This window comes from Siphateles boraxobius, unplaced genomic scaffold (assembly GCF_051911475.1).
Source record: "Siphateles boraxobius isolate OS27281-9 unplaced genomic scaffold, OSU_SipBor_1 1, whole genome shotgun sequence".
In the NCBI taxonomy this organism is placed as follows: domain Eukaryota; kingdom Metazoa; phylum Chordata; class Actinopteri; order Cypriniformes; family Leuciscidae; genus Siphateles; species Siphateles boraxobius.
Window position 1 is genome coordinate 426939 of NW_027508699.1, and position 72089 is coordinate 499027.

A 72089-nucleotide genomic window follows, 5' to 3' on the forward strand; every position below is an offset into this window, starting at 1 on the left:
ATGGTTTAATAAATATACTAAACTTTGAATTTTGAAAATGTAAAAATGCATAAAGTTTTCTGTGATGGCCAGGTTTAGGTGCAGGATTAGTGTAAGGGGACAGAATATACAGTTTGTACAGTATAAAAACAATTATGCCTATGGAGAGTCCTCACAAAGATAGCGAACCAGACGTGGAGACGTGTGTGTGTGTGTGCCAGACGTGTGTGTGTGTGTGTGACAGACACAGTATATAATATCACCTGTATACCTAATTACGGTTTGTCTGATGAGTGCCCAATTTCAGAACAAAAAGGTTTGAATAAGCGCCCCCTGCTTGCTATAGCTGTAAATGTAAGCACAACAAATGCTAATGTTGTTTTCCAAAGACAGATATTGATTACAGTGGTCTGTATCTTAATCTTGCATTGATCATAAACCTGCATTGGTTACCTCCACTGTAACTGATTTCCCCACACACGTTAATGCTTTGATGTTAATTTACCATCATCTCACAATTGAAAATGTGACAATGATTTCATATGACAGTTCAAATAACAAGTTAATAATATTAAGTCACTTACATTTTAGAAGAAATAATGACTGTTTTGGACTATTTTAGCAGCGAAAATAGATCCGATGAATCCAAACAAAGATCACAGCATAGCGCATCTCACAGCAACACTCAATCGTGTTCTCTTACGAGAGGTTCTCTCGTACTGCGTAATATCTTACGCTAGGGGAAAACCTCTTTTCCACGAGAAATTAAAGCCGAAAATTATCCTTAATTTTGAATTAATGGAAAACGCGTTGCTGCAGCAATGCAGACATAGGCGAGACGGCTTGCGTGCCTATTGGCTGCCCTGCGGCAACTGCAGCAGCCTATCGAGAGAGGCCTTATGTGACGTCAGATACAATGGGGGCGCTTCGCGCCCACTGTGTCACGTCCCGCAGAAACGGCTTATAAATATAGCTCGATGGCTGATACAATCTGATTTTCAACGAAGCTCACGCATTGTTGGATCCAGAGTGAGAAGCCGCGCGGTGAAGAAAAAGCCTTCAGCGGGACGAGCCTCTGCAGCTGAAGTAGGTGGCCTTCATCTCGCCACCTTCAGTCGCCGTACGTGCTCTGCTTTCCGGCGCCTATATCCTTTTAACTCTGCTGAGTGTGTGTTCGCCATTGCAACTCACATTCCCGAAAAAGAGCTAGCGTCTTTTTAAAGATGCCTTCCTGTCGCTCATGCCGAGCCCCACTCAGCGTCGAAGACCGTCGCGTAATCTGCGTTTCCTGCCTGGGTGAAGACCATGCAGCTCTCGCGCTCGCGATGGCGGCTGCCATCATTGCGAGCTTCTGCCCATGGCGACTCTGAGGACTCGCCTGGCATCCTTCGCTGAGCCTGCACTTCGACCAGCTGTAGTGCCACGGCGCAAGAAGGGCCGCACACAGCGAGCTACCGAGCCTCCTCCAGACCGCGAAAGCTCGCCGGTTCGCTCGCTAGCTTCGCCAGCTTCTCCTGAGTCGCTCCACGACGAACAACGGCCGCCGTCTCCCGCCAGTTCCGCCATCGTGGTCGACGAGGCAGCTGTATCTGCGGAGGAGGCCAGCTGCTCTATTCTGACAACCCCGCTTGCCTGCACACAAACGCTGTTTTTACGGCGACCCAGATAAATCTCAGATAGAGTTCAATGTCTGGTATCCGGCCACGGCCGATGGTGTTATGAGTGTAATAAAAATGCCCACTAATCATTGTTCATTACTACACACAAGCACAGCCCGCAACAGTACAGGGCTCGCACAAATAAAATCGACTCGGGTCGATTGTGCATCAAACGTAGTGAATGTGCCCACAACCCAGTGCCCACAAACACTACACTATGCATGTCACGCGTTTTCTGTAAAAACAAAACCAGCATACATTCAGTCAGCTCAGGCAGACGGTGTTTTGAGTGTAGTAAATGTGCCCGCTGTCACGCGCCCACATTCACTCACAGACATGTTAAAAAACATGGGTTTCACCCCACTCATTTCCTCGCAAATTGCCTTAGAGAAATCAAGCCTGGCCAGACCGCCTGCTATGATCAGCGCGCTCCCCGCCTCAGATGCTGCAAGCACAGTATACACTTTACAGCACACTGGGGCTCTGCGGCCGCCACTCAGTTGCAGCCAGAGCCCAGATCTCACTTTAGCCCTAGCCATTCATGCAAATGCGTGGGCAAAACTTCCTGGGGTATCAGAATGGGTACAGAACACTATAGAAAGAGGCTATTCACTGCAGGTCGCTCGACGCCCCTGCTGTTACCCGGCGCGGGCCGAAACTACGGTAAAAAGCGAAGTAACTTATCTACTTCGAGCCGAGATAGCGAAACTATTGAGCAAAGGGGCCATAGACCCTTTATCTCAAGCTCTGAGCAAAGGGGGGCTATACGAATATTTTCTGGTACCAAAAAAAGGCGGGGGTCTCAGACCCATTCTAGATCTTTGACAACTGAACAAAGTGCATGTGAAACGCCAGTTCAGAATGCTCATGACCAGGAAAATCCTCCCACAGATTTGCCAAGGGGACTGGTTTCTGTGAATAGATCTGAAAGACGCGCATTTTCAAATACAAATTGCGTCACGTCACAGGCGATTCTTGAGATTCGCTTACGAGGGCCAAGCATATCAATACACAGTCCTGCCGTTCGGCCTGTCCCTGGCACCCTGTACATAAACGAAGTGCATGGACGCGGCTCTCGCACCCCTGAAACTTCGGGGTATGCGAGTATTGAACTACTTGGACGATTGGCTGATTCTACCTCGATCACACTCAGAGCTCATAGAACACAGGAGCATATTACTCGATGACCTTTAGAATCTAGGTCTCACAGTCAATTTGGCGAAAAGTTCGCTGTCTCCCAGTCAGAAAATATATTTTCTGGGCACAGAGCTGGACTCGCTGTCCATGACAAGCGCGCCTGTCGCCGGAGTGCAGACTGAACATTCAGCGCGCCACGAAATCATTCCGCCACGGCACTATAGTCCCGCTCAAAAAGTTTCAGAAAGTGCTGGGTCTCATGGCCTCAGCATCTTCAGTACTCCAGCTGGGTCTACTTTGTATGCGCCCGCTGCAGTTGTGGCTAAAAACGCGAGTACTGCCTCGGGCGTGGGCCTCTGGTCTGTTTCGCCTCGGGGACGATCAGAAATGCGCCCTAGCCCTGAAACCGTGGAAAGCAACCGACTGGTATTAGTCAGGTGTAAACCTGGGTACTCCCTCGAGCGCAAAGGTGGTGTCCACGGACGCCTCCACCTCGGGATGGGGAGCAATGCTTGAGGGCAGACCGTTCTTTGGCCAGTGGTCAGAAGGAGAGAAGCTACAGCACATAAACTATCTGGAAATGATGGCAGTGGACAACGCGCTGACGCGTTTTTGTCCCCAGATAAAGGGTCACCACATCTTGGTCCGTTCGGAGAACATGTCAGTGGTGGCCTATATAAATCGCCAGGGTGGTGTCAGGTCCTTCACAGGTCCTTCACAGGCTGACGGAACGCCTCCTGATCTGGGCTCAGCACAATCTGCTCTCACTAGAGCAGCACACGTGCCTGGTCACCTCAATTTGGGACCAGACAGACTGTCCAGAAACAATATTCCAGCAGGGGAATGGTCTCTGCACCCGCAGACGGTCCTGCTGCTGTGGGAGACATTCAGCAGAGCGCAGGTAGACCTGTTTGCGTCCCAAGAAAACGCTTATTGTCCGTAGTTTTTCTCCACGAGCAGAGATGCGCTGGCCCACGTCTGGCCCCGCTGCCCGCTCTATGCTTTTCCCCCGTCTCACTCCTGCCTCAGGTGTTGGACCGAATCAGGAAAAACGGATGCTCAGTGCTGCTTGTGGCTCCGCTTTGGAAAGACCAGACCTGGATCCAGTTCTGATGCAGCTGACCAGCACTTCCCCATGGCCGAAACCGTTGAGGAAAGACCTCCTCTCCCAGGCAAAGGGTTCGATTTGGCATCCTCGCCCGGAGCTGTGGTCCCTACATGCATGGGCCATCAACGGGTATCCATTAACCTCCCGAAAGGAGTGTTATACACAATCACGCAGGCTAGAGCGCCGTATACTAGGCGACTCTACTCCTCGAAATGGTCTGTGTACTCTGGCTGGTGCGAAGCTCAAGGCCTTTGACCCCCAGACTGTGGAGATACAGAAGTACTCTCCTTCCTTCAAGAGCTACTGGATAAGGGCAGAACCCCATCCACGCTCAAGGTCTATGTGGCGGCCATAGCAGCGTTTACTAAACCAGCCACTGGCCTGTCACTGGGGAAGGACGATCTGGTCATCCGCTTCCTTAAGGGGGCTAAGAGGCTAAATCATCCCAGAGCCCCTTCAGTCCCCATGTAGGGGATTTACAAGCAATTCACGCTCTCAGTAAGTGCGACGTGTATGGATTTTGGGCCAAATGACACGAAAGTCATACTCAAACCCAGGCACGAATATGTGCCTAAGTCCCTCAAAACACCATTCAGGGCTCAGGTTATCTCCCTGTCTGCCCTGCCAGTGTACAACGAGGAAGAGGATGCAAGCTTCCTTTGCCCTGTCAGGGCATTAAGGGCTTACGTGTCCTGCTCGTCTGCTGTCAGACAGACTGAGCAGCTCTTCGTTTCATTCAGCGGATGTGCCAAGGGACTGGCCGCTTCGAAACAGAGCCTATCCAGGTGGATAGTTGATGCCATAGCATTGGCTTACACTTCCAAGGGCCTGCAGTGTCCTTTGGGTGTCAGAGCGCACTCGACAAGAGGCATGGCCTCGTCGTGGGCGTGGTCTAGCGGGATTACCTTGCAGGATATATGTATGGCGGCTCGGCGTCTACATTTATAAGGTTTTATAACCTAGAGGTTCCCGCCTTACAGGCTAAACTTTTGTCGGTCTAGAAACGGTAACGTCTGCCCCGTTGCTTCGGCGCAGAATACTGGAACCGCTTGAGGTTCGCTCGCTGATCGATAAAATTACAGGGGCATTAATAAGACCCATACTGTTACTCAGTTCAGGCCGAATATATTTTCACCCTGACTGTGTGGAACACTGTTGATGTGCTTAGCTCCTTGAGGATGCTACTTGAGGAGAATGACGCTTCTAGCCTCTCTTCTCAGACTCTCTGTGAGTCCCTGGTGATTATGCACTATATGTGCCCCGGGCACCTGGCCTTGGGACTTTGGTGTGGATCCCAGCACGCACGGCATTTTACGTAGTGTTCCCCTACTGTAAGATATTATGCAGTATGAGAGAACCTCTCGAAAGAGAACGTACTCAGTTACTAACGTAACCTCGGTTCTCTCTAGAAGATGGAACGAGTACTGCGTATCTTTGCCGTGCCTGCAACACGCTGGTTCGCTTAAGCGATGAAAACCAGATTGTATCAGCCATCGAGCTATATTTATTCATAGATGCCACCTACGTCACTAGAAATAGAACGCCGCCATATTGACGACCGATCTCGCCCGGCGCCGCCCAAACTGCCCATTTGAATGAGAGAGAAAGACAGAGATAGATGGATAAAAATTTTATGTTAGGCTCCGATCCTTATTTTTTACCCCCAGTTTTCTTTTGTCCTTTATCATCTGCCCCAGACTTGCCCCAATTTGCCTTCCATGATATATATATATATATATATATATATATATATATATATATATATATTTACCTTGTGCATAAGCCCTCCCCATACGGTGGGGATTGCTTGAAGGCTTTCAAAGAGTATAGAACCGTATCAATATGCTGTGGCTGGATGAGTTACAAACATAAAAGTGTGGCACCTGGCCACCAAGGATGTATATATAATCATGGGAAATGTTGGTATTATAAAAAAAAATCAAATGTATGATTTTGGTGGTAGTTTGCTCTGACTAGGTAGCGAGTTGTTAGCTAGCTAAGTGGCTCAGCTGGTAGCGTGCCAGCTGTTAGCCACGGCTCACGGCTAGCTGTCATTACTCTGGATTAGGCCTGTCGTGATAGTAAATAAATCAATTAATCGCACGATAAAAAAATGAGCTCGATAATTTTTCCGGCCGCGATAATTTCCATTTGCATGCTTTGTTTTCCTCGTGTCTCTCTCTCTACCATAGAGACTGGATGACAACCCTGTTTAAGACATAACCGACATATTTTACGTGAATACTCTCCAAAACGGACATTAAACATAATGTTGTGTGTATTTGTCCATTCAGACACGAAACAGAGCTCAATTCATTACTCGCGCGCTGTATATGAGTCTATGGCTGCACGCTTCGGCTCGGGTGTGTGCGCACAGAAAGATGAGACATGATACAATATTAGACATTCATACAATATGAGACATTTATTCTATCCTTTTCTTTTGGTATAGAATAAAATACCAGTTCGGGGTTCCTCTTTCGGCTGTTGTTGCAGCCAACTGCACAACATATTGCAGGCATTATGAGATGGTTCTCACTGCGGAACATGAAATCCACGGGGAGGAGTCGGATCCAGATCCAACTCCTCCCACCTTACATACACCTAAACCTAGCCAACTCCGCCCCCTGATCCCTAAACACACCCCTAATCCCAAAACCCAACCCTTATCCTACCCATCTCCACCCCTTGGATCTTGATCCGACTCCTCCCCGTGGATCTCATGTACTGCATTGAGGTGCTACTGGAGATTACTGAGACCGCAGGTCATCAAGATGGCGGCGCAAAGCTACAGTGACGTCATGTGAACCGAACGAATAGGCCCAGACCATGCCCGTTTCGGCGGGGCGTGACGCAGTGGCGCAAAGCAACCCCATTGGATCTGACGTCACATAGGGCCTCTCTCGATAGGCTGCTGCAGTTGCCGCAGGGCAGCCAATAGGCACGCAAGCCGTCTCGCCTATGTCTGCATTGCTGCTGCAATACGTTTTACATTAATTCAAAATTAAGGATAATTTTTGGCTTCAATATCTCATGGAAAAGAGGTTTTCCCCTAGCGTAAGATATTACGCAGTACGAGAGAACCTCTTCTAGAGAGAACCGAGGTTACGTTAGTAACCGAGTAAGTTTTGAATGATTCAGTGTTGTGAACGAATCGGTTGAGTCAAAGATTCAATGACCCATTCACAAAAATCTGTTGCTGCGTCCCAATTCGCCTACTTATACTACGCCCTAAAAGAATGTACTCTTTTTGTGAAGAAAAAGTATATACTTTTGAGTGTGTAGCAAAATAGTAGGCAAGCTTTGGGACATACTATCACGTTATCTTTAACGGACAGATCTGTCGCGTGCATCCTGTCACCGTAAACTGCCCTGTCAATCATCTCATCACAGTTAAAATCCTCCATTCAATCTAATATAATTTCTTACAGTTTCGGAGAGAAATGTTGTTGCACGTTCACCTCCCAGTCGCGGGTCTTTCATGCGGAGACTCTCACTCTCCTCATGTGTTTGCAATTTGAATGTTTGCATTTAAAAGTTAATGGCTAAACGTATCTTTACAAAAGTTTACAATGCTGCTGCAGATGCAATAAAATGTAGACGACATTGAATAAATACATTTTCGTCAGATACTGACAATTAATCACTCAAACCCCTTTCCTAAACCTCTACATAACCGCCGGACTCGCGCGTCCTCCATGTCTGTGTTTTTTTTTAACACTTTTCACTCGTGTTTGTAGTTCTAACCGAATCCTCGTCCAACGCGCGATGGGTTGTGGGCAATATCAGCCGTTAGAGTGTGCATCGATCTGCACTTCGGATTCTGACCGGATATAGTAGACCATCCGGGTCTCTTTGGAACACTCATTTCAACATACTACCATTTGGGACGTACTAAATCTATTTTCGAATACTATTTAGGACGGATAGTATGCGAATTGGGACGCAGCATGTCTCATTCTTGATGAATCGGCCGTTTGAACGAATCGTTTGAATGAACGACTCAATGACTCGCTTAATAAAACCGCTTATCACCTCTATTTGCGCTCACTATCGACAAACCAATCAAATTTGTTCAAAACTTTTTTTTTTTATCCGTCCAAACACATTTTAATTTTTATTCAGGAGTTATGTATATACAAAACTATAACTTTTTATGGCAGTAGTTTAGTGATAAAAAAATTAGCAATTTTTTTTTTATCAGTTTTTTTTCCCCTCCCATGCCCTACCGGTTGAAAACCACTGACCTAGAAAAACATGAAAGACAATACTTATTACACTAAAGAGAAAATGTCAACAAAAATACTTCTCACTGGGAACAACCTTTCCCTAACTAGCTTACTACTTGTTTGATAGGTTGTCTCGATGACACCCAGATCAGTACAACCATCCCTTGTCTTTGCTCATAAATACTATCCGCATCCACAGTTACACAACATTCAACTTTAGGTTAAATGATGAAACTTGGGTGTAAAAATAAATAACCTACAGTAGGCTATATGTGGCACAGATACTGTATATGGGAAACAGCTGATAACACATTAAAGAAGAGATAATCTCTCTTGAATTTTTTATTAAGTTCAAGGGCACACTGTGAGTTAAAGCAGTCCAAAAGGACCATCTGTACAGTGTTATTGTTACACATGTTGTAATAACTATAAATGATGCATAATTATATGCAACTAACCCTACACCAAACCCTATTCCTAACCCTAAGTATAATAAGTTAATTAGTATTACTCTTTACTTAAATGTATAATTATACTGTAACAAGTACACCTTCAAATAAAATGTAAGTGAGAATCCTCCTCCAGTAGGCTTTTAGCTGTGGCCGGAAATGACATCACTCATAGTTCTGTCAGGACAACTCTCAGGAGATTTGTATGGTAATAGAGATTGGCATGTTAATGGATATGGCAATGTTAATTTGGTTTTGGCGGAATAGATCTGCTACACTGCTGCTGCCTGCAGAGCAAGTACTGAGACATATGAGATGATGGTTGTGGTCACCCTCTGACCCTTGGTATTTTTAATTGAGTCTAATAAGCTTTTGGGTGTTTAAATTAGAATTTTAACAGCTCACTTGAACATTCCATCAATGTAAGTCTGTGGGATATTTCACAGTATTGATCATAATTTTAGGAAAAATTAAAGTCCAATCAGTAAGAAATTATACAGGAACCCGAGTCAGAACAGCCTGAAGGTCTGAGCCGAGTTTGGTGGATGTATCTTTAAACCTTCTAGAAGGAAGCTGTAATGCCACATACATACTGCAGCTAAATTCAGTTGTCACTTCACATTTTAGTGCTTAATCCTGTTCTGTACACACACACAGTTCAGTAATTTAAGTGACAACTGCATTTACAAAAAAATGACAAAAACTGAACATCTAGTGGCATACAACAAGAGATATGAGAGACGGCAGACGAGATATTCTGTTTACAGCATGGTAATTAGCATTGTTTGCTGGCTTTGACCGCTCAAGGGTGAACACATTTTGGTTTTGAATCATTTTAGTCTGGCTGAGGCTTAGACTGTAGCTGTTGAAGACCAAAAAATGTCTACAATCTTTGAATATTTGCAGAAATTATAACAAAGGGATTTTTGCAGGATGGGAATGTGCCATTTTTTATCACTATTGGCTTTCTTCTACAAAGAAAAACTGACACTTGTTGAGTGTTTTCATTGTATTAGACATATTTTACAGTATTTTGCTATATTCTTGAACTAACTTGTCAGATCTGTAACACATTTTATTTTTTAGCCCAATTGCTGCCATACTAGCCTGCAACAAGAACTTCCATGGGTGAAAAGGTGAAATGTTTTCTGATTCAAAAAAGGGGGAGGGGGAGAGGGAGGGGTTGCTGAATGTACCCTCATCCCAAAAAAGGATTTATTTTCTCAGTGTGTGTCATATGTCACAGTAAGATATTAATAGACTAAAAATAAATAATTATAATACATTTGAACTTTGAGATGGAAGCTGTGACATATATTTTGAAGCAATAAAGGTTTGACTTATAACTGATTTTATTAGGTTTGTCTGTGAGTCTGTCCATACATTTCTTGTGTCAAGAAAGCTCCTGGGTAGGGGCGCCACCAGGAATTTTGGGCCCCGTGACAAAAAAATCAGATTGGTCCCCCTCTGCGCAGCTGTTGTCACCACATCTCTAGGACCTAACTGTCCCATCAAAAGCTTTACATAACTCTAATCAAAGGCTTGCAACTGTCTTGCTTCTTGTAGTTCAATACTAGAACTAGCACAATATTAACTGCTGGTGATTTGTAAATGCCAGTCTGCATAGGCTACAGTATGCAGTTCACTATTTGATGCAAGATTAAAAGCCACCATAAAAATCTCCGTAAGACAATCCTTTACAGTCTCAATGAATTTTATTGTAAAATTAATGACATATTTAAAAAGAAAAAACCTAAATATATATTAACTTTTTAATTAATTAAAATAAATTAACGTCATCTTCTCAAAACAATGAAAACAGCATAAATGTGAACTTAACTGCACATATGACAACAACAAAATAAAGTTGATGTGTAAAACATTTAATAGCCAAAATTCTGTTTAAATGAACGCATCAAACTGGATTATTTGTTTTAATATATTTAGTATATTTATTATCTGTAACTTAAGATGCAGGTTGTTATACTTACATAACTTACATCATTGTTTCTAACTGCATCCAGTACAGACAGGAGGTTTTTTTTATGTCATAATGTTCATTATGTGAGAAAATAATTTGTGTTTGATTCCTGTCATTAATAAATATTTCATTTTCTTTTTTGTTATGGTAAAAAGAGCAACAGAGACATAACCCCACACAGTTATAGGGAGACTGGGGTGCTGCTGACTCATCTGTTGTTAAGTCTGCTGAAAGGGGCATGGACAATAATTTTATATGAATATCTTGCTAAACGTTTCCCTGCATTGATGAAATGTAGGCTAACACTAGACTGCAGCTAACGTTATCTAGCTTATTTCACTATGGACAACAGTTTAATACCACTCACAGACTAAAGGCTACCCACCTTTCTTGGTGAAAAACTGGGTTACAGATTGACACCCTTTCTTTTTTCTTTCCTGTCTTTCCTTTTTTGAAAACCAGATGGTCTCTGTGTTTCTCGCGCATCGACTGACTGACTGACTAAACACCGTCCGTCACAGATGATGAGTGAGTGCGCTGCGCTTACTGAGGTAATGCAGGACCAAACTATTTCATACAGATACAGGGGGGTGGTCGGTCAATATGGATGTTTACTTTTTGGTCAATGGGGATATTTAACTTTTATTGGCAAAATAAGTAAAATGAAAGACATCATTCATTTTATTATTATTTGAAATATACTCAATGATGATGGTTTATAGTGTATAATATAATAAATAAATAAAAAATAGTTTTTACTTATTTGTTGGGGCCCCTGTCAGTCAGGGGCCATTGGAATTGTCCTAACTTTCCCCCCCTATACGGTGCCCTTGCCCATGGGTCCAAAAAAAGTGTCAAGAAAGCTCATCATATATCAAAATATATGAGGTTGCCCATGTATAGATTCTGCTTAGTGTGCAAAAGATCAACCTATATAAAAGCCCAGAGGGTAGGCCAGAAGAGATGCGGAGAAGACCTCAGAAGTTTCATCAAGTGGTAAGAGCCTATGCTGACTGTGACTGAAAGGAATTTAACATCATCACTTATGCGTCTGTACTCAAAGTAATTGTGTTTTTATTTATATATACATTTTAATGATTTTTTTTTTAATCCAAGGGTAGTGAACATTTCATCTGGTCTAAGGGACAAAAGGCAAGTGAGTTTAAGATTCAGTGTGTGGATTAGGGTAGATTAAAACAGTTGTTATAGTCTGTATAATAGATGAAAACTGAAGAAGCATGCTGTTTTTAAAAACGTATGTAATTTATTTACAAAGAAATGTGTGTAAAATGTATTAGTACGATGAATTTAAGGAAGGGGTCCCATTGACCCTTTATTTAGGTGCCAAACATAGGCACATATTGTATTTGTTTTTTATTGTGTTGTATTGAATTCTGTTTTTCTTCTTCCACTTTTGAGTCTATGAGAGCCCATAAAACCACATTGTGGGAAAGTTATACAAATTTGGCCCAAATAAAGAGGTCATTCGACACATTTCTGTGCAGACTCAGTTTGTGGAAGAAGAAAAAGAAGCGGGAAAGGGCCAATTGATGATGCTATTATAGAGCGAAACATGAATTTGGCTCTAACTACATAACTGTTGGTCTGATTAAATTCAAAATTGGGATGCAGTGTTGCTATTATAATCCATGATGAAATTTGCATTAATACAAATCATTAAAATGTCTTAACTTTTATCATAAAATATTGAATTAATATAATAATAAAAAAATCTGTCACAGAAATTTCTTAATATTTGTCAGGAAATCTTATGCATCCATTGAGAGGAAAAAACTCAAGTACACTTATCTACAGAAGAGAAAAAACTCTCTTTAGCTCTCTTTGTGAGGATTAGTGAGTGCACACATGCAATGTAATGTCCGTTTCATTCATACTCTTAGCAGGAGGATCCACTCTGTCTGAGAGTCCACGTAAGACTAATAGTCAGCAGTGAATATCTCTGTAGTGTACTGAAACTTCATATATGCCACAATTCATATTGTACTGTATGTGCCGTCCCCTGACACCAGCATTTCAATTTCATCACCAGAAAGACATATTCAATCGACATTTTTGCCATTAATGGCCCCTTACCTGCTTTTGCTTGCTATCTAAATGTTTATCTAGTATTGCTTTATGTGTCTGTATTCACGTGTAAGCCTAAACTTAGGAATATGCCTCTTTCCTAACACAATTCATGTGTTTTATATTTAATGTGTCTTACCTTTGTTGAATATTTATGAAATTTGTTAAGGATAAGTTTATATTTTCTCTCTTTAGTAAGCCGCCACCATGAGTACGGACGCGGAGATGGCCATTTATGGCAAAGCTGCCATTTACCTTCGTAAGCCTGAGAGGGAGAGAATGGAGGCTCAGGCCAGACCATTTGATGCCAAGTCTGCCTGCTTTGTGGCTGATGTCAAAGAGTTGTACCTCAAGGGAACAATCAAGAGCCGAGACGGTGGCAAAGTCACAGTTGTTCTGCTTGATACTAAGGAGGTATATTTGAATTTCCATTTCATGTAGATGCTCATTAAATTACTTATTACATTGTTTTTTTATATCTAATATCTAATTTATCAAATTTATAGGAGAGGGTTGCTAAGGAAGAAGATGTCTACCCAATGAATCCTCCCAAGTATGACAAGATTGAGGACATGGCCATGATGACCCATCTCAATGAAGCCTCTGTGCTGTATAACCTCAAAGAGCGTTATGCTGCGTGGATGATCTACGTAAGTTCTGAAACATTTCAAAAAAGCATTTAAGTTAATTTTTTTCTGTGTTGTTGGAATCTGACCAAGTCTCTGCTCATTTCAGACCTACTCTGGACTCTTCTGCGCAACTGTGAACCCCTACAAGTGGCTCCCAGTGTATGATGCAGAAGTGGTGTCTGCCTACAGAGGCAAAAAGCGTATGGAGGCCCCACCCCACATCTTCTCTGTCTCTGACAACGCCTATCAGTTCATGCAGACTGGTAAAACATTATGGAATTGATTATGGATTAATTAGATGTTGCTGTTAATATAATAAATATTTACCGGATATTTAAAAAATTTCAATCAACAGATAGAGAAAACCAGTCTGTCCTAATCACGTAAGTATTTTCATTTAATTTCAGACCATGACAAAAATAAAAAGTAATACATATGGAAAATTTATGGAGATATTTACAAAATTGACTTTAAGATTAAACATAGATTGAATCTACTTTAAAAAGTTTACATGTCTTTCAATCTTCTGTCTTCTAATCTCTTATAAACCAGTGGAGAATCTGGTGCTGGAAAGACTGTGAACACGAAACGTGTCATCCAGTACTTTGCCACAGTTGCAGTGTCAGGTGTCAAGAAAGAGGCCAGTAAAATAAAGGTACGAGATACAAAACGATGTCATATATATTATTTTAAAAGATGATGATATACATTCATCTCAAAAACTATACGATATGTGAATTTGTGAAATGCCCATAAATTGTGTTTAGTCATGAAATAGAAAAACAATTGAAAATAAATGAAAACCCTTCAAACATCACAGGGCTCTCTTGAGGACCAGATCATTGCTGCCAACCCTCTGCTTGAGTCTTATGGTAATGCCAAGACTGTGAGAAATGACAACTCCTCTCGTTTTGTAAGTTAACCACTGTTTATTTACAGTACAGATGGTCAGTTGTGTTAAATTTTACTGTACATAGCTTTCTATATAGATATTATAATACTTATCATTATTTATGTATTATGCTATTATGATTTAAACAGGGTAAATTCATCAGAATTCATTTCGGCACAACTGGAAAACTGGCTAGTGCTGACATTGAGACATGTAGGTGGACACGATTTCATTGATCCATCCTGAACATTTGTCTTTGTCTGTCACTCTTCAGATGATTGTTACTCAAGTACATTCTCTCAACAGATCTGCTGGAGAAGTCTAGAGTGTCGTTCCAGCTTCCAGATGAGAGAGGCTACCACATCTTCTTCCAGATGATGACCAACCATAAGCCTGAGATTGTTGGTAGGTGCACATATTTAATTCATTCAATGTTTCAGAGAATATTTTAAGATGCTCTGTCATAAATGCTGTTTATTTTACAGAAATGTCGCTCCTCACCACCAACCCATATGACTTCCCCATGTGCAGTCAGGGTCAGATCACAGTGGCCAGCATTGATGATAAAGTTGAGCTGGATGCTACTGATGTGAGTCATTGCAATTTGAATATTGAAATATTAAATTTAAATATAGCAAATCATATATTTTATTATTCTCTGTAATTTACAGGAAGCTATTGACATTCTTGGTTTCTCAAGTGATGAAAAAGTGAGCATCTACAAGTTCACTGGAGCGGTGCTTCATCATGGTAACATGAAGTTCAAGCAGAAGCAGCGTGAGGAGCAGGCTGAGCCTGATGGCACAGAGGGTGAGACTTGTGTTATCCTGGGCTTTAAAATAGTAACCGTAGCATTGACTTTGCTGATAAACCACAGAAAGTGTGTATAAAATGTTTTGTGTAAATATAAACTAGAATTTGCGTGCATATCAATAAATCTAAAAATAAAAGGGAAAGTACCTAGTGCCTGATTTATTATAATTTTACACAAAAGACTCAGAGCAAAGATAATTTATTTTAAAAATGTATTTAACAGAGGCTGACAAAATCGCCTACCTTCTGGGTTTAAACTCTGCTGAAATGCTGAAGGGTTTGTGCTACCCCAGAGTCAAGGTCGGAAATGAGTATGTGACCAAAGGCCAGACCGTGCCACAGGTATAGTAACATTTCCAGCATGCCATGTGTTTAAACAAAAATTCTGGCTAATTATTGCAGAAGCAGAACAAAATATCCACTCTATTCTACTTACAGGTGTACAACTCTGTTAGCGCCTTGGCCAAATCTATCTATGAGAGGATGTTCTTGTGGATGGTCATTCGTATCAACCAGATGTTGGACACAAAACAACAAAGAAATTTCTACATTGGCGTGCTGGATATTGCTGGCTTTGAGATCTTTGATGTAAGATGTGATTCTTTTATCTCTTTTTATGTCAAAATGAATGATATTCAGAAGGTAGTAAATGTTTCTCTAATTTTTTTGTTCTCCAGTACAACAGCATGGAGCAGCTGTGCATCAACTTCACCAATGAGAAACTGCAACAGTTTTTCAACCACACCATGTTTGTGCTGGAGCAAGAGGAGTACAAGAAGGAGGGCATTGTCTGGGAGTTCATTGACTTCGGCATGGACTTGGCTTCTTGCATTGAGCTCATTGAGAAGGTTATCAATGGTTTATGAATTGATTAATTTCCATTGATCCTATTCTCAAAATCTCCTATTTTTGATAATAAACAACATTCTTTTATAAACAGCCCATGGGTATCTTCTCCATCCTTGAAGAGGAGTGCATGTTCCCCAAGGCTTCAGATACTTCCTTCAAGAACAAGCTATATGATCAGCATCTTGGCAAGAACAAAGCTTTCGAGAAACCAAAGCCAGCCAAAGGCAAGGCTGAAGCCCACTTCTCACTGGTTCACTATGCTGGAACTGTGGACTACAATATCACTGGCTGGTTGGATAAGAACAAGGATCCACTGAATGATTCTGTTCTGCTGCTGTACCAGAAGTCTTCTGTCAAACTGCTGGCTACTCTCTACCCACCTGTTGTTGAGGGTAAAGAAAAAATCTATTTAACAAAACTTTGATTCAGTTTTGAACTTTCTTTCTTGTTTTTGCATATACACATGTTCATTTGTATTTTTATCTAAATAGATACTACTAAAAAGGGAGGCAAGAAGAAGGGTGGCTCCATGCAGACTGTGTCTTCCCAGTTCAGGGTATGTATAGAGATGACATCACAGCAATATTGATTTATTTGAGAAAAAAGATAAGAAATACAAAGCATGCCAACCTTTTTCTATTCTCCACAGGAGAACTTGGGCAAACTCATGACCAACTTAAGGTCCACTCACCCTCACTTTGTGCGTTGCCTGATTCCTAATGAGTCCAAGACTCCAGGTAAAGTATATATATATATATATATATATATATATATATATATATATATAAACGTACAGATATTTTGGTTCTCAATATATATGATGAAGTTAATTTACCAAGTTCATGGTGTAAACTGTTTGTTATAGGTCTCATGGAGAACTTCCTGGTTATCCACCAGCTGAGGTGTAACGGTGTTCTGGAGGGTATCAGAATCTGCACAAAGGGCTTCCCCAGCAGAATCCAATATGGTGACTTTAAGCAGAGGTAAATGGGACCACATGAAATAAGATTTCCTAGGAGGCTCCTAATTAAAAGATATGAAGTATTTTGATACATTATCCACAGATACAAGGTGCTGAATGCCGGTGTTATCCCAGACGGACAGTTTATGGATAACAAGAAGGCCAGTGAGAAACTCCTGGGATCCATCGACATTAATCATGATGACTACAGATTTGGACATACAAAGGTTCATATTTAGCTTTACAAATTTCAAAGATTTAGTGATCATGGTAATTTAGCTTATACAGTTTAAACCAATATATTTTGATTTACTGTTTTACATAAATTCAGGTGTTCTTCAAAGCTGGTCTTCTGGGTGTTCTTGAGGAGATGCGTGATGAGAAACTGGCTGCTCTGGTCACAATGACTCAGGCTCTCTGTCGTGGTTTCCTGATGAGGAGGGAGTATGTGAAAATGATGGAGAGGAGGTGACTATTGTCATGAGTAAAGATGACGTCAATGATAACTGTGCAAACTTAATTATGATTATGTCATTTAATGATAAATCATTCACAGGGAGTCGATTTACACCATCCAATACAACATCCGTTCATTCATGAATGTCAAACACTGGCCATGGATGAAGGTTTATTACAAGATTAAGCCTCTGCTTCAGAGTGCAGAGACTGAGAAGGAGCTGGCAAACATGAAAGAAGACTTTGTAAAATGCAAAGAGGCTTTGGTTAAGGCTGAAGCCAAAAAGAAGGAGCTTGAAGAGAAGATGGTAGCACTGCTGCAAGAGAAAAATGATCTGCTGCTGCAAGTAGCAGCTGTGAGTATATTTTATAATTAACTGAATACTGGCTCCATTAAAAATGAGCAAGGTTGTTTCCAATGAAATAGCAATCTATTTTACTAACAGGAATCCGAGGGTCTCTCAGATGCTGAGGAGAGGTGTGAGGGTCTGATTAAAAGCAAAATCCAGCTTGAAGCTAAACTCAAGGAGACAACTGAGAGACTGGAGGATGAGGAAGAAATCAATGCTGAACTGACAGCCAAGAAGAGGAAACTGGAGGATGAGTGCTCTGAGCTGAAGAAAGACATTGATGACCTGGAGCTCACCTTGGCTAAAGTGGAGAAGGAGAAACATGCCACTGAGAATAAGGTTAGAGATTGATTTGGTTTAAGATTAGATTTAATCTCTGTCTTATATATTGATGTAGAATATGAATTGTAATATTTAAGCTTATTTGGAACAAAAAATCATACAGGTCAAGAACTTGACTGAGGAAATGTCAGCTCAGGATGAGAGCATTGCTAAGCTTACGAAAGAGAAGAAAGCCCTCCAAGAGTCACATCAGCAGACACTGGATGATCTTCAGGCCGAGGAGGACAAAGTCAACTCCCTGACCAAATCCAAGACAAAGCTTGAGCAGCAAGTTGATGATGTGAGTTAATTATGTAAATGAATTATATTAATTAATCAAATCAACTGTTTTTTTCTGTAAATATTTGTTATATATATTTGTTATATCCTGTAGCTTGAGGGTTCCCTTGAACAAGAGAAGAAGCTCCGTATGGACCTGGAGAGAGCTAAGAGAAAGCTTGAAGGAGACCTGAAATTATCCCAAGAATCCATCATGGACCTGGAGAATGACAAGCAGCAATCTGATGAGAAAATAAAAAAGTAATTAAAGCAGCAAATCTTTTAAAAACATTGAAATCTTTTATTGTTGTGTTTCTTTTTTTTACAACTACTTATTGTTGAACAGGAAAGACTTTGAAACAAGTCAGCTGCTCAGCAAGATTGAAGATGAACAATCTCTAGGTGCTCAACTCCAGAAGAAAATCAAGGAGCTTCAGGTATTTTGAGATTTTTTCAAACATTACATCATTATGATACAAATGCAGATCACCAAAAATCTAATTAAATACTTTCCACCATAGGCTCGCATTGAGGAACTTGAGGAAGAGATTGAGGCTGAGCGCGCTGCTCGTGCCAAGGTTGAGAAGCAGAGAGCTGATCTCTCCAGGGAACTTGAGGAGATCAGTGAGAGGCTTGAGGAGGCTGGAGGAGCCACTTCTGCTCAGATAGAGATGAATAAGAAGCGTGAAGCTGAATTCCAGAAGCTGCGTCGTGATCTTGAAGAGTCCACCCTCCAGCATGAAGCTACTGCTGCTGCCCTCCGCAAGAAGCAGGCAGACAGTGTGGCCGAGCTGGGAGAGCAAATCGACAACCTGCAGCGTGTCAAGCAGAAGCTCGAGAAAGAGAAGAGCGAATTCAAAATGGAGATTGATGATCTTTCCAGCAACATGGAAGCTGTTGCCAAAGCAAAGGTTGGGAAATATTCTAAAGAATATATGTGACCCATACTGGCAAAATGAGTTGAAATAAGCATGGGCTAATTACGAGCTACAGGCCAATTTTGGTTGAATTTCATCTAGCGATCCCAATGCTCTGAATAGTAATTAAACATCTAAAATGAGTCTTTATTTTTACATTATCTGAGAGGTGTACCTTCCTAAATCTTTCCTTTGTTTTAATAATCCATGTAAAATTTTAATTTTTCTTGGCTCGCTTCTCAACCACTGGTGCTTCCCCTCAGCACAAGTTTTAATATTCATAGCGAATTCTCAATGGCATAAGTCGGAACCAATTAAATATGATTTTAAAACTCATGCTGATGTAAACAAAACAATCTTACTCGCACTGACTGACAGATCAACACAAAGCACAAAGTGCGCACAAAGACGCCTCTCAGACAGCACACAATCCCGATATACACATGTACACAGAATTACAATATTTCAAAATATCTGTCTTGGCAAATATTCAAATATTCAATATCTGTTATGCCTTAAGTGAACGTTTGGTTAACTGTTGGGGAAAAACATCCATTATATTAGATACGTGCATTAGAGATGCGCGGATGGGCTATTATTTCATCCGCAATCGCATCACAAAACTCATCATCCGTCCGCCATCCATCCGCACCAACGTTTTTGACCAATTTTCAAAACCGCACCCACCCCCCATCCACTAATTGGGCGATACAAGGTGCTGCTGATGACAGCCGCGAGACTAGAAATCGCCCGCCACCCGCCCGAATTTAATTAAAATATTTTTTTCCGTCTCGTCAGCGGTTTATCTGCGGAGTCCGCGGCTGTAACCGCCAACCGCGCATCTCTAACGTGCATTACAGTAGGTCTCAATATACAGGCTGCTGTCTCATAATTGTTAATCAAACAATTGTGGTATTATTTGAATCCTTAAGAAAACTTTAACTAGATTTTTCTCAAAATGTATTTTGCTGACTCTATTGACTTCAAATAGGTGTAGCGCAGTCCTTTTTTTGTCTGATTCCAACAAATCATATATCATCATACATGAAGGTTTTTTTAATAACAATTAAAGTAAATAACAATAACTCATTTTTGAAAATGTGCTCATTGTGACTCATTTTACCAGCACGGGTCACATACAACAAGTCTTGAAGTTCCTTCAAATATCTAATGACTTTTGTATTTGCAGGGCAATCTTGAGAAGATCTGCCGCACACTTGAGGACCAACTTAGTGAAATTAAGTCCAAGAATGACGAGAACATTCGTCAGTTAAATGATCTCAGTACTCAAAGTGCAAGATTTCAAACTGAAAATGGTAACTCATGAACAAATTAATATTATATCAAAGTAATTAATGTCAATAAATAACAATAATTATCAAGAATAATCAATAATAATTATCAACTAAAATTAATCAAAAATAATTTTGTATTAAGATTATTCAGCTGTACATTTCTGGCTGTAACACTGATAAAATCTTACATCCATTTGTTTTGAAATAAACTGATAGAGACACAGTAAAGTCTGACACTAATGAATCTAAATCTATATACAGGTGAGCTTGGCCGTCAGCTGGAGGAGAAGGAGGCTCTGGTTTCTCAGCTCACCAGAGGCAAACAAGCTTTCACTCAGCAAATTGAGGAGCTTAAGAGGCTTATTGAAGAGGAGGTTAAGGTAATACAGCATAATCAATTCATGCACATACTTGTCATTTGCTTTACTGTAGAGACAAGCTAATATCATGCGACTTTGTCCCTTAGGCTAAGAACGCACTGGCCCATGCTGTGCAATCAGCCCGTCATGACTGCGACCTGCTCCGTGAGCAGTTCGAGGAAGAACAGGAGGCAAAGGCTGAGCTGCAGCGGGGAATGTCAAAGGCCAACAGTGAGGTTGCTCAGTGGAGAACCAAATATGAAACTGATGCCATCCAGCGCACTGAGGAGCTTGAAGAGTCCAAGTATGTATATTATTGTATAATATTCCCAGTTCTTACAGCTATTTTATAGATTAGAATTCAAAATAATGTGTATTACTTAACAGGAAGAAGCTGGCTCAGCGTCTGCAAGAGGCAGAGGAACAAGTTGAGGCAGTGAACTCTAAATGTGCATCTCTGGAGAAGACCAAACAGAGACTCCAGGGTGAGGTGGAGGACCTCATGATTGATGTGGAGAGAGCCAATGGTTTGGCTGCTAACCTTGACAAGAAACAGAGGAACTTTGACAAGGTAACAATTTTAGTCATATTATATTCTCTTTCTAAAGTATTGCTGGAATGGGCTGTGTTCAACATGTTTTAAACAAACCAATCCTAAAATATCTCCACCAAAGGTCCTGGCAGAATGGAAGCAGAAATATGAGGAAGGTCAGGCAGAGCTGGAAGGTGCCCAGAAAGAGGCTCGTTCACTCAGCACTGAACTGTTCAAGATGAAGAACTCCTATGAGGAGAGCCTGGATCAGCTGGAGACCCTCAAGAGAGAGAACAAGAATCTGCAGCGTAAGAATGAAACTGTTAAATTAAAAAAAACTTAAAGCGATTGTTCACCCAAAATTAAAATTCTTTTAATAATTACTGACCCTCATGTCGTTCCAAACACGTGAGACTTTTGTCCATCTTCCGAACACAAATGAAGATCTTTTTGATGAAATCTGAGAGCTCAATTCATATGGATTAGTTTTATGATCTCTTTATAACCTTTTTGAAGCTTCAAATAATCAATTTTGTAGCTGTCTATGGAGGTACAGAAAGCTTTCAAATTTCATCAAAAAAATCTGCATTTTTGTAATGACATGAGGGTGAGTAATTATTTAATGATAACTTTTTCATTTTTGGGTGAACTTTCCCTTTAAATGTTCTAATTCTCAGTGAGCATTAAAAAACAAAGCACATATAATTAATGAATGTGCATTATGATAAATACTATATGTGTTTCTCTCTATAGAGGAAATTTCAGATCTGACAGAGCAGTTAGGTGAGACTGGTAAGAGCATCCATGAGCTGGAAAAGGCCAAGAAGGCAGTGGAGACTGAGAAGTCAGAGATTCAGACTGCCCTGGAGGAGGCTGAAGTGAGTATCTGAAGATCGATATGGAATTCTTGCTAGAACCATCATACTGTGTTGTTGTATTCATCAATACACTGTGTGTATTTTCATTCTTATATTTAAATGTTGTTTTATTTTTCGTAGGGTACACTGGAGCATGAGGAGTCCAAGATTCTTCGTGTCCAGCTTGAGCTAAACCAGATCAAGGGAGAGGTTGACAGGAAGCTTGCAGAGAAGGATGAGGAGATAGAGCAGATCAAGAGGAACAGTCAGAGAGTCATTGAATCCATGCAGGGCACTCTGGACTCTGAAGTCAGGAGCAGGAATGATGCCCTGAGAATCAAGAAGAAGATGGAGGGAGATCTTAATGAGATGGAGATTCAGCTGAGCCACTCTAATCGCCAGGCTGCTGAGGCCCAGAAACAGCTCAGGAATGTTCAGGGACAACTCAAGGTATGCATAGGAATTCTTCTTTTTGACTTTGGGGTGTATTCATATATATTTTTTTAATAATCTAACATATGGTAAGTACAGCCTGGCAGAAACCACATCAAAAGCTCATTATAAAGCTATTTTTATGTTCAGGATGCCCAACTGCACCTTGATGATGCCCAGAGAGGACAGGAAGACATGAAGGAGCAGGTGGCCATGGTGGAGCGCAGAAACACTCTAATGCAGTCTGAGATTGAGGAGCTGAGAGTTGCTCTGGAGCAGACAGAGAGAGGCCGCAAAGTGGCTGAACAAGAGCTGATGGATATCAGTGAGCGTGTTGGGCTGCTGCACTCTCAGGTAAGGCCATATTGTTTCCCTGAAATTAAGGGAACTGATAGCATTATTCAAAATACTCAAACTTTTGCTTTCCATTTTGTAGAACACAAGTCTCCTAAACACCAAGAAGAAGCTTGAGGCTGACCTTGTTCATGTCCAGAGTGAAGTTGATGACACTGTACAGGAAGCCAGAAATGCAGAGGAGAAAGCCAAGAAGGCCATCACTGATGTGAGCGACAGTAGCTGCCAAATGTTTCAAAAGACACTTGAATACTTAAAAAATGTGGATCTAATGACTTTCTGTATTAATGCAAAAGGCTGCAATGATGGCAGAAGAGCTGAAGAAGGAGCAGGACACCAGTTCTCACCTTGAGAGGATGAAGAAAAATCTAGAAGTCACAGTGAAGGACCTGCAGCACCGTCTGGATGAGGCTGAGAATCTGGCCATGAAAGGAGGAAAGAAACAGCTCCAGAAGTTGGAGTCCAGAGTAAGCCTCTTTATAGTTATGATATGAGCAAAGTGAAGTTGTATTATGATGTTTGGATAAAAATAATATTTTCTTTAGGTCCGTGAGCTTGAGGCTGAAGTCGAAGCTGAGCAGAGACGTGGAGCTGAGGCTGTTAAAGGTGTCCGCAAATATGAGAGGAGAGTGAAAGAGCTCACTTATCAGGTATGACCCCCAGAAGTTTGTTCAGAGAAAATAGTCTGTGTAATAGTGTATGTACTACCAATGCCTATTTTTAGTGAATGATCAATGCTTAGTCGTTTAAATATGTATTTTTTGAAGACTGACGAGGACAAGAAGAACATCACCAGACTCCAGGATCTGGTGGACAAACTGCAGCTGAAGGTCAAAGTCTACAAGAGGCAGTCTGAAGAGGCGGTATGTAAAATCAAATTGAACATTTTGAAAAAAAAATGTTTATTTATATTGGAAAGGTAATTTGATGAAACATGATACATGAACCATTTAAAAAAAAACATTTAGGAGGAGCAAGCCAATGGTCACCTGTCCAAGTTGAGGAAGGTGCAGCATGAGCTTGAGGAGGCTGAGGAGCGTGCTGATATTTCCGAGTCTCAGGTCAACAAGCTCAGACTTAAGAGCCGTGATTCTGGAAAGGTTAGGCGAAGTAGATGATTTTTTTCCATATTATTTATTCAACTTGTTTATCCAAATGCATGAACTACCTTACAGCAGATGTAATGGAACTATAATAATTGCATTATGCTGATTTACATATCCTGTATGACATCTGCACATCTGTAATCTCTTCATTATGTAAAGTTAAGTACATTTTTGTTAATAAAACTAATGTTTGCCTCTTCCTTCTTTCCCAGGCCAAAGAAGAATGATTCTTTAACACTTGAAAGGAGCATTTACTGGAGTCATACAATATGAATGTTAATTGTAAAAGTACCTTTCTTAATAAACTTGTTTATTTCAGCCAATAATTTGCCTTTGGGATTTTTCAACAAGATACACTATTACACCACTAATATCTGATCTATATGATTACATTCAATCTTATTATACACATCATAAGAATGCTGAGTATCAAGAGTGTCTTGAATCAAATTTGAACTTTTAAAGGTTCCATAAAAGTTGAAAAGGTTTCATAAAATGTAATTCTCATGTTTATTGAATGCAATTTAGACCAAACTATCTAAATAATAATAATAACAACACACTTTATTTTATATAGCAGCTTCTCAAGGCACTTTACACAATAAAAATACAAAGAGAAGAAATTAATAAGATAAAAGCACAAATCTCTGGCATGAGTAATGATGACAACAAATTGCCATTTGAAAATAAACTGAAACAGGACCTCGAGAAACTCACAGATTGGGTCAGACAACAAAAGATCAAGAAATTTAAGAGAGATGAAAACGACTATAAAAATGACAGCGTGTACAAGTGGACTAGACCTAACCACAGAGATAGACAAAGACAGAGATCTGTGTCCTTCAATTTTACTACTAGTGATGAAGAATCCACTTCGATCTCTAACATGTCTTCACCAGCTACTTCCACCACGTCTGATTTTTTGGACGTAAGACCCAAACACATCAAACCCAACATAAAAAGAAGAAAACAAGGAGAGGCAGAAAACGGTCAAGGACAAAGACAGCAACCGAGACAACAACCATGAATTCTCAGGGACCGGAACAAGAACAGACGGTAATTAACCTATCAAAAACATCTCTTACCCCTGACCAAGTGAGTGTGTTGTCTAAAGGACTTTCCTTCTCTCCCACTTACCATACCAATGCGTTTAACACCAAGGTGGATCTATTTAGATTCTACCGAAGCCTTCACCTTAAAGTTTGGTATCATCAATATAATCAGAGAAATGACTGCACAGAACAAAGAGCTTCTTTTAGACCAAAATCATATTTCATGCCTCCAGTCTCGAATGTGACTTTGACTGCTTTTACAAAGAAGGTGGATTATGATATTGAAAGTCTATTCTTAGCATCAAATAAAATAAGTAGGGAAAACTTGACCAAATCCCAGAAATCTGCAATAGATCATTTAACAAAGAATGAGTCGTTAATCATAAAACCTGCTGATAAAGGAGGAGCAGTGGTAATAATGGACAGAGACAAATATGTTGAAGAAGCCTTGCGACAACTTAATAATCAAGATTACTATCAACGGTTGCGGTCCAATCCAATAGACGACACAAGAGATCAATTAAAAGTTTTGTTGCTCACGGCTAAGGATGCTGGATGGATTTCTAAACAGGAGCATGATTTCCTCCTATGTCAACATCCTAGAATACCTACTTTCTACATGCTCCCGAAGATCCATAAGTCTCTTTTAATCTCCTCCAGGCAGGCCTATCATATCGTCCAATGGGTCCCTTACAGAACCAGCTTCACAATTTATAGACTTTCATATTAAGCCATTGGTTCAACGACTTCCTTCCTATAAACAGGATACCACTCATGTGTTGAAGGCATTAAACGATATGAAAGTTCCTGATGACTGTTTCCTAGTCACATTGGATGTGGAATCTCTTTATACAAATATTGCTCACAATGATGGACTAAAAGCTTTACAACATTTCCTGACCAATGGACCTACAGACTCTTTGCCTCCCTCCGAGTTCATCGTTCAGCTTACCGAATGGACACTTAAGAACAATGTTTTCCTTTTCCAGGACCAAATGTATATTCAAGTTCCGGGCACTGCGATGGGTGCATGTTTTGCCCCTAACTATGCTAACCTTTTTTTAGGTTTGTGGGAGAGTGATCTCGTCTATCCACACAGGTATATTGACAAGATTAAATGGTTGGGGAGGTATATTGATGATATTCTTTTGGTTTGGGGAGATTCTTTTGATGAATTGTTACAATTTTATGAGTACTTGAACAATAATGATAGGAATATAAAATTGTGTATGGAACATTCCAAAATGACTATTAACTTCTGAGATCTAACCATTTCTATTGGTAAACACGGGAAACTCCACACTACTGTATATCGCAAAACAACTGATAGGAACACCATGTTAAAAGCAGATAGTTTCTATCCAAATTGGCTAAAGAATAACATACCTTTTGGCCAGTTTCAACGTCTTAGACGGATTTGTGATACAGATAACGAATATGAAGTGCAAGCTAAAATTCTGTCCAACCGATTTTTAGAAAGGGGCTATCATACAGAAATTATACAAAATGCTTATAAGAAAGCCCAGGCCATCTCTAGACCAGAGTTATTCCAGAAGAAGAAAAAACCATCCGCTTTACAAAATCAGGCCTATTTTGTGACACAATATAGCTCCTTGGCCAATTCCATAAAAAGAATTATATATTCTAATTGGAATCTTATTAAGAGTGATCCTGTTCTTAGAGAAGTATTTTCTGCATCTCCAAAAATAAGTTTCAAGAGGGCTCCAACTCTACGAGATAGGCTAGTATCTAGCCATCTTCCTGCCGAAAAATGGACCACTTGGCTTAACACACATTTAAAAGGAGTTTACAAATGTGGGTCTTGTAATCATTGCTCTAATATTAAAGTATGTAAAGAATTCTTTCATTTTAAGACAGATAAAAAGTATGACATAAAGACATTCATTAATTGCAATACCACTTTCGTGATATATAGGTTATCATGCATATGTGGATGCTTTTATGTAGGCCGGACCAAGAGACGTCTTAAAGACAGAGTATCTGAGCATAAGAATGCCATTAGAAAAGCCAATTTAGATTATCCTATGGCAAAACACTTCCAAAACGTGCACAATAACAACCCAGAAGGTCTAATGGTTGAGGGTTTAGAATCAATCAAAAAGAGTATTCGGGGTGGTGACCGATTAAAATTACTTCTACAGAGAGAAACATTTTATATATATGAATTACAGGCCACAGTATATCCTGGTTTAAATGAAGAAATAGATTTCAGCCCTTTTCTGTGATGTTATTTTTTTTTTTGTACTACCTCCTAGTGGACCTTCTCTGTATGTGCAGGCTATTTGTCAATCAGGTGTTCCCAATTAGCATCTATAAATGAGGAAATTGTTTGTTCGGAAAAAATATACCCTGAAGAAGGCTGGTTGTGCCGCTACGCGTGGGTTGTATTTTCCCCCACATGTTTTAATAATTTTTTTAAAATTATCTACATAGCTGTAAGTGTAGTGGCAGATTTAAGGGGTCTGGTTCAAGTCTGCAGATTTCAAAGTTCTCTAACTCAGGTCTCAAAGAAAATCTTTCAGAGTCGAAGTTCCAGGTCTCAGAAGAAGTAACTTTATTGAGCAATTCAACAAAGCGAGATGCCAGCTGGCCATCTGACTTTACAGTGGTCAACATTCAGGTCTTATACCTTTTTCTTATCGCAAGGTACACAATGGGCATCTGTATTGTTATCTTTTTACACAATGGGCATCTGTATTGTCGTATCTCGCCATCATTAAAAACATCTCCCTAGAGCTTCCTCTATTGGTGGAACATCTTAAACATTTTATTAATGTTTCTCTTCCAGTGCTTCCCAACACCTGCATCTCTCCTACAATGTTTTTTGGGTACTTTTCCATTCTCTTATCTCTGTGACCCAGTTTTCTGTGACCTATTTTTCTGCTTGGCATTACAGCATTTAGACTTGTGCACGAGACAGAGGAGATTCCCCAACACATCCCCCCTTTTGGACTAATTCTAGTCCCAACTTCTCAATGTTCTTACCCAGAATGTATCTTCATGAGCAAGCCTCTCTTCACCAGTCTAGCAAACATGGTCAATATAGACCATCTATATAGACATGTTCTATCAATAGGCTTTTTGTCACAAAGGTACACTCTGGAGGAATAGTGAGACCAAACATCTCCACCCCCTATTGTCTGGAGTGGAGTAAAAGATCTCACCTTCCTGTCAGACCATCACTTTATAGGTTTAGGTTTTACTTCAAACATTCAGTATAATCAACATACAGCAAGATAAAGATAAAATAAAATTCTGCATCAAAATTTATAGACAAGACAAGTAGTTTGTTTAGGCATGGTTTGTAAGGAATTACAAACCTGCGCACATATATTCAAACGCACATAACTATAGATTCAATTCTTAATGCGTATGTGAACGCCATCAGCGTCTATCACAGGTTCACGTTTAAAGTCTGTTTAGAGAGAACGGGGTCGTCTTAGCGGCCCCTGATTTAATAACCAATGATCATTTAGACGGAAGTGAATCAATCAAAACTAACTTTAGCTGGAAAAAACATTTTTCAAGAACCACTATAAAACCAAACCAATCTCTGTTACCTTAAATTATATGTTTATCTCTGTAAAGCTGCTTTGAAACAATCTACATTGTTAAAAGCGCTATATAAATGAGGATGACTTGACTTGACTTGACAGCAGTGTATAAATTTGAAGTCAGGATCTGTCCCACGATGCAAGAGGAACTACGCAGGCGCTTCTGGTGGCCTGGAGAGCTATCTAGGTTGCTCCATCATTGCCAGAGGTACCCTGGTGCTGCCTAGGCCTCTATCTGGTGTTGCAGCAGACAGCGGGTTTTTAAACCACCAGTTGAGTCTGCCCTTGTCGGTTCAACATTGGATGACCGCGCTTGCTATTAATTTCTCTTTTGCACCATATATACATGTTACAGTAGTCTTATTCATGTAATGTCTAGTCTTCTAAGCTTGTTTCAGTAATGTATCAAAAATATAAAAGTTAAAAAAGCTAATAAAGTGATTTAAGAATAATAAAAACATTCTTATCGTTCCCTTTGTATCTGGTTGCATTACCTCGTAGCACGGACAATGACCTGCTTCAAACCTTCTGTCGTCCCCTCTCACTCACATATTCATAATTGTGAACAATTAGTGTGATTTTATGTAAAAATATTCTCAGTATGATTATAAGTGTAAAATATATTCAGAAGGTGGTTGTAACGATGGTTCAGTGTGTGGGTGGATGGAAGAAGACAAGGGTCGGCGTGACTGGGACTCGTACACTTTATTCTCTCTCAAAACACCAAAGTAAATGTGCGCCACGTGCACATAATGCAAATAATGCAATAACTCTTTCCATGCTGATTCAGCTTTCAATTCACTTTTAAGAAACTCTTTCCGATGTGATCATTTGTAACGGCTCAGGAACGTCGTACGAGTCACCTGTCCTCCTCTCTCACTCGCTCTCTCGCACCAGGCGGCTTTTATCCGGTCTCCCAATGCCAATTACAGCAATCTGAAGCAGGTGTTCGTCATTTCGCACTTGACCTACTTAGTTACCGCTCGGCTCCGCGCTCGCTCTCCCACTACAGACTCCGCTAAACCACGCCCCCCTCGCCAAATACCCCCACCACCCGACTCAGGCCGGGGAGCCATATGAAGGCCCCCCCCCCCCCGGGCCCCCAGGAGGTAGTAGCGGAGGGTGAGAAAGGCCCATTGGATGGCCAGACATTCTTTCTCCATGGTGCTCTACATAGTCTCTCTCTTAGAGAGCTTACGACTAATGTACAGCACCGGCTGCTCTTCACCCTCCACCTCCTGAGACAGAACTGCGCCCAACCCCCCCACGCATCAGTCTGTATAATTAGGCGCAAACCTTCTATAATATCCCGCTAACCCAAGGAACTGTCTAACCTCCTTTTTGGTCTTGGGTCTCGAACAGGTCGCAACTGCACCCCGTCTTATCAATTTAGGGGACGCACATGTCCATGACCCAAGTGGAAGCCCTAACTTCCAAACGCCCAATCGCACACTTCTTTGGGTTGGATGTGAGCCCGGCCCCTCGAAGCGTCTTCAGGACAGCACGCAAATGCTGCATATGATGATGCCAGTGTCGAATGAAATCGAGCGGTACCAAGCCGATCAAGTAATTCGTCAACCCGAGGCATTGGATACGCGTCGAATTTCAACACAGCATTCACCTTGTGATAATCCACACCGAACCGGATTGAGCCGTCGGTTTTGGGTACCAAAACTATCGGGCTTGCCCAGTCACTGTTGGATTCTTCTATTACCCCCATGTCCAGCATAGCCTCTAATTTGTTCTGAACTGTTTTCTTTTTGTGTTCAGGTAAGCGGTACGGCCGGCTGCGCATAACTACACCCGGTTCGGTCTGAAAGTGGGGCTGAATGAGGTTCGTCCGTCCAGGCAGGGGCGAAAAAACATCAGTCAGTGATTTGGGACGGCGAGAGGTGATCTCCACCAACGGCCAGAGCGTGCGATCGGGATTTTGGATTCGCTTCTGGACCGAGATCCTCCTCCCCGCTCACCACCGTTGCCAACATCACTGACTCCACCTCATTTAATTTTTTATGGAAATTGAGGTGGTAAATCTGATGTGCCCCGCCCCTATCTGTTCGGACGACCTCATAGTTGAGATCCCCGACTTGCCGTGTGACCTCAAAGGGTCCTTGGCACTTTGTGAGTAGTTTAGAACTGGACGTGGGGAGTGACACAAGTACCTTATCTCCCGGTGCAAATTTACGAAGTCTAGCCCCCCTGTTGTACAGCCGACTTTGTTTGTCCTGGGCTTGTAACAAATTCTCCATTGACAGCCGCCCCAAAGTGTGGAGTTTTGTTCTCAGGTTCAGGACGTATTGAATTTCATTTTTGTTATTCGAAGGTCAAGTCAAGTCAAGTCACCTTTATTTATATAGCGCTTTTTACAATACAGATTGTATCAAAGCAGCTTCACAGTGATAACAAGAAATAATATAATAGAGTTTGTTTCTAAAAGAAAATTGAGTCAACGTCCACCTTACGTAAGGCAGATCAATAATATTATTGAATATTAAATGTCCCCAACTAAGCAAGCCAAAAGCCAAGGCAACAGTGGCAAGGAACCAAAACTCCATCAGGTGACAGAATGGAGAAAAAAAACCTTGGGAGAAACCAGACTCAGTCGGAGGGCCAGTTCTCCTCTGGCCAACGAAGGAACAGTGCATGATTTATGATTCGGGCAGCATTACAAGGCAGATTGGATCGGAACATTTAGAAATTTATCCATTTCCATCTTTTAGAAGTCCAAGTAATCACTCCGGTGTTGAGACGAGTTGTTGAGGATCAGTGCCGTCCACCATAGAGGGTCCATATCGCCGGTGTTGAGTCGTCTCTTCACAGGCTTTGTGATTGGGGTATCTGAAGTCTCCGTGAAAGGCTGGATACAAACTGGAGCTGACGAACGCCGTTTTTCTCGGGACTCGCGTCCCGAGATAACAGCAGAAAAGCAAAAAGGGAAAATAATTAGCGTAGCTGCTGTTCGTAATGATTTCCATAACACGGACGTAAAGGATAAAAAACATGAAGACAGTGATTCTTGCGTTCCAGAGTCACCCCCCTCCGTCCCCCACTCAACTCAGCCCTGCTTACTGACCTCTACATCCCTCCTGCTGCTGAGACCCAACCACAATCTCACAATCTCTCCGCAGCCCAACCATACGCGCCGACCCGTTTGACTAAGGTCCGTCCTCCCAAGTTTCTCTAAGCACTTCCAGCATCCCGCGGGTTGACGACCATAGAGAAGCTCACAGGGGGGAAACCCTGTGGAGGTTTCGGAGATCTCGGAAACACCGAACAAGAGGGGTTCTAGCCATTTGTGCCAATTTTTGGCGTCTTCCCATACGAACTTCTGAATCATGGATTTCAAGATGCGATTAAAACGTTTCACCAGGCCGTCTGTTTGTGGGTTATAGACACGGGTGCGAATCGATTTAATGCCCAATAACTCGTAAAGCTCGCGAATGGTTCGTGACATGAAGGCCGTGCCTTGATCGGTGAGAATCTCCTTTGGGATTCCCACCCGGGAGATTAATTGAAACAGTGCGCTTGTCACACTCTTGGCAGAATTATTGCGGAGCGGCACTGCTTCTGGATATCGCGTTGCATAATCCACCAGGACTAATGCAAAGCGGTGTCCTCGTGCAGATCATTCTAATGGCCCGATGAGGTCTATACCAATTCTCTCGAAGGGGACCTCCATTAAAGGAAGGGGTTACAAAGGCGCTTTTGGGTTAGCCGGTGTGTTTACCAACTGACATTCACGACAAGACGCGCACCACTTGCGCACATTCTCGTGAATGGCCGGCCAGAAGAATCGGGTCATCAGACGATTTAGTGTAGCTGCCTGCCCTAAATGCCCAGCCATTGGATTACAGTGAGCCGCCTGAAAAAGTATTTCCCGGCTTTTTGGAATTAATAACTGTGTTGTATCTTGCTTTGATTGGGCGTTCTGGATCACCCGATACAACTTATCTTTTATAATTGCGAAATAAGGACATGAGAGAGGTCGGTCTGGGTGGAGAGGCTGCCTGTCGATTGTGCGGACCATTTTTAAGCGTTTTACCTCGGGACTGTTCCAGAGGAATGTCATCACGCTCTGAAAGATCCCTTCTTTCAACAGCGTTCCGTTACCCTGAGACAGGCTCCGATGGTCCCGGCACAGCTTCTCCTACCTGAGCGACGCTCCCTTCCCCGGCTTCCTTTTTGTCCCAGGAGCACCCGAACACAAATGTCCCACTAATACTTTAACCCTCTGGGGTCGAGAAACGCGCTGGCGCGTTTTGCTGTTTTTTTTTCACATAGCAGCAACATAGACTAAAAATACTCTGTCATTTTTGGTCATAGAGACTTAAGAAAAATAAAAAAATAAACTGTTGAATGTCTATTTTTTATGTGCCCACTTACAATCGAAATAAAACATTGTGCTTTTGTAAAATAAAGAAAATAAACAGGGTGTTCTTTCTGTCTCTCAATCTCCGTTAAACTTTTTTCTGGAACAGGTCTCTAAACTTAAACAAAACTCAGCGAATACTATTCACCCAAGCATGAGCAATATATCTTTATAATCATTTAAATTTGTACTTTTAAAATATCTAATTCAAAACTAAAATAAATATTCTCTGTTTATGTAATCTATAAAAAAAGAGAGAGGAGTCAGCCGATCTCATTATCGTTCTCTCAGCTCATTATTCTGCTAATGTGACTCGCCCACGGAGAGACGCCCACGCTATTCAGACGCAAATCATCTGACGCCACACATGCTATGGAGGTAGTTTTGTTTCTTTATTATTCAATCAAAAAATATATTTTCAATTAAAAAAACCTTCACTTCAATAAAAGAAAAACTTTTCAATCAAAGAAAAAAAGTATTTGAATACAAAAATATATTTGAGACTCAAAAAATTGCATTTGAACACTTTTTTTTTTTTATTGAAAATGTTCTCTTTGATTGAAGTAATCTTTTTTGTGTTTGGGCCATACATGGGTAGGACATTTGTGTCTTAATCATTCAATTCCAAAAAAGTTGTTTCTATCAAAAAAAATATTTTCAATCAAAGAAAAAACTGTTCAAATGCAAAAAAAAATTACCCCGTGAATAAAACAGTATTGAAGAGAATGTGTTTTTTCGTTGTTGTTTTTTTTTATTTGAAGTGAAAAGAATTTAGAAGTTCAAATTGTTTTGATTGAAATTTTTTTTTTGAAGTGAAAAAAGTTTTGAAGTACAGATTTTTTCGTTTGAATCACTTTTTTTTTCAAGTGCAAAAAGTTTTGAAGTTCAATTTTTTTTTATTGAATCATTTTGACACAAATGTTCCGCAGTGGGCGGGTGCTTCTCTATTGGTCAGACATGTTTGACACCAACGACATCTTTCTGACAAAGAAGTCATGTTCGCCACTCGCCAGCAAGCTTTTTTCACTTCAAATAAAAAAAACAAGAACAACGAAAAAACACATTCTCTTCAATATTTTTTTTATTCACGGGGTAATTTTTTTTAGTTTTTTCTTTGATTGAAAATATTTTTTTTGATTGAAACAACTTTTTTGGAATGGAATGATTAAGACACAAATGTCCTACCCATGTATGGCCCAAGCAAAAAAAATTACTTCAATCAAAGAGAACATTTTCAATAAAAAAAAAAGTGTTCAAATGCAATTTTTGGAGTCTCAAATATTTTATTTGCATTCAAAAACGATTTTCTATATTTGAAAATGTTTATCTTTTCATTGAAGTGACTTTTTTATTGATTCTGTTGTTTGTTTGTTTGAAGCAACTTCTTTTTTGATTGAATGATAAAGACACAAATGTCCTACCTATTATATGGTCCAATCAAAAAACAATGTTACTTCAATTAAAAAGGTTGCTTTAAACAAAACAAAACGGACTTCTATCAAAGAAAATGTAAAGAAAGTGTTCAAATGTATTTTTTTGAGTCTCAAATATATTTTTGGATTCAAATACTTTTTTTGTTTGATTGAAAAGTTTTTCTTTTGTTGAAGTGAAGGTTTTTTTAATTGAAAATATTTTTTTTGATTGAATAATAAAGAAACAAAACTACCTCCATACACATGCAAACGTGTCAACGCCCCTCATAAACGCGATAACACAACAAATGTAATCATCAGATTAATTTCGTCTTGCGGCTGTGACTGTGAGGAATAATCCTGGGATATTTACCTCAGAACATGTGCTGGTTTATTTTCATTTCAAGGAGCAATGGCTCTAGCCGAGAATTGTGAGTAGCCTAAGTTTTTTATTCTTGTGCTTTGTTCTAATCGATATGGAATAGTGTCTGTGAATGCAAAAAGACTGTTTAAATTTGAATCAGTTTCTGTGTGTGAATGAATTAACGGCACAGATGGGAGCTGTTGTTTATGTTTAGCCTATGTTACAGATGAAATATGAAAGACAACATTTCGTAGTTTTGGATAGATTATAAAGTTTTTATTCTAAAATATCAAAGAAGCTTTTGTTATCCAGTTTCAAACTCATCAACAAGATGTTATTATAGTGTTTGTTCCAATGTAATCTATATCAAACTAATGAATCCTTAACTTTAAAACATGTATGATAAAATGTATTGGCCTACATTTAAAAAGAATATTTTATAAGAAATTTATGGGAAAAGACAATTTTCTTTTCAAGATGTTTCCAACTCTAACTTTGAACAAATTCTGTAGAATGGCCCATATAGCCTATTTGAACAGGATTTGTCTCCAGGAATGACTACTAAATGTGCTTTTGACTTTCATTTATATTTGGATTATATATATACACTGCCGTTCAAAAGTTTGGGTCTGTACGATTTTTAATGTTTTTAAAAGAAGTCACTTATGCTCACCAATGCTGTATTTATTTCATTAAAAATACAACAACAAAAAAACAGTAATATAGTGAAATATTATTACAATTTAAAATAACTGTTTTCGATTTTAATATATTTTAAAATATTCAGCTGAGCTGTGGAATACTGTAGTAAGTTTTTTTCATTCTCAAGTGAATCGCGTTTCTGTGTGTGAATGAATGATCCGCTTTTAGCAAACTATATTGCTATACTGAGATGAGTAAAAATCGACTGAAATGTGTTGAAATAAAATGTATTTGTATAAGCAACGTATTAAACTGCAAATTAACATTTATATTTCTTATATAAACGAAAGGCCTATGTTACAGACATATGAAAGACAACATTTCGTTTTTCTAGTTTTGGATAGGCCTAGATTATACATTTTTACTGTAAAATATTTGCCACCTCAAATAAGCTTTTGTTTGCGAATTTGTTCTCATTTGTTAAATAGCCTGTAGTGTGTTTTGTCAAAAATAAAGTAATCAAATAATATGTTGTTATGTGTTTGTTCCAATGTAGCCTATAGGCTATATCCAAAGTAATGAATCCTTAACTTTGAAATATGTATGATAAAATGTATACTTTAGTTTTTACAAAGAAAGATTGCACTTGAATTGTTGTTGTAATTGTAACCTTTTTAATAAAAAAATAACAAACTATTAAAAGGTAAATATAAGCCTTTTCTTTAAATAATTTTAATGAGTTTTATTAGTGACAAATTTGGGGAGAGGATACATATTCCAAAACTGAAAATACAGTATGAGAATTAACTGCACAATTAGGCTACTAGACATGGAATATATATATAAAAAATGAGATGCTTCCAACTGTGAACCAATTTGGTAGAATATATATATATATATATATATATATATATATATATATACACACACACACACACACACATATATATATATGTTGCTCTTGCGTTCTTTCTTGTGGCTCAGTGACACACCTGAATGATTGGCTCATTAAGTATGCGGCCCCCATTGTCTCCTCAGGTGTGAACCGCTAAATATGCATGATGGTGTTGAAATCGTTGACGCCCCTTGCGCATATTGCCTTTCCAAACAAAAAGTGTCTTACAAAATTTAAATCAATGTATTGTTTTATGTGAATGATTAGGCAGGATTATTTTCACATCATTTTGAAGCAAAAATTCTAGGCAACAACACCCATTAGTCAAAAGTCTTGTGGACACATATTTAGTATGTGTTTTGTGGCCTTATTTCAGACACTTTAAGTTTTAGTTTTTTCAATAACCACGCATAAACATTATTCTCTTAAAAATACAAACATGTACATACATGGTGCTCACATATTACGGTAGCCCCGTTTGGGCTATATAGAGTGAATTTACACCTTTGCAATTAACATGTTTGTAAATAACTGAAAAAAGCACAAATGTCAGAGCATGTCAGAACACCTCAAGGACCCAGAAAACACCTCAGACCCCAGAGGCTTAAAGTCCAGCCAATTGGTTCCCAAAATTAGCGGGTGCCGGAGGTGCTGGCTAACGGCCACCTCCACACTATGCTTTTGACCCATAAATTGGATAGTGACTGGCATTAAGGGGTAATCCACCACCTCCCCATGCACACACCGTACCTTAACCATGCACCTATTATCCAATGCCCTTGGTTGAATCAGACTTTAATGGATATAGGTTTGGTTACAGCCTGAATCCACCAAAGCCTGATAGGTACCCCCCTTTATACTCACTGGTATGTGGTACAACCCAGCTTGATCGGGGGCGGCCTGCGGTGTGTCAGGGACCCGGACCAGTGTCCCCACCTCCATCACTGGATACCGGTTGATAAAATGCCCAGAGTCCCCGCAATGCCAACAGGCCGGCCCAGTCCTTCCCGCCATTGGGGTGGCGACAGTAGGTCAAGAAATTGGCGCGGGGTGAGCGTGGGCACCGTAAACAGAGGGATGCCGGTGGGGGAGGCTGTTCCTCTAGGCGGCGCTCTGGGTGCGGGAACAGGCTCAATCCCTGTGCCGGTTCTCCAACGGGGCGCCGGCCTGGGCGGGAAACCACCACGGGACCTAGAAAAAGGGACAGGACGAGAGAAATCAATCAGACCAATCAGAAATCAAGAGTACTGTGAAGGTGTTAGATGTATAAGTGTTGTATTGTTTGAATGTATAATATGTGATGTTTAAGTGTATGTCGATGTAGAATGTATGTTAGATGTTGTAAACAGACACTGTTATGCAAGAAAAATTTCAGACTCGTCTGACAATAAAGTTTAAAGTAAAGTAAAGAGAGGAAGACACAGAGGAAGGGGGGGGAGAGAGAGACAGAGAAGCTGCTGGAAGGGGTTCGTCAACCCCTGGGCACGCCACCATTTGGTCCTCCGCCAACTGGGTGGCCTGGTTCAACGACGTCGGGTGGTGGCACTGGACCCACTGCGCGGTCTTCCGAGGAAGCCGCGCCAAGAACTGCTCCAGTACCACTTGATCGACGACTCCCTCGACGTCGCGACCGTCGGCCACCAACCAATTGCAGCACGCATCTCGGAGCTGCTGCGCAAAGATGAAGGGTCGGCCCGACTCCCCCAGCTCCAGTGTCCAGAACCGCTGTCTGCTCTGCTCGGGGGTCTGGCCTACCCGCTGCAGGATGGCGCGTCTGAGGTCTTCATTGACTAGAAGGTTCTGGACTGGCAGTTGTTGTGTGGCGACCTGTGCCTCTCCGGAGAGCAACGGGATCAGCCGCATTGGCCAGTCCGCGGGCGGCCAGCCCCAGGCCTTGACCGACCTCTCAAACAGGTCAAGGAAAGCCTCCGGATCGTCCTGAGGACCCATTTTGTTGAGGGGCATGGGTGGGGTCGAGGCTGTGGCTGGCAATGATGGAACCGCCCGAACCTCCCAGTCTATCCAGCTCCGGACCAGCTCGCTGTCCTCCTGCTGGCTTCGGAGGAGCACCTCGAACTGGCGCTCCTGTTCCTCCTTCACTGACAGCAGGGCTTGATGTTGTTCTTGATTTAGTCCCGCGAGCGCGTGGATGATGTCCGCAAATGGGGACGGAGACTGTCTGTCGGCGGCTTCTTCTTCCATCCCAGGTTTCGGCACCAGTGTAATGATGGTTCAGTGTGTGGGTGGATGGAAGAAGACAAGGGTTGGCGTGACTGGGACTCGTACACTTTATTCTCTCTTAAAACACCAAACAAATGTGCACCACGTGCGCCTTCACCGTAGAATAATCCACAGCAAATAATAAAATAACTCTGTCCAAGCTGATTCAGCTCTCAGTCCACTTTTAAGAAACTCTTTCCGATGTGATCATTTGTAATGGCTCAGGAACGTTGTACGAATCACCAGTCCTCCTCTCTCACTCGCTCTCTCGCACCAGCCGGCTTTTATCCGGTCTCCCCACGACAATCACTGCAATCAGAAGCAGGTATTCGTCATTTCGCACTTGACCTACTTACTTACCGCTCGGCTCCGCGCTCGCTCTCCCACTACAGACTAAGGGCGCTAAACCACGCCCCCCCCGCCACAGGGGTCCTTTCAAAAGAAATACAAAAACCCATCTTACTAACTCCCTACTCTACCCGTCGTTTTCAAATAGTCTACCTAATTTTACCCCAGAAAGAAAAGACACAGTGTTAGTAACTCCCTCTCTCTTCAAAAACAGAATCAAAACTAGTAGAAATCAAAAGCAGCAAGGTACCCCAATCCCTTACTCTTCCACCAGAATTTCTTACAGGAAATCATCTAGTTCATCCAGGCCTGGCCCAATTGGGTACACTCCTGAGTTTGTGCACCCGAAGTCAACTACCGATCGTGGTGCTCTTCGTTTCCGAGTCACACTTGTTCTCTTCCCGTCAGAAGTGACCGGAGACCTAAAAATAAAACTTTCTCCATCCCAGTAAAACCAATGCAATTTAATTTTGTTAAATAATATTTTTTCTTTTTAATTTTGTATTTTGAGAGAATTTTATGTTACTTATTAATATTTATGCAATATTTATGGTCCATTTTTTGCCATTGAAAATAATACAACGTTTTTCTTTTATATATATATATTTTTTTTTAAAGCAGTATTTTAGGTTAAAATAGAGACTTGACCTTCAAAAAATATTTTTTGAAGGCAGATTAGCGCCATCTGGTAAGAGTGTGGAGAGAAAGCGTAGAACAATGACGTAACCACTAGATGGCTCTCTATGGAGAGGCATGTGAATTCCCCAGCTGTTTATGGACACATTTACTTGATTTTTTTATAGGTGGATTTGAATATACATTTAAACAATCTCAAAGACTATTTCTTATCAAGTTTTAGATTTTTCTTTTTTTTATAGTGATTTAATTCAGGTCCTCTTCGTTTCGGAGTCACACGTGTTATCTTCCCGGTTAGATGTGACCGGACACCTAAAAATGAAACTTTCTCCATCCCAGTAAAACCAATGCAATTTATTTTTGTTCAATAATAGTTTTTTAATAGAAAAAATTCTCAAACTTTTTGTGTTTTTGTCAATTTCCCATTCATTTTCTATGGTCGGTCATTTTTGACCTAAGAGTACAAGTGTGACTATTTTTTTTACGACCACTTAGCCCGCTCGGATCCTGACAATTTTTTTGTGTGATCACATACCTAATGCCATAAAAGTTACCAAGTTTCGTAACATTCCGATGAAGCTGTGATTTTTAAAAATTCAAAACGAAAAATGTTTCGGGTCAGAAATTACCGAAGATCACCTGAGGGCTGATACATTGATCATCTGCTTAGATCTGAGGAAAGGCACAACACAGCAGAACCACAGAAGGGAAATGACAGCCAATGAAATGTCTAAACAGCCACAGTTATTATTAATCCCACCTTAATGAAGTAGCCATTCTTTCTAGGATCCACAAATACAGTCTCCAATATGTCTGTCTTTCCCCGCATTTTCAGCAACCTCTTGTATTAGATCCTTCAGCTTCTTCATGGCCCCTAGTAAAAGCTGCATATGGGGCTGTGTTAATTGGGATAAAGGTACAGCAATCAGTCCCAAACATCGCACACACTCCTCCTTTCTCTGCCAGTAGCCAATTCAGAGCTTGTCTGTTTCGCCATGTCATTTTACTTGTATATTTTAGCTGATGGCCTAAGGCATCAAGTGCTTGGTCTGTATAGTTAATGCTCCTTGTTCTGCTGAGGGTTCTGCTTCAACCCATCTATTAAATCTGTCTATAATAACTAACATGTACCTTTTCTCTCTCACTGATTTAATAATGTCCACATAGTCCATTACTAGATGCTTAAAGGGTCCTCCTGGAACTGGGATAGAGCCTATTGGAGTTGCTTTTCCTTTTCTTACATTATTTTGTGCACAAATTTCACATTCACTCAGGAATTCATCTACCCTTGTTTGTACAGTAAATATGGGGACCAGAATCCTTGTCTTTTTATCTTCCTTAGAATCTCCCCCCGTGCGTAATGGTCCAATCCATGCGCATCTGGAATCAGGATGTTAAGCAATGGGGTGGGGGCTATCATGTGGCCTTCATGTGATCTCCATATATTATTTGCATCTCCTGTCGCCCCCCTTTGCTGCCGAAAGTGTATCCCAGGTGGTGATGCTCTGGATTGCATTTGGGCAATGTTATCAATAGTGGGGAGAGGCTGGATACGCCATGGGCATATGCAGAATCAGTATAAATGTTAGCTACTTTGTTTTTGGCCAACACACAAGCTTCAGTAAGTGCTTTTAGTTCGGCCAATTGTGCTGAACAAGGCTGTTCACAATGCTGTATCAACACAGGATTAAAATTGTCTCCATCTCTTTGTACAACAGCAAAACCAGCATGGTTACCTAAGTGGTCTCTAAAGCATGAGTCATCTACAAAATAGTCCACGTCTGCATCAACAATTGGTGTTGATTCCATATCGGATCTCAGACGAGTAAAGGCTAGAGAGGCAGAAACACATTCATGAGGTGTTTCTTCCCCCTCTAGTGGGATAAAATTAGCTGGGTTTGTTGTGGCACATCTCTTAATTGTGATATCAGGATAGGTTAGGAGCGTGGAGTATGTCAAACATCTGGCCTGTGTCAAAACAAAACGTCCTTTTTCTAGTAGGTTGGCAATCTTATGATGAGTATAAATAATGACTGGATAGCCCATGGTGACAGCAGATGCTTTCTCATAAGTAAAATATACAGCAGCTTAACCTTGTTGATACCATGGTGGGTAGCCTTGAGCTAAATTGTCCAATTTGGTACTATAATATGCGGTTGTTTTTCCTACCGCTGCATGTTTCCTGCATCAACACAGCAGAAGCAAACCCATCTTTTCTGTCCGCCACATACAAGTGGAAATCTCTATCATAGTCAGGGGTCGCCAATGCTGGAGCAGTTTGTAGTTTCTTTTTCAGTGAACTAAATGCTATCAGTGCCTAAGAATCCCATGTCAGTTGTGCTCTGAGATTTTGGTGACCGGCATGTTTCATTAGGGCTCGTAGTGGAGCCGTTTTAATAGCATAAGCCTCTATCCGATCAGCACTCAAGCCAGTCATCCCTAAAAATGTCATCATTTGTCCTACAGTTTGTGGCTGTGGTGCTTTTTTTATTCCTTCTAATTGACTGAGCGAAATTGCCTATGTTTGTTGTGCAATCAATTGTCCCAGATACTCTACTTGAGGCAGGCAATATTGTATTTTTCTTTTGAGGCCTTGTGGCCACCTTCTACTAATTTGGTCAGCACCTTGATGGAGTCCCGATGGCACTGTTCCAGTGTTGTTGAGCAGATTAGTAAATCATCAACATACTGTATCAATGTGCTATCCAGTCTTAGGTCTTCCAGATCTAGTTTTAGAACTTGGTTAAATACATGAGGCGAGTGTTTGAATCCTTGAGGCATTCTCGTGTATGTGTATTGTTTACTTTGGTAAGTGAAGGAAAAAAGGTGTCTGCTTTCTTCTGCTAGTGGAATGCTGAAAAATGCAGAACAAAGATCAATTACAGTGAAATAATTAGCAGCAGGTGGAACATTCACTGCATGAAAAGTGGGATTTTTATCAGTAAGCGGCACTGTAGATTGTCGTGGAAGTTCAGGTTTATGACTGCACACGAAAATTTGCAGGCAACACCGAAAACTGCCGTGAATTGTCAGAAATTGATGTGGGCCTTGCTTGGCAGTTGTCCCCCCATGACTCCCCTCCCCCTAATTCTAGGGGAGGCTTTACCATGTAAATGAAAATGCTGTGAGCTATACAAATGCAAATGAGGGTAGCAGGGGGAGTTTTACCCCAGGTGACATTTTTCTAAAAGGTATTAAATTCATTCTAAGAAAATCTCTGGTACAAATAGATCAGGCTCAGTATAGCCCAATTATAGACTCTAAATTTTTAGCTTGAATTTATATATTTTAATGAAAGTTTGCTAGTGTCACGGAACACACACAGGAGGCAGAAAATCCAAGAGCAGTAGTTTAATATTAAAGGGCAATCCAAACTCGTAGTCATCCAGGCAGGGGTCAAAAGTCCAATAAGGCAATCCAAAACATAAAGTACAAACGAGAACCAGTAAGATAAAAATAACGGAAGTGTGGGGACATAATACAAGGACTCCGTGACAAACACTGAAACAGACAGGGTATATATACACAAGTTCAAACAAGGTGACGAGGAACAGCTGTAAGGCAATGAACAATCAGTGACAGACGGGATCATGGGAATTGTAGTGAGAATGCATAGACACCGTGAAAACTGAGGACCTCTAGTGTTTAACCCAGGGAACAACCAAACACTGTGACATAACCTCCCCTCTACGGAGCGGCTACCATACGCTCCAAGACACCATACAAAACAAAACAAGAGTCCAGGAGGGAGGTGGAACGGTGGAGGACCAGGGGGAGGGATGGCGTGCCAGGTCCATGAAGGGGAACAGGAACAAGGGGTGACGGCTTAGCTGGCGGCCAGGGCGGGACAGACAGTCCATCGGGCGGCCGGAGCGGTGACACCGGCTCAGGAACAGACACCGGCTCAGGAACAGACACCGGCTCAGGAACAGCTTACTCAGCTTGCTGCCGGTGTAAATGAGCAGTTCACTTTAGTAAATTCCAGGTTGCTGTCCATAGAGGATAGGTTGGCCGCTTTGGAGTAAAAAAATGTGTGGAAGAGACTAACTCTGAGAAGAGAAGACGGGTGCACAATCCTAAGATTGCGGTAAGACTGCTATCTAAGCTAAAAATAGCCTAAAAGCAAAGCTTTTTTTAAGTAGCACAAGCTAAAAAGTAGCCTTGTAAAATAACTTTTACTATTTTCTACTTTATTGATTAATTTTACTGCGACTTACGTTGTTTTTTATTCATATCACTTTCATTTAATTGTTTTCCAGCTGGCTCTAAGACATATTACGAGACAGTGTGCCGGAGCTTCAGGTACAAACAACCAGATCTTCCATTGCAGGTGGAAGCTGTGAAGAGTTCAGCTCGGAGTCGAGCGAGAAGAAAGAGGGTAAGATTTATTAGATTAGATGTGTTTTTGGTCATTGTGACTATTTTTCAGGTGCATTAATAGATGTGTTGTGCCCATACGCAGTGCATCGTGCAGTACTTATTGTCTTTATTGGTTGTTTTTACAGCTGCTAGAAGCAAGACAGAGTGTGCAAGCTGAGGACGAGGTGGGCCTTTGGAAGTGTGCTACCATAGACCTGATGTCTGATTAGGAAGACGGCATCGTTGGCGGGGTGTCTGATGGATTGTGCGGCCTTTGTCTTTGATTGTGCGACCTTTGTCTTTGAGTCTTTGATTGTGCTTAAATCAACTCCTCCATTCTAGAAGTCAAGTCATGCTTCTTTTCTGTTTCTACTATCAGCTTAGGGGTTCCTATCATGTCAGTTGTGCATAGAATTTTAATATGTGTCATGTCTGGTGTTTGGAAAATGAAAGGGTTTTCTGTGGCTTCCCATTGTTTTCCTTTGGCCTTCAACATCATTGGGCCAAAGTCTTTAGCCTGACACCCTTCATTCAGGTATAATGTAACATGTGGGATTGAATCATTTACTCTAAACCATATTTTAGTGAAGTAACATTCTTCAATTTGTAATGCTGCCCCCGCTGGCCCTATAATTATGTAACTTGAATTCAGAGATATATTCTGTCCCTCAGTTCTCTCTAACCAATCTTTTTCCAGCATTGGGTTTCTAAGGGGATCATATATCATAGTACAATGAAATGCAGTTTCTGGTGGGGTTGGTTTCTGAAGCTGCTCTTTTATATACTTTCCCCATTTATCAAGTGTTTTCCCTATTCCCCCGTCTAGGTTTCCTACCCAGAATACGTTTGCTTGTGGTTCTTGTTGATCTTTTTTACCTATTACTTTCATCTGTTTTATGCCTGCATTATCTATCTATATATATATATATATATATATATATATATATATATATATATATATATATATTAGGGATGCACCGATACCACTTTTTAAGGGTCGAGTACGAGTACCGATATTTTTTTCCTGGTACTCGCCGATACCGATACCGATGCCTGTTGTACTGGGGGGTTTTCTCGTTTTATGTGGCAATTTTCTAAGAACAACACAATGAGACTAATGAACAAATCAGCATCTTTATTTTCAACAACTTAAATAAACTTAAAAAAATAAATCATTCTTATTGTGCTTATCACAAATTTTCAAAGCCCAAATTTCACAGTGTCCAATAACCTCCAAAGGGCAAAACCAAGGACATAATGAATGTAATTTTTACCTGCCTGTCACAAAGTTGTCAAAGTTCTAAAGAAATCACAGACAACAAGACAATCAAATTTGTCATAAAGTGCCAAAGAAATCACAGAACAAATGTTTAACATAACACTGAGTAACAATGTAATCACAGCCGAAAGTGTAAAGTGAAATATTAGAGTGTACTATTAAATCTAGCAACACTATAACTGCAGGAAGAGTGCTCATAAGAATTAAGAAATATTTAAGCTAAGGATCTACGTGAGGTATCGGTCTTTGGTATCGGGGTATTTTTACGAGTACGAGTACAAGTACATGAGCTTGGTATCGGGCCCGATACCGATACTGGTATCGGTATCGGTGCATCCCTAATATATATATATATATTCCTTCAGGAGATGCAAAAGATTGGCTGGTGTTTGCTCTGACACTAGCACAGGTATCTTTATTTCAGAGTCTTTGACTTTTATGCTGACAGGAGTCGTCATTAGGATTAGCTGCGTTAGTCCTGAGAATCCTACTGTCTTGTAGTACTTGAGAGGCATAATTTGGGCTTAACCATGTATATGTTATCAAGCATAATGGGTGTTATCTTGTCCTCTATTTTAACCTGCAGCATAGGTTCTTGGTCAGCATTAGATGATGGCTTCGGAAGCTGACCCCTCCCTGTAGGATTCTCTGGGCATCCCTAGTATCCTTGGTCTGGGCCACGCCATGGGTTGACAGGCCCTGATACTTGATGCTGCTGGTTCTGCTGTCTTTGTTGCCATGGCTGCTCAGCTTCGTTGAAGCTCTCTCTCTTGGTTCTTTAACTTCTGTTCATCCTTCCTGTATTGTTCCACTGCATGAGCCACGTGGTCACTGAACTCCTTTGGTGTCTCTGAGGTCAATCCCACTACATCTCCCAGTTTCGCTTTCACAAGGGAGGGCATGGCTTCAACAATGGCGGATCTGAACAGCGCTGTTATCACTGGGTCTCGTTAAGGGTCCCTCTCCAGATCCTGCTTCCCCTTTCTTGCTTCTCTCTGAACATAGGTGACTGTTTTTTTCTTCTTCTCCTATTGGCTCCCCTTTCAGTAACTTTGGGTCCATCTGGGTTTGATAATGTGTTCTCAGAACTTGCCATGATATGGTTCTGTATTGGTTCAGCGGCATGGCATCCATCCTTGTTGAGTCAACTGCGTAGTTAGGTCCTGAGTCAGCAAGGATTTCATTAGTCTTTGCGCCCCCCACGCATTTAGCCAACACGGCTTTGAAATCTTCAATGGCTAGGATCTTGCCCATTTTTTCCTCTTCCAGTAGTCTGATCCACTTGCCAGCCCCTTCATGTAAATCAGGGAGGCGGGCTATCAGTCCTTCCAGATCTTGTCCTGCTCATGGCACATATTGTCCTTGTTGTCGTTTAATCAGGATGGGGCACTGTGTGTGTTACTTTCTCAGTGAATCCTCTTCTTCTTTGTACATGCTCAGTCTACTTTTACAGTCACAGTTGCATTCACTAGTGGCAGTTTTTTACCAGTCAAATCATAGGGTAGTGCATAAGGAGGTGGAGTTTCTATTGTGTTGCCTTTTTTCTCTACTCTTTCCCTTATTTCCTTGATCAATTGTACTCCCTTATCTCTAAATAGATTCAACACTTACTGTTCCTTTCCCATTTTCTCATCTCTTTTCTTGCTTTTATCATGGGCCTTGTGATTTTTTTTATCAGCGCTCCCATTTTCCTTCACATAGCAAAATCATATGTTCCCTCAGCTGGCCACTTAGCTTTTTGGTCCTTTTTTCCCCCTTTTTTGATAGGCTTTTAATAGTATCCCTACATATCGGATATTGTAATGCGAGCTGCTCTACAGGAGTCTCTCCCTGAAGTGACACCGAAGCCATCGCTGTAACACCAGTTATTTGTACCCTTAGCAAGTTAGTTACAGTACAATCACTCAGTTTTCTGTAATGTTTAAGAATTCAGGTATCTGCTTTGTTTTTTGAAGGTACTTCAAAATGGTTCGTATTGGTACCTCAGACAGTGGCTTCAGGGTCACCTCTTCTAGCTTGTCGTGTGTACTGTGTTTCCAAATGATGTACTCCCCCAAGTGTACTAGTTCGAAATTCCAGGTTATGTTCTCCTCAAACCACCGGCCTTGTGCAGTTATTTTTCCCGCCCTATACAGCTAATTAAGAGATGGGATCAATTTCACCTCATGGCCTTCCCACATAGTTATTGAAATGTTCAATTCCTCCCTGGTGCAGGTTTCTAATGTTAATGTCTCAAATAAATCAATTAAAAATTTTCTCTCTTTTTTGTTTAGAAGCCTTTTCCCACAATTGTCCCTCTTGGCTCTTCTATTCGTCCAGAGTTGGGACATTTTCAGCTGTCACTGGCTGTTCTTCTATCTCTTCTTTGTTTCGCCGATACTCTACCCACAGATGATGGATATTTCTTGGATTGTTTTTCAGGACTACCATCTCCACTATTTTTTTCCAGTGTCCAATTGACCACTAGCACTGGTCTAACATCCCCTGCCCTCCCAACTTCAAAGATTGTGTCACTTACCCACTTTACTGGTCTAATGCATCAACCCACCTTCATATAGATGTTTTGTAAAATGGTTGCCCCTCCTACCCCTTGGGGCCAGTGATATGCCCCACTTACTCTTTGATATGGGACATACACTGGATTTATATTTATTTCTGATGCAGTTAGTAGTGACTCTAAAAGAGTTGCTATGGGAAGGCTACATTTGTTCAGATGTGGTCTCAGGATTTCAAAAGTTATTTGGTCTTTAACTATTTTAATCCAGTCTAGCAGAGGGCATTCATTTTCAAGCTGATCAAGGTTTGTGATTTTTGTCAATTTTCGCAAGAGTTCATCTCTTATTTGGTCTGTCAATTCCTGTCTCTGCCCTTCCTCATTTATAAATTATTTTTCCATCCAAAAGTGATGTTAGATTCCTTTGGTCTGTTCCAGTGCCTGCCTGAACTTTTCTTCTTATCTATCTCTTCTCAGTGCCCTCCTATACCTGTCTTTCTCATATTCACTAAGTCCGTCCGACATTTGATCTTGCTTAACATCAAACCTTATTAAAAAAATATATATATTTTGCCACCTGTATGTCCTCACTTCTTTTTGCCTTCTTATTTCTTTACTTCACATGCAATTACACTCTACTTCTTCATGAAAACATTCTTTACCACCTGTATATCTTCAATTCTTTTCCATTTTTATTTCTTTTACTGCACATGCAATTACACTCTACTCATTCATACACGCGGGATTTCATTCACACACTTTCACTAGTTATTTTAATATCAAATAATAGATGGAGAAACAATGCTTAGTTCAACTCTCATTCAGCAAGGCCTGTGTCACCCTGTCTGGATCACAGTAAATGGCCAAACAGTCGGCAAAACCAATTTCTTGGAATATTCTGGTAAGTATGTACCAGTTTTCTAGTATGTATGATTTCTTATTTTCTCTTCACTAATTTGTTTCTTATTGTCCATTAATTTTTAATTTTATTTCTCCATTTTTATAGGTCTTACAATATTTTTCCTATATTATTTCTTATTCCAGTCTTTCTCAAATCCTGGCTCAGTCTCTTTCGCTACTTGGCTCAGATGTCACTCGCTGCCCAGCGCATCGCTAATTTGTAGCCAGTTACTGTATGTTTTTGGCAGAATGCCCAGTACGGCCAGAGGACACCTCTTCTCTGTGTCTCCGTCCTTTAAAGACTTCTCTGAAGTACATTTTTATATTCTCTGATCACTTGGTTCACTTTTAATTTTTTTAGCCTAATTATTATTATTTTTTATCTTTCTATGTTCTACAATAAAAATCTCAACAGTCTTCCCTTGAATTAATGCACTTTTTGCATGAATATTCAAATAATACGCTCCTTACACACACTGCATTTTTGCAAAACATACTTGATTTTATCCCTCTTCTTGTGTAAATTACTTAAATGCCGCACTCTTTGCTCAAAGACAAACAAACAAATAATGCACTTTTTGCATTTATGACGCACTTCTTGTGTTAAGACAAACAAATAATGCACTTCTTGCGTCAACGCACTTCTTGCATTAAACCAACAAATAATGCACTTCTTGCATTTATGACGCAAGACAGCGCACTTCTTGCGTTAAGACAAACAATGCACTTCTTGCATTTATGACGCACTTCTTGCGTCAACCCACTTCTTGCGTTAAACCAACAAATAATTGTCTCGGTTTATGAATTCGCTGTTTCCTTTCTTGTCTCGTGTGTGTGTGTGTGTGTGTGTACAGTAATTATGAAGTGGCAACTGAGGGGGAGAAGGGGCACCTGTGTGTGGACAGGTCTTTGGCATTGTCTTTGCTGGCATGTGACACCATAACACACTTCCTTCTTGCACTTTTCTGAACACCGAGTCAACCAGAGGTACATTATTGGCTATCGCCATTGTTGTTATCAGTGGAGCCACGTCACTGTGAAGGTCATGTTAGACTTCTTCCACCCTGAGTGTGGAAAGTTCAGGCAGAGTTGAACTGACTCCCTTATACAAGTTGCTCCTATGCAAAAAAAAAAAAAAAAAATAGTGCTTATTGTTTGTATAAAGTAAGTTAAGCATATGTTTAAATAAACAACTATTAATGTGAAAAGCCTGAAGAGGTATTGATTTGGGCTTTTGCTTTATCAACTAACAGAATAAATACTAAAAATGAATAGCAAAATACAATGTATCCTATAATTTAGCACATGCTTATTTCATCTGAGTTCTCAGAGAAAATGACTAATAATAATAACAACAACAACAACAATAATAATAACCTGATGCCTTCTACCAATCTTCGTTCCTTAGGTCTGGCTGAAAGAATGACCATGTCGTTTAACGGACCAGGTTTATTTCCCTGCATTTAAACAAGAAAAGGTTTTATAGTAAACATAAATTTCCATAAATAAAATCAAGGTACCATATTACAAAAGTCAGGGTTCTCAAGACTCACGCATTGGGCGTGAGACACACGCAATTTAATCAGTTCACACGCTCACACGCCACACCATGTATTCCTCATGCTGAAAAGGCAATGCCAATCAAGTTGTCCTGCAAGCTTTATTCATACTTTGCAGTGTAACACCTCCCTTAATTTAAGATGAAACATCTGAGGGGGTTCAACAGAATTCGACTGGTACTTATAATAAAACCACTTCATCAAACAAATACTCTATTTCAGTTTATTTTCCAAGTGCACAACAAATAATCAAACAAACAATCAGTCTTTGCCTTTGAGCATCAAGGAGAGTCAATAATAAGTTAAACTTATCCTGATTAATCAGAGTTAGATGACTAATGCCGAGTTCAGACTGCACGATTTTAGCCCCGATTTTGGCTCGCCGACAGGTTTTGAGAAATCGCAGACAAATGCCCGAAATCACAGGCAAATCGGTGCTCGTTCATGCGAGTGACAATCACGCAATGTGAATGAGCAAAAACGCGATCTCAGAGAATCGCCGATTAGTCGCCGACGCCCGTGAGATATTTGGCATGCTAAATATCTGGACCTGTCGGCGATTCACAATCCTGCTGTGTGAAAAGTGTTCTGACTGAAAACTACATCGGAGATGACCGACAGCCAATGAGAGAGCAAGATACAAGACAGCAGGGTGTTCAGGGAGGAGTTATAGACCAGAATATCAGTATTTTAATACATAGGCCTATATTTACAATTATATCAAACAGAAACAAAGCACAAACATTTGCATGACCAGCAGCAACAGCAGGACATTTGCAAAATTATGTATTTAACCCCAACTCTCTTTGCAAAACACAGACCTTGCTCCCCTCGTCTTCCCAACCATTTCCTCCTGCATAAACTGTTTATTTTTCTCATTTTCGCTGCAAATCAGCGCACAGACAATTTGGATCGCAATCTTCTTGTAGGCTATCATTATAATAACAAATTCAGTGTCGCGCGAGAACTCCGGTCTCACGCACGCGTGATCTTCCGTTATTTCCTTATCACTCTCGCGTTTGTTTGGTTGTGAAACTTAGTTTGCGGACCAGGGAGAAGTTGTCGGCGATTCTTTCTTTTGTAAAGTCATGCGGTGTGAAACCTGTTGCCGATCCATCGTGCAGTGTGAACACACCAGCAACTGAATGTTACCCCAGATAGTCACGCAGTATGAAAACAACAGTCACACGATTATTTTGAAAATCGTGCAGTCTGAACTCAGCATAAGCCGATGATGAAGATGAGATGATTGAGATCCAAACAGTTATTTGAAATCGATACAATGTTATATTCCTGAGATCCAAACAGTTATTTGAAATCGATACAATGTTATATTCCTGTAATCCAAATGAGTGTGAAAATGGAGATAAGCAGCCTTGTAGATCTGTAGCACCAAATCCACATTGCTAATAGAAAACCACGTTGTAAATGGTGATGAGATTAGAAGACCTCATGCAGCATGGACCGACAAAAGGTATCAAACAACCTCCAATCAAATATCCCAACTGTCCAAAAAGTCCTTTCTATAAAATAAATCAAATAGCTCACATTAGCTTTTGTAATTTCCAATACATCACATTTCAAACAGTTATTAAACACCATATACTCACGTTTGAGCTTAAACTTAAACAGTTCTCAAACAGGACTTATGAGAAAAGGTAGCCATGAGTTCAACCGTGGGGTTTCCCTCTACCAAAACACAACTCACTTGCTTCTTCTTCTTCTTCTTCTTTGGGCTTATTGGCGGCTCGCATTCTTAAAAAGAGCATTACCGCCATCTACTGTAGGTAATAGATCAGAGACCATATATCACAACTCCCAGAACAATCAGGACTCATGCTTTCAATGTTGCTGCGTGTTCAGCTCCTCCATCTACAGCCAAAGTCCCTCATCTTCCAGAGAGGGATACTGATACTAAAAATACTAATAACCTATCTATATTCTAAAAATCAAATTTGTTCTACTTAAAAACTTTATTATTAACCTACCCCCCTCTACTGAGTTTAAAACCATCTTTAATGTTAATTGTTGATTATCTTTCATCTCAAATTCTTCAATTATCTTACTTCTTTCCTCAGAATATTTATTACACTTAATAAGTACATGCTCGACTGTTTCTCTGCTTCCACACCATTCACATAATCCTGTAGGATGTTTTCCTATTATTGGCATTGTTGAATTAAGTCCTGTATGTCCCAGTCTTAATCTAGAAATAATACAATCTTCCTTCCTTCTCCCACTTGAATTCCTTCCTCTACCTACCAATGGTTGTATTGAATGTAAATGTCTACCTTTTTCCTCATTATCCCAATACGATTGCCAATTTTTATTTATCTCCCTTTTAATTATTGATTTGATTTCTAATTTACTATACCTAAATTTTCCTTTGCCATAGACTGTTTTGCTAGTTTATCTGCTGCTTCATTTCCAGACACTCCAGTATGTGCCGGAACCCATAAACTGAACTATCTTATTTTTTTGTTGCATCATGAACAATATCTGTAAGATTTCCAAAACAATATCCTGTCTAGTATCTGATTTTTGAGCTTCCAGGCACATCAAGGCTGAACTTGAATCTGAGCATATTAAAGTTTTACTTAGCCCCATTTCATTTATTTTATTAATTGCTACCATAATTGCTAGTAGCTCTCCTGTAAACACAGATACATGATCTGATACTCTTTCCCCTCTTGCCACTTTCAATCTGGGAATGATATACGCTACCCCAACCTGTCCCTTCTGTGGATCCTTAGATGTATCTGTGAAAACCTTTATATATTGTTCATACTTAATACCAATATATTATTTTGTCATCTCTGCTTCCAACATCCTCTGGTCTTTATCTTGTCTTGATTCCAATAAGAATAGATCTACATTTGGTTGAGGTAAAATCCATAATGGTGTTGTTGGTAATATTACTGCTGGAACAACTCTATACTCATTTAATTTCATATTCTGAACTAAATCCTTAATAATCCAACCAAAACTGTTAACTTTCCCTTTCCCATATTCCCAACATGTTTCAAGTATACCTTTTGTTGGATGACTATCCTTCTGCCCTTTTAGGTTTACCCAGTATGCCAGTATCAATTGTTTCCTTCTTAAGTGAATTGGCATCTCCCCCATTTCCACCTGTAAAGCTGAAACAGGAGAGGAAGGATAAGCTCCACAACATATTCTCAAAGCTCGTGATTGAATTCGTTCTAATTTTCCTAACTGTGACTTAGTTGCTGTTCCATATGCGATACAACCATAATCTAATACTGCTCTTATCATTGTTGAATAAATTGTTTTTAATGCAACCCTATCAGCTCCCCATTCTCATCCTGAAATACATCTCATTACATTTAAAATCTTCTTACATTTATCCTCCATCTTATTTATGTGTACATTCCATGTAACCTTTGTATCAAACCACATACCTAAAAATCGTATCACTTTAACTTGTTCTATCTCTTTGTTGTATAAATTAATCTTTAGATCAATACTTGACCTTTTATTTGTAAAAAATATATATTTGGTTTTCTCCACTGAGAATTTAAAACCCCATTTGTAAGACCATTCCTCAACATTTTTTAAAACTGCTTGAATTTTATTAACAATATACTCTACATTCCTACCTCTAAGCCACAGAGCTCCATCATCCGCGGACAGCGATTTATTTACATTCTTATCTATTGTTGCAAATACAACATTAATCATAATAATAAACAACAAAGGACTTATAACACTACCCTGAGGAGTTCCATTCTCAATTATTACTTTCCTTGATATATATTCTCCAATCTTCACTTTAATATTCCTTTCAATTAAAAACTCTTTAATCCAATTATATAATTTTCCTTCTATTCCAATTTGATCTAACTTTATCAATAAACCCTCCTTCCATAACATATCATAAGCTTTTTCTACATCAAAGAAAACCGCTATTAGAGTTTCTTTATTTATCAATGCTTTCCTTATATCTGATTCCAATTTAACAATTGAGTCCATTGTACTCTTTCCATGTCTAAAACCATTTTGATATGGGGAAAAAATATTATTCTTCTCCATATGATACATTAAACTATCTGTAATCATTTTTTCCATAACTTTACCTAGATGTGATGTTAATGCTATCGGTCTGTAGTTTAAAGGGATACTTGGATCTTTACCTGTTTTTTTATGGGAATTATTACAGCTTCTTTCCATCTCTTAGGTAAAATCCCTTCTTCCCATACGCTGTTATAAAACTCTAGAATAATTTTAAGAGATTCATCACTTAACTTTTTTAACATTACATAACTAATTCCATCCTGTCCAGGAGTTATCTTTAGTGTTTTTTAATGCCCTCTTTAATTCTGAATATGAAAAAGGCACATCTAGAAAACTATTTGTTACGGTCTTTTTTTCTAAAATAAATGGATGCTCTTTTAACAACTTCTCCCTGATTCCCTTACACTCCTTCATCAAATTATCAGAACTATTTATTTGAGAATTCTTTCTTAAACATTTCTGCTTTTTCCTCATCACGTATTGCTATTTCTTCCCCAATACATAACACAGGGTACTCATATTCTCTGCGAATGCCACTCATCTTTTTAATCATACTCCACACTTCCCCAATTGGAGTATTTTTCCCAATTTCTTCATAATATGATCTCCAATACTTTTTCTTCACTTCCCTTATTGTTCTTCTGGTTTCTGCTTGAGCCTTTTTATATATTATCATGTTTTCCCAATTATGAGTTTTCCTTAGAATTTTAAGTGCTTTCCTTTTCCTTTTAACTGCTATTGCACAATTTTTCCCAATCTGCTTTCTCATACTTCCATTTTCCTGTATTTCCTTTATCTTCCCTATCTCATTATTTACAATTGAACTTAATATTGGGAAATGATCACTACCCGCTGTACAATTTAATACCTCCCAATTTATTATTCCCCCTAATGCATTAGAAACAATTGTTAGCTCTATTGCAGATTCCCTCCCTGAATTTACATCCATTCGTGTTTTTGTTCCATCATTTATACACACCAAATTTTTCTTTTCCATCACCTCTTCAATGACCATACCATTTGCATCTGTCGATAAACCTCCCCATAAAGTATTATGGGCATTAAAATCCCCGCACCATATTACTCTACTTCCTCTTAATCCCTTTATTACTTCCATACTTTCTTGTGTTAATCTTTTACACGGATTATAAAAGTTTATTATAACATAACTTTTATTTCCAAACCATATTTCTACAACTATATATTCCATCGTTTCCCCTTTTTCCAAAGCTCTATAAGGCATTCCCTCTTTTACAAAATTAACACATCCTCCTCCTTTTCCTTCTTCCCGATCTCTTCTCACACTAATGTATCCTTTTAAAACAAATTCTAGTCTAGGATTCAACCATGATTCTTGAATACATATTACATCTGGCTTATCTTTCATTTGATTTATATATCCTTTAAATTCTTGACCATTAGCACAAAGGCTCCTGGCATTCCATTGTAAAATATTTAACATACTAACCAACCCCTAAATCCTGACTTGACTGAGATTCTGTATTAAGGTTTTTCATTATATCTTCACATTTCAATCCCTTAATATCTAGAAATCTCTCTGCCGCCTTTACTATTATTTGTAACTTTTCTGTTCTCCTTTCTGTTTGCGCTGTACAATTAATTACCTCCACCATGAATAGCACAAAATTGCTCTTTCTTACTAGCATTACATCTTCTGGTACTCTACCTTCATCAATTCTTCCTGTACCTTCACTTCTTTTTCCATGCTCCATTCTCTCAGTCTCACTTTGCCTATCTCTATCATTTACAACTTTCACAGCTTCAGCATAAGTTCGATTATTTTTTTACTTTTCTTGTTGTACTTCCATAGCCTTTTTCCTCACCTCACAACCTCCATAAGCCGCATTGTGTCTACCTCCACAGTTGCAACACTTCAATCCTACTCCTTCTCCGCACTTCCCAAATTCATGCTCCCCTCCACACCGCGCACTCCTCATTTTAGATTTACACACTGATGCAGTATGTCCATATCTCTGACAATTATAACACCTCAAAGGAGGGACTATATACTTCCTAATCGGATAACTAATATAACCCATCTTAATCCGATCAGGCACTTCTTTTCCTTCCAATTTTATACGTACTGACAAGCTATCCATTCTTCTACCTTCTCTGTTCATTTGTAATCGGACTACATCTATGACCTTTGCCCCCTCCAGATTCTTTTTTAATTCCTCCATAGTAACTCGTAACGGAATTCCATTTATTACTCCATACACCCATGACTCCTGTCCTACAATCTTGTAATTCATTACCATCCGTTTCCCAACTGGCTTTATTTTTATGGCTTTATTTTTTTGCTCTTCATTTCTACATGCTATCATTAATGCCCCATCTTGTAGCACTTTTGCGAAAGCTATCTCTCCTACCAGCTTTTTCAGTTCATATGTCAACATCAATGGATTAACTCCTGAAACTCCTACCTCTCCTTTAAACTTCAATACTATCCTAAATTCGCTCTTGCTATTACTTCGTTCCTCCCCATCTTCCTCACTAGCTATAGAACTGCTTCCTGATCTTTCCTCCTTACCTTTTTTCCTCTTTTTATTAACCTTTTCTTTTTCTGTTCTGACATTTGTCAATCCTACCTCCATATCATCCTCCTCTTCACCTGTATCCTCCATTCCTAGAATCTCTGATCCATTCCCAGTTTGATTTCCTCGATCCCTCTTATTCGTATTTTTTGACTTATTTGAATTGGCCGCCATGCACCCCCAATCGTCTTCCTGAACTGCTCCGGCGCCCTGAACTAGCCAGGATACCAACTCACTTGCTCGTCTGTGATCAGGGTTATATCCTGTAATCAATTAACTCTAGCGCCCTCAAGCGGCTGCTAGTGGTAACACACTTTGACCCCTATGCATCATCCTCAAGAAAACAAAAAAAACAATATACCAAACTAAGTAACGTTTTATACTGTTGCAGTATAAAACGTGTGACACGCAATTCAATCAGTTCACACGCTCACACGCCACACCGATCTGTAGCATCCTAAACTCGAATCCTTGTTTGAAACTGAGATTGACAATGAAGTTAGGAAAATAGATTGTTATACAACAGGTAAAGTTAGGGAAGTCAACCACACAACGTTAGCATCACTAAGCTAGCACACAAACAATATCCACCCCGATCTTACCTTCATAATTGTGGACGTAACTTGACACGTATAATTTGAAGCCCTTCTCCTTTTTAGTTGCTGATGTGTTGCAAAGTCCTTGAATAATTCGACTCAAGTCGTTGACCGTAAATCTAGGTAAATCCTGAAGTGACCGAGTGAAAAACGCCACAGCAGCCGTAGACTGTGCGACCACTGGAAGTGGCCTAGCTGGCTGAGTTGAAATGTGGAAGAGATATAGCCTATTGTTAAGTGTTGTTCGTTGATACTTAAGAAAAGGGAGCCTTCAGTTTGTTACTCTTAAGAAAATGGAACATCGAAATAATAAAACATGTTACTTTCAATGAAAGACAATTAAAAAAAAGACTTATTGAAAGGAATTTTAGTGACTGAAGTTTTTTTTCATTATTCGTGTAGGTCATAAATTTAAATCCTAATGTCATAAAAAGTTCTTAAAAAGTCTTAAATTTTACTGACTGAACCCTGCAGAAACCCTGTTTTATTCATGTTTCATATTGTTGTCAGTAAATAGAATATAATAATTTAATGCATGCATTAGTCATTGCTTGAATGAAAATGTATGTATTCGCATCAGCTGCATTTGTCTAGTGTGTATTCATGCATAGCTATGTCATATGACAATACAACAGTTTGCTTGTTTTACCAAAATATATGATTTTAATTAAATTAAATTAAAATGTTATATAATTAAGTGTTGGTCAGCATTTGTCATTATTATTGTACATAAGTGTTGGGGCGGGATAGTAATGCAATTCATTCTGGGGTAATCTCAATAGTAATACTGTACTTGCATTGTTTGAGTATAAAATCAACAGTCTTCTCCAAAGGTGAGATCTTTGAGTACCTGGCCGACGTCTCCTTTGTCAACTCAAGTCAAGTCAAGTCACCTTTATTCTCTGCAGCATATTCACTCAACACCCGGAATCATGTGATCTGTTGTAAGGTCACATGACAAATCAGGAAGTGATAAATGTTTGCTAGCTGCAAGGCAGATTTTTTTTCGTGTTGAGGCTAGACATGGTGATGTGAGTTGGGCTCCCTTTTCATGCAGGTATAACTGGTCATTGTAGAGCATGTTTAATCTCTGCCATTGAATTTGAACACTTATTTATTTTATTTTATTAAGGGTAATTCTAGAAATGCTAGAAATTCACAGGGGACACAGGCTCCTGTATGGAGGTTAAACATTTATGCGATCACCCCCAGTGTGACTCGAGCTGCTGGGCTGCACTGGTAAATGCCTCAAGCTGTACATTTTCTATTGAATGTTTTATTCTTGCATTCAAACATGTTTTAAAGATTTTCTCTGTCCGTAGTAACAGAACGTTCACCTTTTCTCTGCATGTTAATGCGCTGTGGGACAGTTGAGCATACTGAAAAGTAGGCCTATATTTTTGGTTATGTTTGAGTTGACTATGCTAAGCTGTTTAATGAGGTTGGTAACTAACATGCTTGGTTTCTCTTGAAAAGGGACCAGGCCAGCCACTGTTTTCATGCGATTAATAAGCATTTCTTTATTGCTTTCTGCTGTTTGATTTTTGTTGTTGTTTGGTTATCTGTAATTCTGCCACTCATGTGCCACATTCATAATAGCATTTTTTATTTTCTAGACTTAAGCAATGCACTTTGCCTCCCTAACTATGTCTTCTGCGTAGGTTATTCTTGTACAAGGCCGGATCCATACTGACGATTTGGCCATTTTCTTCAGGGGACCACACTGCGAGAGACACTGTATTGGTGTGTACTTATAACTACAGCACGGTGTGATATTTTGTAGTGGTATTTAAAGATCTTAAGTGTGTAGAGCTTGCTGTGTTGCCTGCTTCGACTGGTGCTGGGTTGCTGTCTCCTGTTTCTGTCTCCCAAAAAAAAAATCACCAGTTCTTTATCCCAGTATTTTTAAGATTCGTTTTAAATAACTTTTCTACGTCTTTTTGCACTAAATATAATAAATTTGGAATACACTTTCATTCCTGCCTCTTGTTGACTGTCCCTTTGCGAGGATAAACACATTATTAGCCACACTAAATTCACGGGAAGATTTGTGGTTCCTCCTGCCCATCATCAGGGGGTGGCGTAGTCAGACTCAGAATAAGGTATACTGTATGGCAGGTACCACAAGTACAAAATTAAATGTTCCCAACTAAGCAAGCCAAAAGCCAATGCCGACAAAGGCGAAAAGGCAACAGTGGCAGTGGCAAGGCGAAGAAAGGCTCAGTCAGGTGGCCAGTCCTCCTTTGGCCAATGAACGAACAGTGTATGATTATGATTCAGGCATAAGTATAGGTCAGAAATCACATGGGATCAGAACTTTCACAATATTTATCCAGTTCATCTGGTTGGGGTCGGAATCATCACGCCGGTATGGAGACGAGTTTGTTGAGGTGTCCATGAGGCCTTCACAGGGTTGATGAGGCTGGCACTTCAGGGATGCGTTGTCGTCGTGTCCATGCGATGGTCCTTCATCAGATCCGGATATGGCCTGGATCCGGCGGTTTGCGGTAAACCTCGGAATAAACAGAGAGACTAATATTAGCGTAGACACCATCCTTCTTATGATGTACCAAGTACATGAGGATTTATGGGAAGTGTTCCCGTTTCTGGCTGATCTAAACTATGCAGGCTAACATTGAATTATAGAAATCTATAATGTGTTGTGTATGCTAACCCAAAGAGATGTGTTTTTAGTCTAGATTTGAACTGACAGACTGTGTCTGCTTTCCGGACCATGTTAGGAAGATTGTTCCAAAGTTTTGGTGCTAAATCGGAAAAGGATCTACTGCCAGCAGTCGATTTAGATATTCTAGGTATTATCAACTGCCCAGCATTTTGAGATCGCAATAGACGTGAAGGACAATAATGCTTTAAGAGCTCGCTCAAGTATAGGTGAGCTAAACCATTTAGTGCTTTGTAAGTAATCAGCAATATTTTAAAATTTATACGATGTTTAATAGGGAGCCAATGCAGTGTTGACAGAACCGGGCTAATATGGTCATACTTCCAGGTTCTGCTTCCTAATGATATCTCCTAAGGTTAGCATGTACAGAGTGAACAGCAACGGTCCTAGTACTGAGCCTTGTGGTACACCAAACTCAACTTGTATTCGATTAGACATCTCTTCATTTACTGCTACAAACTGATAACGGTCATATAAGTATGATTTAAACCATGCTAGTGCAATTCCACTAATGCCAACATAATTTTCGAGTATATTTAAAATAATGTTGTGGTCGATAGTGTCAAATGCAGCACTAAGATCGAGAAGCACTAATAGCGAGATACAACCACGATCGGATAAGAGCAAATCATTTGTGACTCCAATGAGAGCTGTTCAGTACTATGATAAGGTCTAAATCCTGATTGAAAATTCTCACAGATACCATTCCTTTCTAAAAAAAGAACATAGTTGTGTACTGCCTTTTCTAGTATCTTTGACAGAAAAGGTAGATTTGAGATTGGCCTTTAATTGACTAACTCTGTATGATCAAGTTGCGTTTTTTTAACAAGCGATTTAATCATAGCGGTCAATCAATATCAATTTTTTGGTACATATCCTAATGTCAAAGATGAATTAATGATATTGAGAAGAGGATCTATGACCTCTGGAAGCATCTCTTTCAATAGTTTAGTCGGTATAGGGTCTAACATGCATGATGTCGATTTAGATGATTCAACGAGTTTATAAAATTCACCCTCTCCTATAGCAATGAATGAATACAAAATTTCGTCAGTGAGACTACACTGCACTGTCTGATGCGATACTGTAGTAGATGGTTGCATAGTTATAATTTTCTCCCTGATATTATCAATCTTGTAAATAAAAAAGTTCATAAAGTCATTACTGCTTTGCTGCTTGGAAACATCAGAGCTTGAAGCTTTATTTTTCGTTAGTTTAGCCACAGTTTCAAATAAATACCTAGGGTTTTTTATTTTCTTCTAATAGGGTTGAAAAATATGCAGATCTTGCAGTTTTTAAGGCCTCTCTGTATGCAATCATGCTCTCTTTCCATAAAATGCTAAATACCTTTAGTTTAGCTTTCTTCCAGTTGTGCTCCATTTTTCTGACTGCTCTCTTAAGGGCCTGATTGTGCTCGATGTACCATTGCGTTGGAATATTTTCTTTAATCTTCTTTAACATCACTTGGTCGTGCACTCGTTTCTTGATTGAAATGTTTGCTAAGAATCAATAAGTTATATGTATACATGAGACAATCTTGCATAATCACTACAAACATTGACTTTATCAAATTGACAAATAAGAAAACTGAAAATACACCATTAAACTAACTTAATATTACAACACTCAATATGTAACATGCATGCCTTAGTTCAGTATACTCTATAAAGCAGAACTGTAAATAAATTCCTGTGAAGCATCTGAAAACAGACATACCACTGCCATGAACCTCCCACGGCCATATTTGAGACACAGTACTCTCTCCAGTTAGGGAATGCTCCACCACAGCTACATCGAATGGTTGTTGCCGATTCTAGTACAAGATCATTGTATTTCTTTATCTCCTGAAGGAGGAGTTTTTTGTCTTCTGCCAGCTTCCTTCGAAGGCGATGGCGAAACTTGCTGCTGTCTAGAAAGACATGAAGTACAGATGCAGAGGTTTTTGACAGAACTCAACAAGAAAAAAATTATAGCACCAAAAAATTGAAAAGCAAAGCTGCAGTTATTGAAGTATGTGAAAATTATAATGTAGACTGACATTGGAAACAAATTGTTCAGTGTCTAACATTTTTTTTGGGGGGGGGGGTCTATTTGCAGGAATAACTAACACACTTTTCATGATTGCCTGAAAATAATAATTGTGCATTAATTTAGAATGGGCAGTTTTGTATCTAAATACGTTCCCCTTCCACGGAGGACGCTATGTTGCACCTCCACGTTCCTGCAGTAGCCCACAACGGACAAACAAACACTGGGTTTAGATAGTACCTCTCACATTTTCTCGTCAGCTACCGTAGCTTGGAAAGATAGAGGTGAGGGAAGCTGGTTGCAATCGTCAAACCTCACTGATAGATACCACTAAATCCTACAGACTGGTCATTTAAAGAACAGAATACAATAATTGAGCTGAACTGTGCTACTACATTATTTGCTAATTCCATGTTGGTGGAGTAGGATGCACACAGTAGCCTGAATTTATCAACTTATTATATTATATAGTTATACCATTCTGACGGTAGAGGGTTCGCTTCTGGTGCCTCACACTAAGGTAGAGCCCCTCAATTGATTGCTGCATTCCTCTGTGTGTTGTGCCTTGACTGGCATGAGATGTATCAGGTGTCTCTGTAGAAGATACACTCAAAAAAATGATTCAAGCCCTTCTTAAATGTGACACATTTAAATATAATTTGCTTTATTTAAATATATCTATTTAAGATCATATGTATATATATTTAAGTGGTTTAACTAAAAATTTATTAATAGCTCCACCTATGAGATTGATTTACGTTGGATCGGCAAAAAAAAGTGTCATACGGGACCGCCCTTTGCGCATGTGCGGGACAGCGCGCTCTTTTCGCCCATCTCTCCATCCTCTGGGTGCAACGTCAAGGCAACGTTTGGTGGACGAGACTACAAAAAAGGCGAATATCCACTACTTGGTAAGTATTCATATGTTGTAGTTGATTAGAAAGTCTTACTGTCAAATATCGTTAATACAGTAATATTGACCGAAATGTGTGCAACAGTTAAGCGAGCCTAATTTCACTCTTCAAAGTTGAAGGGAGTTGGCTGGCTAACGTTAACTTATGGTGGTTATCTAACTTAGTGCTACTTTTGTACTTTTAACGTTGGTCACGTTGACTGCTTTGGTTAACTTATGTGTTGCTCTTCGTCGCCGCAATTTTGGACCGGGCAAAACTGGCCTGTAGACAAATAAACGTAAAGAAGAGATGCCGAATTTCTGTTGCGTGTATGTCCAAAATGGCGGCGACAAGCGTTAGCAGCCAAGGACCGAATGGTCAATACCACAACGTTAACGTTAGTTTAAATATCTAACGTTATGGTTCTTTCGGTATTTATGCATTAGGCTGTAGTAGGTGGACTACTTATGGCGGCCTGCCGAGACCGGGCTACACACTCGGTAACTTAGCTGCTTTTTTTTCTGCCGTGTGTCATTAATGGCGGCTAGTGTTATTTGTCATTATTTTCGTCAACGACATTTTTTTCACAGACGAAAACGAGACGATAACTAAATAAAACCTAGTTTTGAATGACAAAAACTATGACTAGGAACTATATCAACTAATAAAAACTGGACGAAAATGTTAAATAGTGACTATTTGGGAAGCAATCCAGTCAGAACTGATGTCCTGCGTTTGTGGTAGATGCGCACATTTGTACTGTAACGTTTACGTGCTGATCTACTCAGCGATCTCATAAAACGTTAAAAAAATGTAAAAGTCTGGGAGAATGAGTAGAGCAGACATATAGATCTGAATAAGAGTGACGACGCAAAAAAGAGCTCTATTCGGTACGATTTTCTGTGCGCACACACCCGACCCGAAGCGTGCAGGCATGCACATAGACACCTAACGTTACAGCGCGCGAGTCCTAAACTGAGCTCTATTTCGTGTCTGAATGGACAAATACACACAACATTATGTCTAAATGTCCTTTTTGGAGAGTATTCACGTAAACAATGTTGGTTATGTCTTAAACAGTTGTGAGTGTATTGGATGTCCATCAGTGCAATTGACCCTTCGCTAAGCCCCGCCCTCCTTAGTTACTGTTGCTACGCCTGTCAAGCTTTCGCGTCTAGCTCGTCTATTACAGTGTGTATGCACCGGTGTCAGACATTCCCAATGAGATAATTAGTAATTTTTGGCGAACATGTGAAATATCTGAGAGAGCAAGACAAAAGGGACTGCAGTATGCATTCGAGGGATATATCCACGACATAATATGCAATAGATTAGAGAATAATTTAATAAAAATTGAAGCTAAAGCCTATAGTCGCAGCAGCCGCCGCCTCATACGCTGACCATTCAAATGGGAAACACACAAATTGAGGAACAGCTATGCTCGTGCACAGCAGGGTAAGTGAAATGTGAAACTAATATAATAATTATAAATCAAACAGTTTATCCATAAATCTTGTGGAATAACACTAACATCGGGAGAGCCGCGATCGGATTGGGTTAAAGTGACTCAGTCAGGGGTAACTTAGTAGGCCGTCGATTAACAAAATGCTGAAATATATTTTAAAGTATGTCAGTGAGCCTCCGTCTTGTCTTTAATCGTCTTATTTTACGTTAAAACGTGCATTATGAACAAAGAACCGTAATTATCTCCAACTTCCAAGCAATAGGTGTTTTTGTTAATCCTGTCGACATTTAGATGTGAATGGAGTCTCACACACTGCTTGATCCACGCCCGTCATTTCTCCCCTTGGATTTTAGATTTTCGGGAAGGAAAAAAAATCCACTCCCCCGTCCAAACTTTTAGGATACCGGGTATCAGATTTGCACAATCCATACACACAACGCTTTGGCATGTGTCCCTCGCTCGAAAGCTTGCCAGACCTCCCGCGCCTAGTTACGGTTGCTAAGACACGATTGGCCAGTGGCGGTTTTTGGGCGTGGCTTAGCGAAGGGTCAATTGGATCCACATGTCATTGGACATGATCCGATGTCTTAAAGTGACAGTGGGTAATAAACCTAATGCGCTCTGTGTCCTTAATTTTGATCAAGCATTAAAAGAAAAAGAGAAAAGCATTCACTGTTTGTTAATAGCTTTAATAAGGATTAATTATATTTAATTCATACAAATAAATATGTCTGCTTGAAAGAATAATGTATGCAAGAAGTTCTAAAGAATGCATATATCATTAATTGAAAAGAAGACTGTTTTAAAGTCACAGTAGTTAAATCTGTATCTGTATTGCATGTTAAAACTTAAAAATCATTCATATTAATAGGTTAATATTGTAGGTTGAAGTAGAGCACCTATACTAATGTGTTTGACTATAATTAATAATTACTTTTATTTGGATACATCACCTGAGTATTTCCTCCATTGCTCACACCTCTAATATATGTATCTCATCTTTTGCAGTTCAAGTTGAAACGCAGTTTGTGGCAACCTCCTATTGATGGTAGGTATAAGACTAACATTACTTGCTCAATGCTAGCACAAACTGATTTGCATAATTGTCATGTGATATGTGCTAATTGTCTTTATTCTCCTTTTTAGGATTATGAATGTGGCAGTGCAAAGAATGCAGTTTGCAATTAGCTAGCAGGTATTTGTTGTTGCAACATTTTAGGCAGGTTCATGGGCACTTAAGGGGCAGTTATCGCTATCCATGTCCATACACCGATTGCCCCTGTACCTTTAATACATGGAGTAAGCTATTAAATCACACATACAAAAGTCATGGAAAACATCAAGGTCCAAACCCAGTAGAAGGGTCTACATTTCAGTGTCATGTGTGCTCATGCAGAGAACTAGCAACTGAAAGAGCTTTTTTCCAACACATAAATGGACATCTCAGGCATGATGAAACGGTTCCTTGTATGTTTGTAGGATGCACATTTAAAACTAATGTTTATAGTACATTCAACACACACAAAAACAGGAAACATAACCAACATTCATTGAAAGATTTTAAAGCCAATGTCATCTATACAAGTCAGTCACGTCAATCAATCAATTGTGCAGATGACCCTACAGAGTCTGTGGATGCAGATAATGAAAATGAAACATTAAGTTGTGGTGATGCTGCAGAATTGTTCCAGCCAAATTTTATTGACGAGAAAATTGGTTGCATTTTATTAAAATTAGAAAATATTGTTCACATTCCAAAGGTGGTTATTGATGAGGTCCTTTCTGAACTGCACTACATTTTAAGTATAGCATCTTTGCCTGTCATAAAATCTGTTGTTTCGGATGTATTCCAGAGTCATAAATTACAAGTTGAGGAGTCAGTAGTGGATGAGGTTTCAACTGCTCTATGCAAATCCAATCCTTTGGGAATAGCTATTGCAAAGGATGGCCCTCTTGCTACTGCGTATAAACGTGCACAGTACTATACCTCTCATTTTGGTGTTTTAGAGCCAATTGAGTATATATTAGATGCCCAGAGGAATAGGACATTTCAATACATCCCTATATTACAATCTTTGCAAAATTTGCTCTCTCATCAAGCTGTCCTTGAACACCTTAAAACTCAACAAAACCATCTATTATCTGGTCAAAAAGAGTACAGAACCATAAGAGATGGTGAGTACTATAAACAAAATCCGTTTCTGTCTGATGAAGGTTTGAGAATAGCAGTAAATCTGTATGTGGATGATTTTGAGATTTGTAACCCTCTTGGGACATCTCGAAAGAAACACAAACTCTGTGGTGTCTACTGGGTTTTAGGTAATTTGCCACCAGGTTCCCATTCAACACTAAACTCAATCTATTTGGCTGTTTTATGCAAATCAGATGATGTGAAGGCCTATGGCTATACAAAAGTTTTAGAGCCTCTCTTGCAAGATTTGGGTACATTAGAACAGCATGGTGTCTTTGTTTCTCAGCTTGGTCAGTTTGTTAAAGGTACTGTTCAGTGTGTAAGCGCTGACAATCTTGGAGCCCACGGAATAGGTGGATTTGTTGAGAGTTTTTCTGGGGGGTCCATATGCAGGTTTTGTACTGGAGACAAATCAGAGTTTCAGACTAAAGATGTCAAATCAGGTGCTTTCACACTCAGAACCAGAGACCTCCATGATGTTCATGTCCAGTCTGCTCAGGAAAATGCAACTATTTGCTGTGGTGTCAAAAAACAGTGTGTTTTAACAGACCACCTTTCAAATTTTCATGTAAGCACTGGCTATCCTCCTGATATTGTGCACGACATCTTTGAGGGTGTTGTTCCCGTTGAACTAGCACGCTGTATCAGTTTGTTGATTTCCAAAAAATACTTCACTCTTGAGGGCCTTAACAAATTGATCCAGACATTTCCGTACAAATGGGGGGACAAAACCAATCGCCCCCATCCAATATCACGCTTATTCAAAACTAGCAACACTATAGGTGGCAATGCACATGAAAATTGGGCCTTGCTCAGATTTCTTCCCTTATTGATTGGACACATTTTGCCAGAAGGTGAGCCAGCATGGCAGGTAATTATAGATCTTAAGGACATAGTTGAGTTGGTTGTGGCTCCTGTTCATACAGAGGAAACTGTTGCATATCTTGAGGCCAGAATCTATGATCACAGACACCGCTATATTGAACTCTTTCCAGACATCAAGCTCCTACCAAAACATCACTATTTAGAGCACTATCCACAAATGATTCGTTGCTTTGGACCTCTAATTGCTTTGTGGACTATGAGATTTGAGGCTAAACATAGCTTCTTCAAGCAGGTCGCACGTCATACGAATTGCTTTAAGAATATAACTCGTTCACTAGCTATTAAACACCAGTTCATGCTTGCCTACCACACACATTCCTCCAGTCTCAAGAAATCACTGTTAGAGGTCACAGATGTCTCAATCATGCCTGTTGATGTCCTTAGTGAAGGAGTAGTTTCTACTCTGAACCAGAGATACCCAGATGTGACTGAAGTTCATATAGCAAAAAATGTGTCTTGCAGTGGTATACATTACAGTGAGGGGATGCTTATTGTACATGGATCTGTAGATGGACTACCTAAATTTAATAAGATCATTCAGCTCTGCGTTCTGAAGGAGAAGTTGTGTTTTCTAGTGAAAGATGTATGCGCTTGGTATAGGGAGCATTATGGGGGTTTTGAGCTGTCTGCCTCACCCACTGGAGAGGTTGCCCTAATTGAACTTGATGACTTGGTGGACCCTTATCCCCTTGTGGAATATATGGTTCAGGGTTTGCGTATGGTCATGTTGAAAAGATTCATCATCGTTAAAGGTTCGTGTCATTTTTAAACAAAAATAGTATGAGCTCTTGATGCCAGACTTACATAATCTCAAACTACTTTTTTTTTTTTTTTTTAATCACAAATATAACTAATTTATTGTTTCTTGTCCTCCTCCCTTTTTTCTGCTCTAGATTAAAGGTGTTCCAAAATGGCAAGTCCGGCTGTCCTGCGGATCATTTTTGGTGACGTGTCTGACTCTAGAAAACTGCACCTACCTTATGGAATTCCGGCATCACTGGAAGAACTACATGTGCTAATAAAGACATTCTTTCAATTGAAAGAGGATTTCCGGATGCAATACATGGATTCTGATTTTAATGAGTTCATAAACCTAACTTCAGTGTCTGACATTCAAAACAAAAGTACACTGAAAATAATCTGTAATCCTATCTTGTCACCTGTGGAGCCCTGCATCACTTTGTACACAGTAGACTCTTTTGGTGAGACCTCTGCTACCACTTGCTCAGAGCCTGAAACCCCTGTTTCGTCAATAGCCTCATCCTGCAGTGACGATACGCTGTACACATCAACACCGCATTCATCCCCAGAAACTCGGCCCTCACGATTGGCCTCCTGGCCAAAGGTTTTTCTAATCCCTAAATTCACCTATGAAGCTGAATTTGAACTACAACAGAAAAACACAGAGTTTGAGACCAATGGAACATACTTCAACCCTGGCCCAAAGCTAAAAGGGGTCATCCTTGATGGCCTTGCGCAAGAAATGATGAAATACACAAAGTATCCAAAAGACTATCAGTGTGAAGAGGTAGCAGCAGCTTTGACAAGGGCCCATCCTTGTCTGGGGCAGCTGGGATCCAAGACAGGATTTTGGGGATGGAAACAGTCGCTTAAGTATAAAATGCAAAACTTTCGTACGAAACTTGGCCGACTTGGACATCCTGAAATCCGTGTGAACTCTTTGAAACACAAACGAGAGGGCCAAGGCAAAGCTGCTGCCAACATCAAGAAGCCTAGAAAGGCTGAAGTTAACTATATTCCTCTGCACCCAAAAGGCGAGACCACAGAAAGCTTGGAGAACGAGAGAATTGCTTTATTGTCAGAGCTGAAAAAGCGTGACAATGAAGTGGTGATAAAAGAAAAAATGGGAAAAACCTTCTCCCACAGACGACTAGAGATTGTGGAGCAGAGGCCCCTGATAGAAGATTTTGTAAACAGATGGCCTGCCTTATTCCAGGAGAGTGAAGTAAGTAAATGTGTACATGTATGAGTTTACATTTTTTCTTATCTATTATAACTTTCTGCACAATTGTATTTACTAGTGCTAAAGGTTTACATAGTCAAATCAGAATTGTCAAATCTGGCCTATACTCGATTGATCATCTAATCGTGTGTGTGTATAATCTTGAGGAGCTGCAGTCTCTATTCACTAGTCACTGTACACTGTACCTTTATAGCTGAACTGAGGATTATTGTTAACCATTTTCTCTCTGCTCACCTGCCATTCACCAGTCTTGTGCTGAGTTGTGCATGCCTGCTGACAATTACATGCAGGTCTTTTCTAACTAGGCTTCTGTTTAAAAATGATTTAATAATCTTTGTGGTTCATCAATGGTGATAAAAGATTGGAACATCCTGCAAAGTGCACACAGCCATGCACAACACCGGCGCTGCTGGTGCTCGTTTTGTTTTCTTCTTCTACCACACCCGCACATGCAGACTGTACTATGTAAAATCAAACATTAAGCTCCCCCATAGAGCCACAATGGTGGTAATTAACAAATTTTAATGGCTGCATTTTGTTTATTTTTCAGGTAAATGCAGAGTTTATGAGGATCACCACCAAGCCACTGCAGTCAAAGTTCATGTCACAGCTGGACCACTTCTCAAACAAGCTGATGCAGATCTTCAAGAGCAAAGGAGGAGTGAAGGGGCAGAGGATTAAGGAAGTCCTGTCTATCACAGATTCGGTTAGTCGAAATGCATCTAACGTCCCTTTGCATTTATTGGGGTGGTTATTGTAAGGTTTTATTGTCCATAGTTCCTTATTTAAACACTTTATAAATGGCCTACTAGTATAGTGCTTTTATCCAAATATTATGTTTTTTTAATTTGGTTCATCCACTCACAGACCAATGTAAAACATTGCTTGTTGGGGGCATTTAGGGGTTAGGCATCCTGTTTAGACTGAAATGACCCTCTGATCTTAATTAGACAACCTGCTCCTTCTCTGTGTCACCATAACAACCACATTTGGCTAAATTGTGTCTCATTTTTCACCCCTGCTTCAGCCTGACAACATCAACACCAGGAGGGAGTGTATCCTGAGATGCCTCGTCATCTACCTCAATGAAGATCCAGACACCTTCTTCAAAGAATATCTGGTAAATTTATCACAGTATGTTTGTCATGTAGTGTTGAACTGTTACTCCCTCTTACTTCTCCCATGACACACTATTTATATTGACAGAGCCCTACAGAGGTGTTCTTATGTACTGGTGTAGACAAGTGATCGTACATGTTTTTGAGTTTAGGGGGGAGTATGAGTGTGTGCGCTTGGAGTGGGGAGGTTGTTTAGAGTTCTGTTGGCCTGGGGGATGAAGTTGTGCTGTTGATAATGGATAAATGCTTTTCTAGATGTATTTTTGTGTATGTCGCCATCACCTGTGAAGCCCTGCATCACTTTATGTCCCCTTATATCTCTGTCCATCTTTATTAAACACTTGCTGTGTTTTTCTGTGTTTGTGGTGTTCAGGCACCGGCGACCGAGGATGCAGAAAGGGACCTAGCAACCACAGTCATGGGGATTTATGTGATCCGAAGTGATGGGGATCAGGAGCCTGAGGACATTGGAGTTGTGATTGAAGGCATCAAAGTCCTGAGCAACTTGGGCAGTGTCATCATGGGCTTCGTAATGCTTTTTGGGCTCATTTATGCCCTTGATCTGAGTTTTCCAGACAACCTCAAATACACCTTCGAGTTTTTCCAGAAGATCATAATGAATTTGGATGGGCACAAGCTGAATGCAAAGATACAACAGTTGAAAATCAAGCTGTTTGCATAAGAGGACAAAACCATGCGACGATCTACCTTGATGGAGGGTTTAAGACTGAGATCACTTGGGCTTGGACAAGTGTTTACACCCAGAAAATTTGCCGATTTCACCTCTCCATCATAATTTCTTGACTCTTACCTCCTCCGTACCATTCCTCTCTACTTATTTGACTTCATGACTGTCGAGAGATATTAAAATTGATCTAAAAACAGCTCAATGTGCTGTATTTTTCTTTGATTGATAGTGGCCAAATTACAACAGCTGAAAATCAAGCTGTTTGCATAAGAGGACAAAACCATGTGACGATGTCCTTTGATGGAGGGTTTTAAGACTGAGATTACTTGGGATTGGACAAGTGTTTACACCCAGAAAGTTTGCCCATTTCACCTCTCCATCATAATTTCTTGACTCTACCTCAGTGCCACTTAATACTTATTTGACTTCATGACTCGAGATGGATTGAAGTTGATCTAAAAACAGCTCATCGCGCTGTATTTTTCTCTGATTGCGAAAAGCCAGAAGTCTTTTTTATTTATTTTTTATGTTGCAAGTGACATTTATGTTAAGTTATATTAAAATGTCTTCCTTGTGGTTTATAATCGCTCAGAATGTTTTGTGATTATTATTTTTTTATTTTGCTAGTCTTAACCGTGGTCCACAATACTTGTTTTTGTTACCACCTACGTCAACACACCAACCACCAAGGCTCTTTTTACTGTAAATGAACAGTAGTGTGGAATTTGCCATAGCCTATTGGTTTTTTCTTTCCCTTTATGTAAATGATAGTTCAAGGCAAGCAACTACATATACAGAGTTTTTGCACTTCATTCTATCCAGCTATAGTGTCTTTA

General features: G+C 39.9%; 2 protein-coding genes and 2 long non-coding RNA genes across 4 annotated transcripts in view; 3 read left to right on the plus strand and 1 right to left on the minus strand.

Annotated features, from left to right (window-relative positions):
- The first annotated feature begins 11335 nt into the window (after positions 1-11335).
- Positions 11336-24354, plus strand: LOC143747190 (myosin heavy chain, fast skeletal muscle-like). The gene is made up of 41 exons (XM_077239791.1): positions 11336-11537; positions 11658-11697; positions 12826-13040; positions 13133-13276; positions 13362-13518; positions 13611-13638; positions 13808-13910; positions 14076-14168; positions 14297-14360; positions 14454-14552; positions 14633-14736; positions 14819-14957; positions 15184-15302; positions 15399-15548; positions 15638-15808; positions 15901-16201; positions 16301-16365; positions 16459-16546; positions 16675-16792; positions 16874-16997; positions 17102-17238; positions 17327-17582; positions 17673-17915; positions 18022-18198; positions 18292-18437; positions 18523-18613; positions 18698-19087; positions 20283-20409; positions 20650-20768; positions 20855-21051; positions 21135-21318; positions 21422-21587; positions 22033-22157; positions 22278-22586; positions 22719-22922; positions 23005-23130; positions 23219-23389; positions 23468-23572; positions 23690-23785; positions 23891-24022; positions 24241-24354. Exons 1-41 carry the CDS (start codon positions 11505-11507, stop codon positions 24253-24255), a joined length of 5871 nt encoding a protein of 1956 aa, XP_077095906.1. The 5' UTR covers positions 11336-11504; the 3' UTR covers positions 24256-24354.
- A 27490-nt stretch (positions 24355-51844) lies between these two features.
- LOC143747239 (uncharacterized) lies at positions 51845-56933 on the minus strand. The gene is made up of 3 exons (XR_013206699.1): positions 56719-56933; positions 53165-53272; positions 51845-51913 (listed from the first exon to the last, which is right to left on the minus strand). It is a non-coding gene; the product is annotated as an uncharacterized LOC143747239 (long non-coding RNA).
- A 1540-nt stretch (positions 56934-58473) lies between these two features.
- Positions 58474-59157, plus strand: LOC143751811 (uncharacterized). The gene is made up of 3 exons (XR_013207318.1): positions 58474-58557; positions 58641-58704; positions 58980-59157. It is a non-coding gene; the product is annotated as an uncharacterized LOC143751811 (long non-coding RNA).
- A 9216-nt stretch (positions 59158-68373) lies between these two features.
- The window catches only part of LOC143741778 (uncharacterized), a 4370-nt gene continuing 654 nt past the window's right edge, over positions 68374-72089 (plus strand). Inside the window, exons 1-4 of the mRNA XM_077234268.1 lie at positions 68374-69429; positions 69998-70153; positions 70475-70567; positions 70939-72089. The exon at positions 70939-72089 is cut by the window's right edge and continues 654 nt beyond it. Of these exons, the coding sequence (XP_077090383.1) occupies positions 68374-69429; positions 69998-70153; positions 70475-70567; positions 70939-71247 (1614 nt within the window). The 3' untranslated portion in view covers positions 71248-72089. The remainder of the gene's footprint in view (positions 69430-69997; positions 70154-70474; positions 70568-70938) is intronic.

Bases quoted from the DNA above. Each gene is read 5' to 3' on its own strand.
- LOC143747190 (XM_077239791.1), top strand. From the start codon at position 11,505: ATGCGGAGAAGACCTCAGAAGTTTCATCAAGTG. The intron at 11,538-11,657 runs GTAAGAGCCTAT...TTTTAATCCAAG, and splicing joins CTCAGAAGTTTCATCAAGTG to GGTAGTGAACATTTCATCTG. The intron at 13,277-13,361 runs GTAAGTTCTGAA...TGCTCATTTCAG, and splicing joins ATGCTGCGTGGATGATCTAC to ACCTACTCTGGACTCTTCTG.